The sequence below is a fragment of the Phyllopteryx taeniolatus genome, chromosome 4 (assembly GCF_024500385.1).
Source record: "Phyllopteryx taeniolatus isolate TA_2022b chromosome 4, UOR_Ptae_1.2, whole genome shotgun sequence".
Lineage (NCBI taxonomy): Eukaryota > Metazoa > Chordata > Actinopteri > Syngnathiformes > Syngnathidae > Phyllopteryx > Phyllopteryx taeniolatus.
Window position 1 is genome coordinate 19,245,776 of NC_084505.1, and position 72,089 is coordinate 19,317,864.

Here is a 72,089-nt window from a genome sequence, read left to right on the forward strand (position 1 = left end):
TACTGATTCATAGATGGATGGATGAGATTGTCCTATAGAAGAATGGAAAGATGAACAGACAGAAGATAGACATGTCATAAGAAAGCATGATGAATGGATAGATGGACAGATGAACCGATAGGAAAATTGCAGCTTTTAATAGTCGAGGGTAGGACAGAAAGATGGTAGACAGACAGACTGGTGGATGGATGGCTGGATAGGATAATAGAAAGGTTAGGGTAATAAGGTGGGTGAAATAAAGGGTGCTTTTTTTATCGGATGGACGGGATGGATGGATGGATGGATGGATAATCAGAGCGACTGACTGATAGGTTACTAGAAAGATCCGAGGAAAGACATAGATAGATAGATAGATAGATAGATAGATAGATAGATAGATAGACAGACAGACACAGACAGACAGACAGATAGATAGATAGATAGATAGATAGATAGATTGATTGATTGATTGATTGATTGATTGCCCTGACACTGAATTGGATGTACAGTATCTATGCTATCTTGATAGCATTTTGTTGTTGTTGTTTTGTTCCAACAAAATCCTGTATTTTCTACGCATCCAGGCTATGAGAGAGCCTATTCATCTCAGCAAGAGTATAATGACTTTAAAGGGAATTTCTGTCAAGCCCTGGCTGTGTCCTCCTGCATCCTCCTAAAAAATGGCCAGGGAGGCTATTTATTGGCTTAGAGGAATTTCTGGCAAGAATGCTGCATGTGACAACAATCTCCTGTGTTGTTCATACATCTGGGCGATGGGATAGGGTGTTAAGACCTTTTTCTGACGCTGAAACAGTCAATAATGCTGGACAAAAGTATCTCCGTACTGTCTACATCCTGCACATGACAACAATCTGCCTTAGTCTCCAAAGGTCTGGGCTACGGGGTCGATGGGCAAGATCTTTTCATTCCAAATATCATGACAATAATATAGTAACACTACTTCCATAATTGAAAGAAGTTGTGAGAAATTCTGGCAAGTACTAGCTGTGTCCTACATGTGAAAACAATCTCCTGTTTTCTCCTAACATATTGGCTCGGATGGTAAGATGTTTTCACAACAATTTTGATTGCACTTTAAAAAGAGCTGAAAGAATTTGTGGCAAGTCCTGGCTGTGTCCTACACATGACTACAATCGCCTTTAATTATCATACAGCTGGGCTATGGGGAAGCCTAACACTAACACTAATTCCATACTTTAAAGGAGTTGCAGGATTTTTTTGTCAAGTCCTGGCCCTATCCCAAATGTGACAAGAATCTCCCGTGACCTCCATACCTCTGTGATATGGGTTGGGGTGCCACCTTTTCATCTCAACTATCACGACGCTCACTGGCCAAAAGTAATTGATTACTTAAAGGTGCTGGAGGAATTTCTAGCTAGTGTGCTACATGTGACAACGCTCTCCCATATTCTTCATACAGCTGGGCTAATGGGTAGAGTGACAATACCTTTTTTCGTCTCCATTATTGTGACATGGAAACTCTAACACCAGAACAGGGTACTTTAAAAGTGCTGGCGGAATTTCCGGCATATACTGGCCATATCCAAACATGACAACAATCTCCAGTTTTCTCCAGGCATTCGGGCTATGGCTCAAGTTCCCAAAAATGTCCAGGGAGGCTACCAACAAGCTTTCAGGAACAATAAATGAGCAGCAGGAATATTTGGCTACAATCTCCTGTTTACTACATAGGCGCATTTCAGTTGACCCAATGACTCCCAGAACCATTTTGAAACAAAAGCAGTGTCCTCTATCACCTCACCTGCAACAGAAAGCAGCCTATTTCCAAGCCTCATTAGTCATCGCGAGACTTTTATAGGAGACACACAGAGCTCGTCGTTTGGAGCCATGCGGGTCACCGAGAAGAAGAAAAGTCTTTTTCTGCTTGACTTGATGGGGATATTGGCTATTGGAAATCTGTAAGGATGACAACGACGTACACCCAGCAGCACGGAAAACAGTTGACGGCAACTTTTTCCTCATTGGGGAAATTGGAGAAAATCAGTTTTCCGGACATCACACTCACTGAAGAGGATGTTCGTTTTTGTGTAGTATGTGTGTGTGTGTGTTCAATATTCAAGACGTCTGTCATATGCACAGTAAACAAACAGATGTGAAAGTCTCTATGCAGTAAAACTAAAAATGTCTTTTGACACAGCAGAGGGACCGGTTTTGACTTGATTCATGTCAATCCATGACTTGATTCATTATTTGGTTTGTTATTATCCAGAGAGGTGACATTAGGTAGCAACAGTCTTGTGAAACTAGCCTTCAGGCAGCTCTTGCCACATTTCTGCTTGGGGGTTCCGTCTGTCACATGAAGCCGGTGCTGCTGTGCCTTGGCGGCTCCTGTTAGCTGGGTTCTGTTGTAAAAGGAAATCGTAGTCTAACAAGTTGGCTTTGTGTGTGCATGTGCAGATAGGCCACTAGTGCTCAGGCACTCGCCCTTTTGCTGGGGATGAGAAAAGCGCCCTTTCTGCTAAAGCCCCATTTTTGTCTTCATTCATCAATATTTTACAAGCTAGAAATTACTCACTTAACATTATAGAACTGCTGAAAACATCGCTACTAGTCTGATGTTACCCAAACAAATAAACCCCCCCCCCCAAAAAAAGGGGAGGCAGCACACATGTGGTCTTAAAGCCTTGTTGAGCCAGCCGTTTACTGATGTTTGTCAGGTTTAATAAATAGAAGGGTTAGAGATAGAGAATGATCATCTTTGCTTGTGAATGACTGAGCAATTTAGGGACGCTCCTTTTGTACCCAATCATGGATCCCACCTGTTCCCAATTAGCCTGTTCACCTGTCTGATGAGCATTCCTCAACTTTCTCACTCTTTTTTTGCCACCTGTCCCAGCTTTTTTGGAACGTGTTCCAGCCATCAAATTCTAAGGTCATGATTATTTGCTAAAAACAATAACGTTTATCAGTTTGAACATGAAATATCTTGTCTTTGTTGTGTATTCAATGAAATATAGGTTGAGCATGATTTGCAAATCATTGTATTCTGTTTTGATTTATGTTTAACACAACGTCCCAACTTCATTGGAATTGGGGTTCAGGGTGTACCCCGCCTCTCGCCCGAAGATAGCCGGGAGAGGCTCCAGCACCCCGCGACTCTAGCGAAGATAAGCAGTTCGGAAAATGGATGGATGGATGAAGAATATATGCCTGTGACTAACATTCATTTCTCTGTCTATATGTGTTGTTCCACCATATGCGTTTAAATCTCCGTTTCTTAAAGGGTTCTAAAACCGTGACTGTCGATGCTAACTGTTAGGATGTCAATGGCGTTTTCCATTCATTTGGTTGTTGTTTGTTAGCATTAAGCTAGCTGACTTTTCTAAGGCAACGCTGTGGTTGTTTACATACACAACTTGTAATTCTCATTATTTTATCAGCACCTGCCCCCCAAAACGTGTGTAGAGAAAAGAACAAAGAGTGTTCCTTCTTCTCGGAACATGTTTGTTTATTTTCTAAAATTATATTCATTGTTTTTTGAATTTCTAAACGATTTAAAAGCAATTGGCATGATTTTAGATTTTATTATATTTTGTCTTCATTTATTTTTGGCTTTTTAAATAGATTTTCCATATACTGTATTTGAATATTTTCTTCTATGTTGTCAAATGTTTTGAAACCTTTTGTTCTGTTTTCTGTTTATTTTTTTTAAAATGACATGATAAGTGTCATGGGCGTGTGTTCCGGTTGTTGTCTTATACACACCTGCTCCTCGTTCACGCTAATTACCCCTTGCATTTAACCTCCTGTCCCATTCGTTCTCGTCGCCAGTTCGTTGTAGCTTGTCGTCGCGTTCCAGCTTTCCTTGTTTCCACGTCACAGACTCCCAGCAAGACGAGACCCTGTTCCGATGATCGACCTCGCCTTTTTGCCTCACGTTTTTGGATGCTGTTGCCTTTTTCGGATTGCCTGCCTGTGTACCGACCTCTGCCCGTATATTCAACCTCTCTTTTTTGAAACTGTCCATTTGTTTTGGAGTCGTGCATTTTTGGGTCCTAACCTCTCTTCTGTTCATGACAGATAAGATTGTGTCCCTGCGTGATCTAGATGACAAAGCGAAAGCGGCAAAGGAAGTAGGAAGAAAATGAGCTCATCAAGACGTCCGCCGCCCTCCAGATCTTGATGTGGTCTGGTGTCATGTGACAGCATCGCAATCACCAATCAGGCCGCAGCGCTGATGAGCCTGCAGGCAGAGCGCTCACCCCCCCCCCCCCCCCACCACCACCACACACACAGCAGAGCTCCCCCCCCCCCCCCCCAAATAATTAACTTGATGTAAGGAACAAAACGCTTTCAATAGCTCAACTTGGACCAAGACTGAATCAAGATAAAAGTGAGACAAATACTCAAGAAGCTTGACTTTTAGTAAAAAGAGAAACTGAAATATCACACAGCCGTAAGTATTCAGACCCTTTGCTCAGCGTTTAGTAGAAGCACCCTTGTGAGCTAATACAGCCAGGAGTCTTTTTGGGAATGATGCAACAAGTTCTTTACACCTGGATTTGGGGATCCTCTGCCATTCCTCCCTGTACTTCCTCTTCAGTTCTGTCAGGTTGGATGGTGAACGTTGGTGGACAGCTATTTTCAGGACTCTCCAGAGATGCTCAATTGGGTTTAAGTCAAGGCTTTGGCTGGGCCATTCAAGAACAGTCACGGATTGTTCTGAAGCCACTCCTTCATTATTTTAGCTCTGTGCTTAGGATCATTGTCTTGTTGGAAGGTGAACCTTCGGCCCAGCCTGAGGTCGTGAGCACTATGGAGAGGTTTTTGGTCCAGGATATCCCTGTACTTGGCCGCATTCCTCTTTTCTTTGATTGCAACCAGTCTCCCTGTCCCTGATGCTGCCGCCACCAAGCCTCACTGTTGGGACTGTATTGGACAGGCGATGAGCAGTGCCTGGTTTGGAGGGCTGCAGTGATGGTTGACTTTCTAGGACTTTCTCCCATCTGCCGACTGCATCTTTGGAGCTCAGCCACAGTGGTCTTTGGGTTCTTCTTTCACTCTCTCACCAAGGCTCAGCTCCCACGATTGCTCAGTTTGGCCGGACGGCCAGCTCTAGGAAGGGTTCTGGTCGTCCCAAACGTCTTCCATTTCAGGATTATGGAGGCCACTGTGCTCTTAGGAACCTTAAGTGCAGCAGAAATCTTTTTGTAACCTTGGCCACATCGGTGCCTTGGCAGAATTCTGTCTCTGAGCTCTTCAGGCAGTTCCTTTGACCTCACGATTCTCATTTGCTGTGACATGCACTGTGAGCTGTAAGGTCTTATATAGACAGGGGTGTGGCTTTCCTAATCAAGTCCAATCAGTATTATCCAACACAGCTGGACTCCGACGAAGATGTAGAACCATCTCAAGGATGATCAGAAGAAATGGACAGCGCCCGAGTTAAATATAGGAGTGTCACAGCAAAGGGTCTGAATACTTACTTATTCATGGCTGTGCGATATTTCAGTTTTTCTTTTCTAATAAATATGCAAAAATGTCAACAGTTTTTTTTTTTTTTCGGTCAATATGGGGTGCCGTGTGTACATTACTGAGGGAAAATGAGCTTACCTGATTTTAGCAAATGGCCGCAATATAATAAAGAGTGAAAAATACTTTCCGTACCCACTGTATACAGTTCCTCTAGCGTGCCTCAGCTTTTTGTTTGCTTTATTGAGAAGATGTGAATTGGTTGAATAAAGGCAACTGGGCTCTTCTTGCTTGTTGAAGATGTTTCACCTTTATTCCAAAAGGCTTGTTCAGTTCCAAATTTTCAGTGTAAAGTCCCTCTATTAATGCCTCGGTGCGTGTGTTCCCTTGAGCGTGGTCAAAAATAGGGTGTTGTTGTTGTTGCCCAGTCTGGTTAGTGGAACGACTGTTTTGCATACCAATCAGTCGTTGGCTCGTTTTGTGGCAAAACACCTGGTTAGGGCCACTCTTCCTGTTAAATGAGGCCATCTTTGGAGGGAGAAATGTCAGGACATCGCCAGAAGCAGACAATAGGTGATGCTTCAAACCTCCTCCTTTGTTTCGAGACAGCTTGTCTAGTTGAACATAGATGGCTTTTTGTCACTCTTCTTTCAAACCAGCGGGCCTCTCGAACCAGTATTGGACGTCGTTGTCCTTGAGGGAATGTTCGTACTTCTTGAGATGCAAATACCCTGGTGATTCTGGACACGCAGCCACCAATGCTGCCCCGTGAGCCTGCACAGTGGCCGCTTAGTCTCTCCAATGTAGAGGTCATCGCACACTTCACTGAACCGCACTGCGTACATTACTAGTCCAGAGGCCTTTATTCGACCTTTGCAGATTACCGAGACCTGGATGACCGAGAATCTACACAGACATACTTTGGAGTTGATGCATAGTGTCATATTACAACTCAGTTCAGCAAGCACACTTTTTTTTATTTCGGCTGTTTGTGTCAAACAACTCATACAATTCGGAAACTGACAACATTTTTCGGTAAATATATGAATCCAAAGTTGCGCCACATTTGGAGTTCACATACGATGTTATATTATACCTCAATTTGGCTAGCCTGTTTTTCTTTTACTTTGGCTTTTTGTGAGTTCCAAGTGGTGTTGCTATAGGCTGCAATACCAACATTTTAGGCTGACACAGATGACAGCGCATGACATAGCTGTTTTTTTTTTTTTTATCCGTCCGTTTACGCATATCCTCAGGTCGTGGGTGATCTGTAAGGTAAAAATGGATTTCTGCAGTGTTGCACGTGTTGTAACTGAATTGCCCGTGGGTGTGAATGTGAGTGCGAATGGTTGTTTATTTCTTTGTGCCCTGCGATTGGTTGGCGACCAGTTCAGGGTGTACCCCGCCTCTTGCCCCAAGATAGCTGGGATAGGCTCCAGCAGCCCGCGACCCCGGTGAGGATAAGCGGTAAAGAAAATGGATGGATGGATGCATATATATATACTATTAATTAAATGAAAACTTAAACAAATAAATAGCTTTCTCGTTTTCCCAAATTTCAATATAACTCATTGTTAATTGTTCACATATGTTTGTTTTAAAGTTCCAACAAAAACAAAAAGTGCAGGAAATTCCTCCAGTCAGCAGCAACTCAAGTTAAACTGACAACTTAGCCAGTTTTAAATGGATGCCGATAGCTGTCAAAATGCAAAATGTCGGCACCGATAATCGGCCCGCCCGATAATCGCACGTCCGATAATCACCCGTCCAATAATTGCTCGTCCGATAATTGGTCTATCTCTAAACTTAATGTAACAGAGTAAAAGTAGCCTTTATTCTTACCAAAAGTACTCAAGTAAAAGTCAAATGTATGTTGAATTAAAACTACTCTGACAAGTACAATCTATTCAAATGTTACTTGAGTAAATGTAATGTACTAAATGTAGCTAATTAGCACCCACCTCTGTTTGAAGGTTGTACATTATAAAAAAAAAATGTAAAGAATCAAAATCATTCCATATTTTTGAGCTTTTTTTCTCATCAAGACCTGAAAGAGACAGTGGACGAGGACAACGTGTTTAATGGAACACCGACGACACACATACATAAAACAGAAGGACAAAAAGGGAAGGACTAACAAGAGGCGGGTGTGAGTGACGGCGGGCGTGTTTCTGACCTTTCCGGTCACCCATACAGTAACCAGAAACAATCCACGTACTGATGTAGAAAAATGACCCGGGTAAAGCGGATGAGTCCGGACTTGAGCTACGGTTTCGCGCCACCTGATGTGATTCTGGCTCACCTGAAATGCTTTGTTGTCATGCCAATGACAAGAGGAGCCATTTTGCTCTTTGGAAGCATTTCATGGGCGCTATACGGACAAAAGTATTGGGAAGGGAAATATGCGTACTCGACATCTTCCATGCTTCTGTGGACAAGAGGATTTTTTTGTCCGTTTGGGAGATCTGAAAAGTGTTCTTCCGCACCAAAACTCATCCACCAATTACACCTTCCTACTTTAGCTTTGGGCCTTTTCAAAGCTCTGATATGAATGTGACAGTCATATGTTTTATTTGTTTTACAATAAAGGAAACCTTTTCATAATAAAATGCATAATAATACAAGAGTATAGTTGTATTTTTGAAACTTTATTTTTTAGACTTTCTTCCCTTGTTAAACCTTGAATTTAATATAATGTTATGATGTTCAATTTTAGAAACAAAATGTGTCAGACTTTACCCAGTACAAGTCATATTATTATTATATTAATGTCAAGGTTTAACAAGGGAGGAAAGAGATTTTACCAACTTTATTCTTGCAATATTATACACTTTATTCTGGATAGGACGCCTTTATTCCCCATGAATTAGGAATATATTTTGTGAAAACAGCAAGAATTTTGTTCTTGAAAATATAAAACTTTTATTCCTGAGGTAATACATATTCTCTTTATTCATGCAAGGATGAATAAACATGAAAAATATGATGAAAACATGAATTTTATTCTTGTTATTCTTGTCTGACTTTATTTATGAATTTGTTATTGTAACATACATACAGGTTTTTTCTTTAAAAAAAAAAAAAAAAACTCTTTTATTCCAATGGTTTTAGGTGCACGTTTGGATCAAGATGTTTTTTTGGTTTTCTTTTTTTTTTTTTGATGCCTCCCATGTAAGGATTCCCTGAATGCAGCAAGTTGGAGAAAACCTGCTTTGAGGGGTCTTGTCTGACGACTGATCAGTTGCTTGGCAGATTCCGACGTGTGTCCCAATACTTTTGAACGCGTAGCCACTGTAAAGTATCACGGACTTTCAGAAACCGCCAGAATCCAAATTTAGCGAAGTGGTAATCACTCATTTTAATTACTGCGCTAATCGGAACGGGATATTGCCTTTCTTGTGAATGACTGCATTGACACATGACAGATGTGTTCATTCGTGATGTAAAAGCTGCGTTCCTATACTTTTGTCTGCAAAGAGCAGCTATGTAAGGACAATGAGCCAGTGTATAGACTGTTAACACTCTGACATTATCCTTGGGAGAAAAAACCTTGTCTGACCCAGTGCAGCGTAAACAAAAGCACCTCATTGGCCTTTCACATGAACAGCAACAAAAAAGGAACGTGAAGTCTTCATCTGGTTTGTTCTTGTCTGGCAGATCAAATGAGCGCATGCTCTGTTTCGAGGCGGCTGATCTATGAGGGGTTGAACAGCAGCCTGGCGCTTCACAGGAAACAATGGCATTAAACCACATACTTACGGATGCTCAAGGGCCGCCCCGAGTGTCTTTGGGATCAGACAAAACCTGCTTGTAATGATTTGGAGCTTCCATATTGGATTTAACACGTAACATCACGTTGCTACTTTGTGAGCAACATGCTAGTTTCATTTTCGGCATCTTTTGGGTGCCCGAGTGCCGCCCAGAGAGCATCTTGGGGATGATTTCTGGCTTCCATGTAGGATTGACACAAAACATGAGTGTCGGATGATCTCCAACACTGCCTGTCACCCGAGTCTCTAGGCATGCTTAAATGCCGCAGGTCGAGATTCTTTGGGACAAAGACTGTTTATGATGACTTCAGACCTCCACAAGGGTTCAAACAAACATCAGTGCGATTTTACCAAAACAATCGACTTTTATTTTCTGCGACCAGAGAGCATCCTTTTGGGCTGCTCCAGCACCGTAAGGCGAGAGTCTTTGGGATGCTCGAGCGCCGCCTGTGGTGGAACCACGAAACTGCATCAGTGTGAAAAGTTTTGATATTTTATCATAATAATCAGCTTTCATTCTCTAAAACCAGAAAACGTCCTTTGGGATGCTGTTGTGACAAAGACTATTCCTGGCATCTGTGAGGGATTTAACACACAATGTCAATATGTTACCTTGGGAGATTTGAACAAAACAGTCATCTTTTACATACTGCTCATACCCCGAGTTTCATGTTCAGGGTCTATGGGCTGCCCGCGCCCCCCCCACCCCCCGCCAGGAGTGAAAAAGACTTTCTACCAAAAACCATCAGTTTCTTTCTCTGTGTCTGGGATGTTCAAGTGCCGCCCCTTGTGACAAAGACTGTTACAAATGATTCCTGACTTCCTTGGGAGATTTAATAGATAACATCAGTATGAAACAAACAATCAACTTTCATGCGCCGCTTATACTGCCAGTTCTATTCTTAGGTTATTTGGGCTGGCCAAGCGCAGTCCTGTCGCGAATGATTTGTCTTATCATCGTCGCATGCAGTGGATTGCCTCTTCGCCCGGGAGAGCGTCTATCTCGGACTCCATTGTCGGGGGTAATGACCCAAAGTTGTCATTGGCAGAGTGGCACCGTGTGTATGATTTAACCAAAACAACTGTACTTCACTCACTAGTTTCATACGCCGCATCTTTGGGACGCTCGATCACCGCCTGTCGTGAAAAAAAACGGTTTCTAATGATTACTACTTTCTGTGAGGGAATCAACAAACAACATCGATGCGAAACCAAAACGATGAAAATGTTGTTCTCTGCATCTTTGATGCTCAAGCACTGCCCGTAGAGCGTTCTGGGGATGTTTCTACTGATTCCTGGCATTGTGGGGGGGGGGTTCAATCAAATAGCAAAACGATCAACTTTCACATGCTGATCATAACACTAATTTCCATGAACATCTTTGGGCTGCTGGAGTGCTGCCCGTCATGACAAAGTCGGTTTCTAATGGGGATTCAACACACAACATCAATGTGAAACTTTATGAGTAGCTAATGCTTTGTCTTCTTATCACCACATGCAGCGAATAGTCTGTCTCCTGAGTGCCTCCTCACTGGCAGAGTGTCTATTTCAGACTCCATCCTCGGGGGTAATGACCCGAAGTTGTCGTGGGCTGAGTGTCTCCGTGAAGGCAGGAAGTCAAGCCGAACACGACCGAGGGAGGGATCGAGGGTGGAATCACGCGTGCGCCACTGGCAGGGGAAAAGGGCACCGTTATTTTTGCAGACGCTCGGGCTGGATCGGCACCAGTCCGAGATGCTGTGGTCTGAACCACCGCGGTTGTCCGAGACCCTCTGGCTGAGTGCCTTAGCTCGAGCCAAGCTCAGGAGGCGAGGAATGGTCGCCACCGAGGCGGAGACGCTGACGGCCGCAGCAATGCGGTTCCGCTCTGAGGCAGCGGCTGCGGACGGGGGTGCCTCCACCCCTGAAGTGGCAAAGGAGGGACCCCCGAAGAGGGACGCCACCTTCTGGTAGTACCGTGTCCTTATCACTTTGACAGAACGGTAGAGGTCCCCGATGAAACAGTAACAGATAGGGTTGAGGCTGGAGTTGGTCAGGCCCAGCCACTGGGCAAATGGTCGGGTCTGGAGAAGCCAGGGTGGCGGCCGGAGTTCGCGGTCAATCCACAGGTCGGCCACATAGAGCGGTAGCCACGAGGCAGCGAACAGCAGCACTAGGCACACGACCATCTTGGCAATCTTCTGCCGTGTCTTCAGGCGAGAGGCATGCAGGGCCCGGCTGCGTGGATCCAGGTCGGCAAAGTCGGACCGGGTGCCGCCCCGCAGACGGCGCCCAGTCAGGAAGCCAATGGTCAGGTTGAATGTGACCGGAAGGCAGTAGAGCATCGCAAACAGCAACACGTTGTATCTGCATAGGAGGAATCAATAAGACAAAGCAGTGTTTTCCAACCTTTATTTTTACATTGGAAACATCTTATGGTACGCCGAACAACACTCAAATAATGATGATCTCGTTTTAATTTACTCATGAATGCACTTACCGTGTGTGAAATCTGGGTCTGCTTAGTTGAACACAAAACTATTATTCTGTTGTATGAATAGAAACCAGTGGATTCACTGGTTTCATTTCCCTTCCTGCCATCTAGTGGAAGAGCATTTAATTGTTCCGCCTGTCCCTGAACGTTACTGCAGTACATATATGGAACAAAAATGTTCACAAAAAGTATTGTGACGCTGATGAGTCGCACAAGGAAATGAAGGGTCTTCTGGCTTGCAGAAAAAGCTTTATTGAGCAATTCGCAGGAAGAACACTAGCATTTTACGCAGCTGGTAAGTCGCCAGGTAACGCTGAGCTATTGTATATAGCAAAAATGACCGGAGGTCATTGTTTATCATATAATAGATAGTCAGGGTTTCATAAAATAAAAATGACCACATACCAACTAGCTCGAAATATTTCTAATGGAAACACTCATAACATTGCGAACAGGAACAGGAAGACAAGCAAAGAGCAACGCTTAGCTTGATTAACTATTTAGCTCACAGTGCATGTCAAAGCAAATGAGAATCATGAGGTCAAAGTAACTGCCTAAACTGCCTCAGAGGCAGAATTGTGGTAAGGCACCGATCTGGCCAAGGTTACATTTTTTTTTCTGCATTTAAGGTTCCTAAGAGCACAGTGGCCTCCAAAATCCTGAAATGGAGGATGTTGGGGACGACCAAAACCCTTCCTCGAGCTGGCCGTCCGGCCGAACTGAGCCATCGGGGGAGAAGAGCCTTGGTGAGAGAGGTAAAGAAGAACCCAAAGATCACTGTGGCTGAGCTCCAGAGATGCAGTCGGGAGATGGGAGAAAGTTCTAGAAAGTCAACCATCACTGCAGCCCTACACCAGTCGGGGCTTTATGGCAGAGTAGCTTGACGGAAGCCTCTCTCTCCTCAGTGCAAGACACATGAAAACAAAAAAAAAACAAAAAACACCTGAAGGACTCCAAGATGGTGAGAAATAAGATTATGTGGTCTGATGAGACCAAGATAGTAATTGTTGGCCTTAATTCTAAGTGGCATGTGTGGAGAAAACCAGGCACTGCTCAGCACCTGTCCAATACAGTCCCATCAGTGAAGCTGATGGTGAGCTTTATTAGCTCAAAAGGCTGCTTCTGCTAAACACTGAGCAAAGGGTCTGAATACTTATGGCTGCGTGATATTTAAGTTTTTCTTTTTTAATAACTGTGCAAAAAAAATCAACAATTAGTTTTTTTTTCTGTCAAAATGGGGTGCTGTGTGTACATTAATGGGGAAATAAATGAACTTAGATGATTTTAGCAAAAAAAGAGTCAACATTTTTAGGGCGTCTGAGTACTTTTCGTACCCACTGCAGTTGTGCACTGACTTACAAGTGTCCCAACCTAACGTGTTTTTTGAGTTATAATCTGTCACCTGGCTGATTTTTTTTGCATTTGTGTTGCGAACTAAAATTTGAGTTACGAGCGAGCTTCAGACAGTAAAGAGTGACGAGTGAAGTGAAAAAAAATGGTGTAATTAAGCTCCTGTAATGCCCTCGCATGTGAGCAAGGAGAGCCAGTCGCCGATGTGCTTTCAGCTGGAGGCCTCAACTCATTCCCAGATGCTCACACGCAAACTAACCAGCCAACCAGGTACAAGTTCCTGACCTCACTCCCTCGGCCACGCCCCTAAAAGGCACACCTCCAACACGAATACTACAGTAATTAAACTATAATCCTGGTTTATTTCTTCTTTGTTTTTGCTGGGTTTTTTTTTTTGTTTTTTTTTTTTGCGACAGCTGTTTAGATGTTTTTTTCTATTGTTTGCGGTTTAAAAGTTGATCAGCAATCAATGATCCCAGTTGAAAGCGCTTTAGTCCACCCTCTAATTACGGCATGTCCGCCAGCAAAGACTCGGAGGCATTTATTGACTCAACTTGAGCTAAGGACCAGACATTTTGTATACCTATACAGTATACCGTGTTGGGGGGTATTGAATTACATGTAACATGATAAGGTCATTTAATTAAAAATTGTATGTAATTGTAACCCTTTACATTATTTGGAGAAAATGTGTAATTAAATTACAGTTGCTTTTGCAAATGTCCATGATTACAATTTTAGTTCGATTTTAAAAAGCTTGGATTTTTTTTTCTTCTTCATATTATTTCGCTCTAAAGCCAATGCTTGTCATTGTCTCACTCTGGTCATGTGCCATTCTGCCGTGCTCTTAAACATGACATATTTTTCCAAATATGACCTCGAAGCACCACCTCGAGGTGCAATATATTACTTTGTCTGTGATTTGGAAAAAGTTAGACTCGTAGTCACACTTTTGAACAAAAGAGAACACTGACTTTTGAACAGATTACATTTTTCATATAAGTAATCTTCCTATCACTGCACCTATATTAGGGTGATGTTCAGTAACGAGAAATCCTGTTACACTCGTGGGGGCCCTCCATGAAGTTTCTGTATGGAAGCCCATAATGGTGGGCGCCGCACCCCTGGTACCATAGTTACCAAGTTAATTACAGCCACGTATTGGGTCTACTTGTTAATAAGGAGGTTTTTTATTAAGGGACAGGTGCTTATTTGCGGAAGTAAATGGTCAGAGCGGAGGCCACTATTTGGATTAAGAAGTGTGTACAAATACTTTTTTCTCCCGGTTGCGTAATACAGTATATTCAGTTGTAGCTAAAGCCAGTTCATTCTTATTCTGCGGCAAAGCGAGACCCCGATTAATTTTGAAAGAGGAGACTTTGGGAGTCAAAGGTGATTTCCTAACGAGATGAAAGTGAGAGAAGTCGTTCCAAAAGTTTTTTGGCCAACAAAAAAGAGCACCGTGAGCAAAATGCAAATGCCTGACAATCCCGAGAGACGGTCGACGTGAATCTGGAGTCAACATCCGTCGTCTACAGGGTCACGGGTGAACTGTTGTCTACACAGCTATTTCTGGGCGAGAAAAGTGAGCTACATCTTGGACTGGTCTGCTTGGAAAGATTCCAGCTCACCAGTGAGCATGAATAGGATAAGTACTAGAAAATGGATGGAATGTTTGGATGTTTCCACTTTACGTAACACTAAGCCCTAGCCCTTAACCCAGTAACTCAATAAAATACCTCCAGTCCATCAAACAGCACCGCTCCCTCCAACTCGCTCCGCCACATCATTCCAGAAAGGCCTCACTCACGAGTATCCAAGCCCGCTCCCTCAGTTCAAGGTGAATTTGCTTTGAAAAAACAACCCCCCCCCCCCCAAAAAAACACTTTGTCATATTTGTCATTTTTGTCATATCTGCCATTACAGATGAGACCGGACAGTATTATATTAATACAATTATCTGTGAAAAGATCATCCCTCTCTGGGCCCATCTTTGACCTCTAATATGATTTTCAAACTCTGTGCCCAGAGAAGAAGAACCAATCAGTGTCATTCATTTTGCCGTGCTCAAATCCCTGCAGCCTTGTGCGGACTTATTCCCTTGGGCTTCTGGGGTTTTGCTGAATCTATCACAGAATAAGCAACTCAAGTTAAAAGGAATTAGACAGATACCGAGACAATACAAGGGTGAACATAGAATTTGCCATTGTCAGGTGGAGGGGCCGCAGGCAGCTGAGAAGATTCTGAAGCGACGTGGAATTAGCAACATTTCTGCTCAACAGGTAAGTTTATTACCGCTTTTTGAGTTTTGATTATGCATTCCAAGAAATGCAACTTCAAACCAATAACATTTAGTGTATTACGAATAAGTCATGCTAACAACGGTAGTACAGTACAAGAGTACAGTCCCAGTCGTGGCTTGTTTACAGTGCGCATTGCCTACAGCGCACGTGAGTGAGCGAGGCTTGGGGCTGCGACTCGACGGAAGGGGGAATTAGTCAAGTAATGCCACGTTCAAATCTTGCTAGCAGTTTTAAAACTGCAAACTTTCACAACAGCTAATGGTCCCCAGCGCACCAACAGGGTCCACCTTCTCCCCTTCATTCTCATCCCAGATTCACACCCAACTTCACCATTGCACGTAAAGCCATTCCCTTCCCTCATCCTAATCCCCAACAGCAACCCCAACGCTAACCCTGAGCCCAAAAACTTTAAGGCCCAGTCAAATCATTTTTCTGATATTGTTTCAAAATACATTACATGTGTTTGAAGATATTTGCTGCAAATGTGCAAAGACTGAGAACGAAAGTAGTACTGAGTTGTTGAACAATAGTTTAAAACTCCTTTTCCCCATCTTAACCGGCCGGATTTTTTGCCCACTGCTAAAAACTAAAAAACCTGTGAAGAAAAGAGCACTGGGGCAATTACTTTCTGGCATGAGTCAGCCCTCCCCCACTATATAAGAACAAAGCGTCCTTATTCCAAGCAGTGGCCACTTGGTGGAATTGCCACTTCCTTTTTGATAAGAGCGACCCAGTTCTACCTCTAAAGCGTGCAGTTAGCCATCAAACTATGCCTTCAACACAAAAAAATACATCAGCCCTGAACTGTAATGTGTTTTGTGTTATTTGCGCTACGGTCTCTCTGCTGTCTGCCCCCACGCGTGTTGCATAGTGCGGCAGAGGCGAACCAGATGGAAACCAGCCCAACAGCGATTAGAGTAGCCGCCAGCGGTCCGGCGCAACGATGCTAGGGCCGTCAGCCTCACAGTCGCCGACCACAACGTTGCGGGGTGAGGAGGAGAAGGGGAAAAAAAAAAAAATCATCCAGGGGGACCACGGTGCATCTCACTGCTGCGGCCGCAGCAGCGCGGTGCACGGGCCGCTGAATTTCAGCTGAGGCAAAATTGTCTCAGGGGGTCAGAGGCTTCCTGGCTATCACAGAGTGCCTCTTTGCAGCCTGTGAGAACGCGTAGTGTGCATCACTTGGAATTTAGGAGCCAGGAGAGAAGGCAACTCATTTATTGACAGCTAAAAGTTCCACGGGGGGGGGGGATTTTCAGAGTATTTAGCGGCACACCCACAACATTGGGAAGCTAAAAGAATGTCCCATTTCTTGACCATTTTCAAGCCTGATTTCACATAATTAGCATTTTTTTTTTTGAATTCATTCAAATTTAAACCCAAACCCCCCAAATCCTGTTCCTGGTCCTAATCCTAATGCTACTCCCCCTTCAACGCAATCCTCTAACACCAACCCTAACCATCAAAAAGTCTACTTTGGTGTGTGTACCCCTGTTTTAGGCAACGCTTGGGGCCGTTCCTCTTAACACACCAGGATTGCAAATCGTAACACTAATCCTAATTCCAAAACCTTAATCCCAACCTTACCCAATGTTTTAAAGAAAGCCTACATTTACTTTGGCGAGCGTACCCATCTTTAAGGCTAGGCTTGGGCCACTCCTCCTGAAACACCAGGATGGAAAACTTTGACCCTAAGCCCCAAAGGTAATCCTTGTCCTATTTAACCCCTCCCCTAACCCTAACCAGAATCCCTAACCCAGTGGTCACCAACATGGCGCCCAAGGACCACATGAGTAGCTTGCAGGCCTGTTCTTAAACTAGCTCACCACTGAGATGCAACTAACATTTTTGTTGCTATCGTTTAGTTTTTTTAAATCACACTTGCATTAGTCGAAATTTGGACGTGATACTATTTGAAACGGTATGTTCAAAGGTTGGCATTGTAGCGCATGATCAAACTATAGTGTTTGTGGAGACAATAAGGAGATGATTTACCCTCAAACAATTTTTCAGAAGAGATAGCCCTTCGCATTAATCGACGCCCGAGAAGTAGTTCTCAGCTTCGAAAAGGTTCGTCCCACCTGCTCTAACCCATAAAGCTTACATCTACTTTGCCGTACATACCCTTGTTTTAGGCGAGGCTTGGGCCACTCCTCCTGACAGACCAGAATGGCGAAGGTCCCGAAGCTGATCTCTCGCCGGCGGTTCATGACGGCGATGGGAGCGCACATGGCGGAGGAAGCGGCCCACACCACAGCGACGGTGGCCAGGATGCGTCGGCGGGTGAACACGGATCGCGCCCTGAGCGGCGAACGGACGCTGTAGTAGCGATTGACGCTGATAACGGTGAGCGTCAGGACGCTGGCCGACACCGAGACGGCCTGGGTGAAGGGAACGGCGCGGCACAACAGATCTCCGTACACCCAGGCGGTGTAGATGTGACTGGCCAGCGTGATGGGCATGCACACGCACACCACGGCCAGGTCACACACAGCCAGGTTCACCAGCAGGCTGCGGGTGGCGCTGACACCCGCCAGACGCCGGCTTTGGCGGTTGGTCAGCACTCGCAAGGACATCAGGTTGCCCACGAAGCCCAGCAGGAAGGAGAGGGTGTACATGAGGGTCAACGCGATGGTGCTGGGCTCGTGCAGGGTCCAAAGCAGCATGCTCTCCAGGTCCGACAGATCGCCGGAGGACGGGACGCCCGGGCCCAGACCAAGGCCGAACGTGCCGTTGAGTCTGTCCTGCAGGGGAGAGAAGCTAGGCCTGGACGAGGTCCAGTCCAAGGGTCCGTTCTGAAGAGAATCCATGATTCCTCACGTTGAAAAAGTAATCAGAACGCCAACAATTTCAGTGAAAATAATCCAGATTTCAAGAAGCCAGAACTAACTACAAAAAAGTCCATATTTGTCAGCTTTTTGGGGCCAAAATGAGCCAAAATTAGGCTTCTTATCGACGACAACTTCTTTCGACTTTTTGGGGGTCTACTCATAATTGACATGTGTACCACATTTCATGTTGCTAAAGAAAAAAAAAATATATATATATATATATATATATATATATATATAAACTCTGAAGGGAACTTTTAAGCCAAAAATGCCTTCTTTACCCAAAATGTCAGACTTTCTTTGTCTTTTCGTGTATGCTTTCTGGAGACTTTTTGTAGGTCGGCTCTTGTCCACCCAATTTCATGTTCCGAAGTGAAAATGGCTCCAGGGGCTTCATTTTTGTATTTTATTTCTATGGAAAAGTGCCTCACAATGAAGACATAATACCGGCTAATTAATTCAAAGGATGATAGGGATGAAGCTGGCCCAGCACTTATAAATAAGTCATATCATGATATGAGTTTTTGACTAAATGTTTCACTTTTCTGCACATGTACATAATCCAGTTTGATAGTTTTTTTGTTTTTGTTTTTTTACTATGTTGTAGGTGTCAGTAGTAGGAAGAGTTGAAGAGTGGCAAAACAAATCAAGAAGATGATATTTCCGCCACCTGTGAACAGGGAAAGACTCATATGAAAAACGACAACCGTTCACCTACTTTGCACAGACAAGATGACCGAAAACCTTGATGTGGTTCGAGATCAAAGCCACGGCGTGGCAGACTGAAAGGCACAACCGTTTGGGAGCACCCAGTCGCATGACACAAGTTACAATGCACGACAAGGCTTCAAATCGCCACAAAGTGAATTTGGCTTCAAATTGGTTGACAAACGACGGTTGTTTTTTCATTCAGGAGCAATCAAGTGTATCGCACAACCGGGCCGACTCGGAACTGGCCAGCTGGGAGCGACCGATCGCATTACATGACTTATGATGCTCGAGACTTGAAACAGGTTCAGACGGAATCAGTCTGCCGTTAAGTTTTAAGTTGTAATATTAACAACTGTTGCTTTTTACTTGTTTTATTAACATGAATGCTTTTTTATGCTGCACAGTATTTTTTTAAATCAATGTTTTAGTATGTTTTGTGAAACTTCAAGTTGTGGTATGTATAAATTCAATTCATGTTATCTAAAATGAGGAACATTTCACAGGAATAGCACAAATTTCCCTGTTTAAAATTAACTTTCACCCAAAAAAAGAGGTTAAAAAAAATATCTTTAGCTCTGATTTTCTGGGGCCGTCTTTAGTCTTCGGAGCGAGGGTGAAAAAAAGACCCCAAAAATGTCCAGAGTCCTCAATAAGGCTGCCGCCAGCACATTGGTTCCTGCGTTCCCGCGGGCGCGTGTCAGCATGAGATGATCCAACATCTGTCTCGAATCAACTGTTCTACCTTCCAGGCCGGTGAACCTCACGTGAGAGACCCTCGCAACCCCCCACCCCAGCCCCCACTTGCCCGTCAATGATTGAAAAACACTCAAATGCTACGATGCATGAATAGAGCAATGAAATGCATTCGCTTTGAGGAACTACAAAAAAAAGTAGTTTACTGACCTCTGCTGCGCCGATTGCAAATGTATTAAAGAGACGTTTTTCACGACTCTGAAGTCAGCGTTCTGAGCATCCGCCGAGCATCCGCAGAGCTCGCCTTCTACCGAGCGACTGAGTGTCAAGTCGGCGAGGGAGGGAGGTAAGCGTGCGTACACTAACACACACGCACAACGGAGCAGACGTAGCTGGAGTGAGCGAGCATATGTGTTAAGGTTCTGTTCGTTTCGATAGTTAACGCAGATCGGTTCAAGAGGGAACAACATTGTCTTTTACGGCAAGGTATCAAACTACTCCAATTTGCTCTGCCCGCACGCAATGATGAAAACGCAAATGTTTCGCAATTTCATTTCAGCCATCTTTCAAATTTGGTAGAAACGGGACAAAAACTCTCGTTCCTTGCTTGTCTTTGACGAACCCGTGGAAATGGTTTGAATGATTCAGACCAAAATGGAAGCTTTCCTGTGTGTTTCAAGGCATGGCTTCTTGAGACTTTTTCATAGACATGCCTACCAAAAGTCATGTTCCAAAGTGAGCCTTTTTAAAAAAAAATCTGGAGACCGCTACTGGTCCAAAATGTCCGCTTCATACCAAAATGGAAGCCTTACTGTGTGTTTTCACCCATGGCCTCTGGAGACTTTTTTTGTGGTTCTGCTCATGATAGATAGCTTTACCAAAATCAAATTTGAGGTTGCTCAGTGAAAGCATCTTTGGGGTTCATTTTTAATTCTGGAGACAGCAAGATAGCTGTCAAAAAGGTCAAAATGGCAGACTTCCTGCGTCTTTTCGGGCATGGCTTCAAAGTGTTTTTTGTGGGTCTACTCTTGATAAACATGTTTACCAAATTTCAGGATGGTAAGTCAAACTGATGCTTGAACTTTTAAAAGATTCTGTAGGCCATTACTAAGCCAAAATGCTCGCTTAAAAACTTCTTATGTCTTTTCAAACATGGCCTCTTGAGACATTTTTGTGGGTCTACTCATGATAGATAGCTTTACCAAATGTCAAGTTTCAGAATGAAACTGTCCTTGGGGGCTGAATTTTTTTTAAATATTCTGTAGGCCACTACAGATCCAAAATGCCAGTTTCAAACCAAAATGACAAACTTCCTGTCTTTTTAGGCATATCTATCGATCTATCGATCGATCGATCTATCTGTTCAGCTGAATGGTGGCTCTGTATGCCTTTCGTGCTGGAACAGGTTTGTTGTGCAACAGGGGACTTTGAAATACTCCACCCATCCATTTTCTACAACCGCTTATCCTCACTTGGGTCACCGGTATGCTGGATACTATCCCAGCTCACTGCGGGCAGGAGACGGAGTACAACCTGAGCTGGTTGCCAGCCAATCGCAGGGCACATATAAACAAACAACCATTCACATTCACACCTATGGGCAATTTAGAGTCTTCAATTAACCCATCATGCATGTTTTGGGGATGTGGGACGAAACCGCAGCACCCGGGGAAAATCAACGCAGACACGGGGAGAACATGCAAACGCCACAGAGGCGAAGCCGGATTTGAACCCCGGTCTTCAGAATTGTGAGGCGGATGTGCTAACCTGTCGGGCACCATGCTCCCTGAAATACTCCCTCTGCTCATTTTTTTTTTTTTATTATTATTATTATTATTTTTTAATTCTTATGTTTATTGAAAATCTGGAGTCAAGCCAAGAGAAATGTGAATAACCACCACCCACCCTATTATTATTGTTACCGGGTCCTCGACCGGCAACCATTGTCCCTGGACTGTGATCACGTGTGGTGGGGTGTCGTGCATTGAAATTGGGGAGACTGGTGGGGGTGGGGCGAGACGGTCACGGGGCAATGATGACCCGCAATCGTCACCTCCACCCTGGCCGACGAGCTCCCCAAAAATCTGTGGGGGAGAGGCGTGGCCGGCGTGCCGCGACACTGCCCTCCCCCCCACTGACGGGTGTGTGATGCGTTAAAACTGGAGGACTGGCAGGGCAGAGGAGGGCAACTAGACCAGATGTGCCAGAACCCGGCCAGGCGTCCGTCTCATCATGCCTCGTACCAGCCCCCCAAGGGACCCTGAATGAAATGTGAATGTGCCCAGTGTATGAAATATGTACAGTGTGAGTAATAAAAATGTGCAGAGTGCGTGAAGTAAGAGGCTAGACAGAGAAAAGGGGGCAGCCCCCCCACCACCACCGACCACCACCCAGTGACCAGAACAGGGCACAGAAGGTGGGCCTGTCCAAGGGGGGGAAGCGCCGACACCCTGCCATAGGCCCCAAAGTCAGCCGGGGACCCCACAAAGCCCGAGCGAGAGAGTGGCAGTGACCACGGCTGAGCTCCATTGTGGGGTGGGGTGGGGGGAGAGGCATGACTTCTTCAGACTCTTTTGGAGGTCCACTCATGGTGGACATGCCTACCAAAATTCATGTTACTAAGTGAAATGGTCTTCCAATCTTTAAAGATGGCAAAGCACATGAAACTGTCAATTTTATTGGCCAAAGAAAACAAAAATGAACTTGGAATGTTGACAGGGATCAGCGTGACCCAGCATTTCGAAATGAATAATGCCCTCTCATGCAAGGTTTTCATCAAAGATTTGGATTTTCTTCTGCTCGCTGATGTCATCCCATCACAATCAAGACGCCTTTTGTCTCTTGGCCTTCTTCATTCAAGCTACTCCAGGCTCGGCTAACAACCTAAATCAGGCCGCACGCATCTACAGCCACGCCTCAGCGAGGACGCTAATTCCGACTCGGGATGTGACACCGGTGCCGATCGATAAAAATAATTGCAATTTAATAATCGCTCACGTGACTGATGGTGTTTTGGTACATAATTCGCCTGACTTCCGAGCAGACTTCCGTGGGTTCATTTTCAACTCGGGGGGGCAACGTGAATATGACTGTAAATGGTTGTCTGCCTTACGCCCGATGTCAGCTGAGCTGTATAAACGCTCATCCATTTTCTGTGCCGCTTCTCCTCACAAGGGTCGCGGGCGCGCTGAAGCCTATCCCAGCTATCTTCGGGCGAGCGGCAGGGTACACCCTGAACTGGTCGCCAGCCAATCGCAGAGCAAACAAACAACCATTCGCACTCACATTCACAGCTACGGGCAATTTAGAGTCGCCAATTCACCTAGCATGAATTCTCTTTGGGATGTGGGAGGAAAGCGGAGTGCCCGGGGGAGAACATGCAAACTCCACACAGGCGAGCCCGGGATTTGAACCCCGGTCCTCAGAGCTGTGAGGCAGAAGCGCTAACCAGTCACACACCGTGCCGTCCAAACGTTGAGTCACCGTGCTATTTTTATTTATTATTGTATATATTATTCAATTTGACAAGATCACCTGCTATGTGGCTTCCCACATCCCCCTTGTGCGTTCACATCACAACACATTTGTCTGTGTCTGTGCGTGTGCGCATTGGCCGCTGTGTCATGCATTTATTCACATAGTTTAGAGCTAGCGAGTGCACAAGATCCCCCACTGGGAGTCACTCATCTGCATCATTTATAGATAATTTTTCTATCTATCTTTAGAAATGATAAAGCCTCCAACTCATGATTTCTTTTCATTATTTTTTTTGTATCTTTTTCAGAGATTACAAACCCTCAAAATATATTTTAAATCCCTGCGAACACGCCTCAAAGAACAAGAGTTAACTTCCCTGCCAAATTTGAATGATTAAAAAAAAATCACTAAGTCCAGTACAACCCCAATTCCAATGAAGTTGGGACGTTGTGTTAAACATAAATCAAAACAATGAAGAATACAATGATTTGCAAATCATGTTCAACATATATTTAATTGAATACACTACAAAGACAAGATATTTCATGTTCAAACTGATCAACTTGATTGTTTTTAGCAGATAATCATGACTTTAGAAATGTATGGCTGCAACACATTTCAAGAAAGCTGGGACAGGTGGCGAAAAAAGAGTGAGAAAGTTGAGGAATGCTCATCAAACACCTGTGGGGAACATCCCACAGGTGAACAGGCCAATTGGGAACAGGTCGGTGCCGTGATTGGGTAGAAAAGGAGCTTCCCTGAATTGCTCAATCATTCACAAGCAAAGGTGGGGCGAGGTTCACCTTTAACACAACGCCCCAACTTCATTGAAATTGGGGTAATTAGTTCTTCAAAATTGTGAGAACGCAAGCCTTTCGCTCTGCTCTTGAACATTGTGGCCTTGTCCGCTGAAGGCTCAACTGTCAAATGTCAATCAAATGCCAGCACTACGACCTGGAAAAATGGATGCTATTTCATCTACCACAGGAGTCTACAACCTTACAAACCCAGGTAAGGGTTTTTTTTTTTTTTCTAAATATATTAACTACGGTTGAAGCTAAGTGCTGAAAATGTGCAAAGACAGAACAATTTTGTACTGAATTGTTGAGCTATAGCTTAAAACATTTTTTCACCATCTCGGCTGGCCAGATTTTTGGGGCAGAGCTCAAAACTAGCCCCGTGACGAAAGCGGGCCGTGGTGTATACTTTCGGGCATGAGTCCCCTACTCCACTATACAAGCACCAACCGCCCTTATTCCATGCTGTGGCCATGTGGCCATTTGGCGGAATTGCCACTTATTTATAAAACGTTGTAACTTGACCCAGTTCTACCATTACGGTGTGTAAGATGTAGCAGCGGAACTTGCGCCCTGAGTGAGGGTAAGGAGACGACTGGTGGCTTCTCTGCCCTGGACGGGGTGATCAAAGACCTTTTTTAATTCAGCGGAAAAGGAGTGGAATGACGCGAGTACCGGGTAAGAGTTGTGCCATAGTGCGGTTGCCCATTTAGCTGCTTTGCAGTGTAACAGGTTGGTGATGAAAGTGACTTTGGATTGTTCGGAGAGATAGCTTAACGGTTGTAAATTGAAGACCAGAGAGCAATTCAGCAGAAATTGGTTGCAAGCTCCTAAATCCCGAGTAGGGTTTGAGCGGAGGAACGTGAGGATCGTTGTACGGAAAGCGGGATGGCTCGGAGGGTGCGGGATCGAAAAAAGGACTTACGGGAGGGCGGTCGACTGCATACTTGAGGACAGGAGAGAAACTTGCGTGAAGGAGTGTAATGATTCTGGGATCTCTTAAAGAATTTTATCCTGTTTACCTATGGAGGGAGAGTGCTTGCATTTCATTTTTAGTAATAAGTTTTTCAACAAAGGAGCTAGATGTGCACTCAGAGGGCTTTAGTGTAGTGAGTTTTATTTGTAGTTTAATTGTTCTACCACAAGGTTTTCTGTGTACGCCTGGTCAGAGCTGTGTGTAAATTTACGCAAGTCCCCACGCAGAAGTCCACCTTGATCAATCACATTCTTCGCGTAGAAATGTTCATGCGCATGCTTTATAAATGAGGGCCCAGATTTTGGGGATTCAAAATAAGGGAGCGAAATCATTTCCAAACCATGTCAGACGTTGACGCGTTCACTGCCGTGGACGTTTACTGGATTCCAAGCGTTTACTGCCACCGACGTGTATATACGTCAAGTCCGTTTTTTCAGTGGGGAGTCTATAATTCAGGTTTGTAAACCACTGTATGACTAACAAATCCCTGTAGATGCCGGCATTGCATGGCTTTGGATTTGCGTGGAAGACAAAGATTAGGCAGTGAATCTCATTTTCACGTCAAATATGAGAGAGAAATTCCAGCATGTTGAAAGTTGGACAAGTTTAGGCACTTATCACTCGAATAGAGTTTGTATAATTATGGTATACACAGAGTGTGTCGCATACATAGTAGCAAATGTGTCGCCACTGTGAAAAAAAGATGACATTCATGGAGTGAATGGCGAATGCCGTGTAAAAAAAGCCACAGACGTTCAATTCGAGCCTTGCAGTGAGAAAGCGTTGCTCACAATGCAGTTGTATATATGTTAAAAAAAAAAAAAAAAGGAAAAAAGTATTGGTTTGTCATCAAAAGCCCTATCTCGGTTTTCTTTTTGTTGTTTTATAGTTTGAGAGTCAAAGTCACTATGTTGCTTGATACGGTTTTCACGAAAAGCTTGTGTTGTCCAAATTATTTTGCAGGTCTCAAATTTCAGTCATGTCTTTTAAACAGCTGGCACAGAATGATTTAATTGTTTTATGTTTAATTATTTTATATCCTATGTTTGCTTTCCATGTGTGTACAGCGCTTTGTTTAAGTTGTGGTTGTTTTTAAATTGCTTTATAAATAAACTTGAGTTGAGAACTGAAAATATTGGCATTCCTTTGTTAGTTTTGGGAGTGACTCGTCACATTTGTCATGCGCACTACTGCCACCTACAGGACTGCTCACGTTTATAGGCGTGGGTGCTAAACAAACACTGGGGGATATTTAATGAGCCAAAGCCAGCATGTTCTCTTGTTTCCTGCTGTTACCTCTTACATCCATGAATGCATGTCCTCCTTGGAGAGACTGCATGCTAACGACACACACTGATTTGGTGTCCCTTGTGCGTCATGCGACTCCCTTACTGTGCACACATGGGTGGCTTTCATTCAGGTGAGCGTGTGTTGTGTACCACCTATGTGTGGGTCACAGTGTGATAATTTGACATCTTAACGAAGGAATCAATTCTAGTGTATTCCTTGTAGGAAAGCAGTATACGCAAGCTCTTTCGACTCGCATAGTAAACAAACGGCTGCTTCATGATCAACAATGAACTTGACACTAAAAAGTCTTCACGCCAAAAAAAGGAAAACTGAGCCTTTTTAAAGTGAATTTGAGATTTGTTTCTGTATTCATGATTATGTATGTTTGAGGATAATTGCTGAAAACCTGCTACTATGTAGCACTCGGGTCTGCAGATATAGCATTAAACAATTGTTTTTTGTTTTTTTTTAACCATTTCAGTTTCAGTAACACGTTATTTCAATTAATCTTTGCCAATGTTTACATTTTCACATGATCACTTCTACAACACTCCTAGAGAATCACAACATCCCATCATTGGTGAGCTATTTTTAGAACAGGCCCAAGGGCTATTCCATGGTGCCTGTGGGCACCATGTTGGTGAACCCCGGTGTACGTCATTCCCGTATGTGCCAGCGTCATTCTCTGCTGCTTGCTACCTTTATTCAATCCACTTCATCCTGTCAGCGTTTTCTCCAGCTAAAAGGTCACAGCCGATTACATTGAAGCACTTTTTTTTTGAAACCATATGCACCCATATTACTGTACAGTACAAGATTATTGTTTTTTTTGTGTGGCCTAAAACACCTAATACAGTTCAGTTATTGTAAATAAATATTTTAAAAAGCTTAAATGTTTGAAAGTTTCACATTTTATTCAAACTTACCACACCGGTGTGCTTGGTCATGGTGACATTGTTGACGTATCATAGGCGAGTCGCTTTCATGAGCAGTGAGGAATTAGTGTGCTTCCTAGTTCCATCCATTGAAAAAGGTTTCAGCCCACTTCTAACTTGAGAAAACACCTTGTGGTTAAGTCCAGATGTTTCGTTGTTGCTCTGGCTGGGCATATTAGCCCACATTCGCCCTATTTGATCACAAATACCTGTAACACATGCATATCTTTGGATACGTGGTAATATGGCACACACTGTACACACATGCATCAGAATTTGTACATTTGCATTTTTTTCATTTTTATTTTATTGATGTTCATGCTCTGATTTAAATAAAATTAAAAAAAATTAAAATTAAAAAAAAATCTAAAGTTACTCACGATTTACTCAGTACTTGAGTAGTTTTTTCACTGTGTACTTTTTACTCTTAAGTAACTTTTGGAGGAATACTTTTTACTTTTATTTGTGTCACATTATTGTCAAGTAACAGTAGTCTTCCATCCATTTTTTTTTACCGCTTCTCCTCACTAGGGTCGCGGGCTGCTGGAGCCTGTCCCAGCTATCTTCAGACGGGAGGCGGGGTACACCCTGAACCAGTCGCCAGCCAATCGCAGGGCACATAGAAACAAACAACCATTCGCTCTCACATTCACACCTACGGGCAATTTAGAGTCTTCAATCAATCTACCACGCATGTTTTTGGGATGTGGGAGGAAACCGGAGTGCCCGGAGAAAACCCACCTAGGCACGGGGAGAACATGCAAACTCCACACAGGCGGGGCCGGGATTTGAACCCCGGTCCCCCGAACTGTGAGCCAGATGTGCTAACCAGTCGCCCACCGTGGCCGCATCAGTAGTCTTCCTTGAGTACAAAATTTGGCTACTCTACCCACCTCTGATTGTGACCCGGATATGCAATACGTCAGTCCAATTCTCTGCCTGAATTGCACTAAAGCGCCAGTAATCGACAGCGGCTAATTCTGGAACGAACAGACTTTGACAACGGCATTTGAAGTGAAAAATGGAAACTATTTTTGGACACATTGTTCGGTCTCGATGGTCCGTTTTACCTGATATCCGTTATATCGGGTTCCTTTTTATGGCGGTTGCACTGTATGTATTTTAGGGCTGGACGATAAAACCATAAAGAGAGGCTACATATTTCAAAATAACTTTTTCCTCCAAAGACATTTGAGATGTGCTCGATAAACTTCAAGAGATTGTGTTTGTCCATGTTTTGACAGGCATTAAGAATAGCCAATAATAGTGCGAGTTTCTCTGACTGTACCAATTATGCGTAAAAAGTGCTATGCCGATTAGGTTGACGCACACACATTAGCTGCGAGACGCAATCGGCGTTAATGTTTGTAGGCTACTGGTTGCGGTCGTGTAGCTCAGCAGTGGGAGAGCGCTCAAATAAAGAAAAGACAGTGAGTGTTCCCTCGGAAAAAGACGACGGGAGACAGTGCGAGGCTCAACGGATGACACAGTTGACAAGAAAGGTCTGAAAAGATCGGCAGTGTGGAGTTATTTGGGTTTAGTAAAGTCTGATGAGAAACAGAAAATAGCTGCAAATGTTTTTTTTTTAACCACCTGAATTAGTGCCACCCACTAGAGGACGCTTAAGACTTTACAATACCAGACCAAAGCAAGGGATAATGTATGACACACCTCCTCCCAAAAATCTTTGTACTACACCGATTTGGTGTCCCTTGTGGATCATGCGACTCCCTCACTGTGCACTCATGCGTGGCGATCATCAAGGTGAGCGTGTGTTGTGTACCACGTATGTGGGTCACAGTGTGACGTTTTGGTCATGATTAAGTATTCAAGCTACGCAACAAAAGTTGAAAGTTAAAGTCAAAGTACAACCACAATTTTAAAATTATCTAAAGCCTACGTATCAAAGTTACAAAATTGAAAATAGATTTATACAATGCAAAACATTTTAACAAACACCCAAAAAGTATTAAAAAAAACTGATTTTACAAAAAGTGACAACGGGTCTACAATCTACAAGAAAAGAGCGATATTGCAAAAATCAAAACCAAACGCAATTTAAAAAAAAACAACTTAATGTTTTTGTCTTTTGGTTATACTTAAGTTACACAATGAAATTTAAGCACGCCATTTTTTAATTTTAGTTGTTATTGGTTTGGTATTTGGTTTTGGGTTTTGTCATTTTGTCATTTTGTCTGAAATATGAAGTGATTTATAGAATCCATAGCACAATATGAATCATAAAGAACCATAACTATAGTGGTCATTATTACCCGTCTCCACATGGTTCTACTTTCTTTTAATCTACTTGGATTTGAGCAAACTCGGTACCTTGCCTTGTAAAGTGCTACTATCTCAGATAAGGCAGACTCATCAGAATTATAAGGAAACATCATTATTATTATTAAACCAAGCCTTCCAACGACAACAACAAAGAAGACTTACGAAACAAAACAAGCAAAGCTAGCGTCGCGGCTCTAATTAGCGTGTCACAAACACGCTAAAATGCTAAAATGCTAAAATGTGTTTTGCCGTCGTTCAACTGTGACCATTAATTCCGAATCAACTTATAGTCAACTGTCGCCTTAGACTTAAGACAACCTCATTTTCTCAGGCATTCCAGACAATGCTCCGGAAGACCCCGAGGTACAGATTAAAAAGTGTATGACGTCTGCGCTCAAGATACAGCAAGATGAGAGTCAACAAGATTACTTTTCACCGCGTCCACCGTTTGGGAGGCCCTCCTCCAGGAAACCGAGCACGTCCCATCATTGCGAAGTTTGAACACTTTCAGCAAAAAGTGTTTGTAAAATCCAAAGGTCGGGAGCTTAAAGGGACTTTGTTTGGAATGACCGAGGGAGCTTGATGAGAGGCGTAGAGTTCTGTTCCCGTTGACGAAGGAGGTCCGCGACAAAGGCAAACGAGCGTGGTTAGTTGCTATACGTCGACGGCCAACTGTTTCGTGATGCCAACGTCACGCCCTGGCTCTTCTAGAGAAGTTCTACTTTTGATCTGTTGCCGTTATGAATTGTCAAAAATGTATTGTATTTTGTTTCATTCTCTCCACTTTTGCTTAGATAAACAAAAACGGAATCACACGTGTAGCGATTATGTAGGAAATAAGAATTGTAATTAATTTACGATGAAGTAATAAACCGGGAGCGACGTTTGCGTTACTTCCGGTTTATCGTAAAATTTGATTTGATTGTTAAAATCAAACTAACGTCTCAAAGGGCACCACGTGACATGTTTCAAGTTGAACTTTACGCGAAATGACGACAAACCTTTTTAAATCGGTCTCGGAATCTGGAGGTTGCGACATTCTACGACATTTTGAGTCCTAGATTACAGAGGTTTACTTAAATTCAGAGCACACTCAAAAGTGGAATTTGATGGTATATTTAAGGAAAGACAACTACAAAAAGAAAATAACACTAAGATTAAACGAAAGAAAGAAACTGAGGCATACGAAAATGGAAAAGAGGACATCGTGTGTGGTCGGTTGGGCTAAACTAAGTGAGCGTTTAATGCGTTGAGTCAGAGAGCGAGAAGGCAAAGTTGGGATTTCGTATGACGCTAGTAATTTCCAAATTTGAGTAAACGGATTTTAAAATAATATTCATCTAAAGCACTCCCAGCTTTGCACTCTCACGCATGGGATCATTGTTTAAACTTGATCGGTTGCTTATTGTTCAATACAACGTTTCGTACGGTTTGATTTCAAATCATGAACAGCTCTCAAAATCACGCAGAGGACCTGTCGAAGTGAGAATGGGGACACAGACACCGAGGCATACGTTTGGAATATATCTACAGAGTTTGCAAGATATAAAATAGGACATTTTATCTTCTGTTCACAAACATCAGAGGCACGTCCACAAGTTCTGGCGTTTCCAGTTCCGCTCAACGCCAGTGGGTGGAGCCTCACGCGCATCAGTGGCTATTGACCACATGGTCTTCCCCAACCACTTGGTCCGGGAAGGGGTCTTTTGAAGACAGGAATCAAAATTTGACGGGAACAGCAACAGAGAATGCATAGTACCAAATCCATTTCAAATTATGACACACGCACCCATTATATGTCACACTTAACATTCGTGTCTTGGAAAGTCGATGGCATTCAATCACAGGCGAAGAGAATTAAGGTTATGGATTATACCACTAAACTTAAAACAGAGCTCCTCCTATTACAAGAAGGTTATCTCTGCCTTTTATAACTGTAGACAAAGAGGAGTCTCAATACTAGTCCATAAAAGACTACTTTTGACAATAAATAGTACAGTAGTACATCCAGAAGGCCGATATGTAATTCTACAGGCTACATTATTTAACAAGCTTTATACAATTGTCAATGTATACGCTCCAAATAAAGATGATCCAGCCTTTTTTCACATGCTCTTTTCACACTTGTTAAACTTGTCAGCCACTTCTACAATTATAATGGGAGGTGATTTTAACCTTACGCTAAATCCCCTAATAGAGCGCTCAAATCTCAAAAATAGTAATCAGCCGCAATGCTCCAATAGACGAGAGCGGCATATGGAGGATTTGGCTCTCGTTGACATATGGCGGCTGAAAAACCGTACAAAAAGAGAATACACATTTTTCTCGTCAATTCACCGCTCTTTCTCAAGAATAGATTTCTTTTTTCCAAACAATTCGGCAGCTCAAATAATTACTCTAAACATCCCCCAATGAAATGCACAAATTAAAGAACGCCTTGATGTTCCTTTAACCATCACAGAATTACACAACGCATTCAAAATTATGCAACCGAGACGGGCGCCTGGTCCGGACGGAATCCCTGTTGAATTCATTAAACATTTTTGGCCAATACTAGCGCCTCTATTTTTCAGAACAGGATAAAAGTAGAATTAGTAGCCATATGAACACAGCTTCAATTAAGTTATTAGTCGAGCCAGGTAAAGACCCCACTCTCCCGGCGAATTATCGGCCCTTATCACTGATTAATGTAGCTATCAAGATGATCTCGAAAGGCCTCGCAGCGAGACTTGAAAAGGTCCTTCTGTCGATAATCCACTATGACCAGACAGGCTTCATTAAAGGTAGAAGTTTCACAAATAATGTCAGATGTCTGTTGAATTTAATAAGCACGTCACAGCGTAAAAATCTAAACGCAATCCTCATGTCACTTGGCGCAGAGAAAGCTTTCGATAAAGTTAACTGGGCTTTCCTGTTTGCAGTACTTGGCAAATTCGGCTTTGGATAGCAACATTATACAATTCGCCCAAAGCGACAGTCACCACAAATAGGATCACTTCACAAAGTGTTACATTACAAAGAGGAACCAGACAAGGATGTCCACTCTCACCAATGCTATTTGCAATATTTCTCAAACCTCTTGCTGCCGCTATACGTCAGAATGCTATTATTAAAGGTATCTGCTCACTAGTGACAGAACCCAAAATCAACCTATATGCTGATGATATTCCTCTTTACTTGCAGGAACCCAAGTATTCTCTTCAATCTCATTAAAACCTTTTCTCAAATATCAGACTGGACAAAATCAACAATACTCCCAATGACAGCAAGCTCGTGGACTCCTGCAGATCAAATCCCAGAGTACCCTATTCCTATAGGAAACATTAAGTCGGTATCAATATTTCATCAAAACTCACAGAGCTAACCAATCTAAATTACACACCACTTCTGGAAAAAATCTCAGCTGACTTAAGACGCTGGAATAACTTGCCTATATCATTACCGGGAAGTATAGCTACAATAAAAATGAAAACCTTACCTCAAATAAATTATTTATTTTCAATGATTCCATTTAAGCCCACATTTAAATGGTTTCAAACCTTAGATTCTGCTGTAACACATTTCTATTCAAACAAATAAGAAAAATAGAATCAGTTTATCCACTCTTCAGAAAAATAAACATGAGGGAGGCCTAAATGCTCCCAACTTTAAACACTATTCTTTAGCTAACCAATTACAACACCTCATCAAAAGGTTGCACCACAGATTCTTGGCTAGAATTGGAACAAACAGACTGCAACAACATCAAACTACCAAAACTCCCATTTATTTCTACTAGTCTTAAGCGCCATAAATGTTTCAAGAATCCAATAATCGCATCCACCTTAACGGCTTGGTGGCAAAGTTTAGAATCTCAATTAGCTCCCAGTATGCTCTCCCTTCATTTTAGTACATGGGAACAACATAGAATGAACCACCTACAACAACTATTTTAACAATAGTCTTTTTAGGACACGTGATGAATTCAAAATAACAGCCGGAAACTTTCTTCAATACAAGAAATTAAAAGCAGCAATTCAAAAAAAGAATACCAACACTCCAGAGCACCCTCGAACTGCTGGAGTTTGTCAAGCAAACAATGAAGCTTCTCCCGCAAACTAAAAGAAATCCCTCAAAAGTTTATCAATTAATTTCATGTACGAAATCAATGCGCTTACCAATCACCAAATGGGAAGATGACCTCTCCATGTCTGCTGACCGTAGCTACTGGATACAGATTTGTAACAATGTGTTGAGAATGACAAAAAACGCCAATCTACAGCTTAAACAATATAAAGTGCTTCCTTGAACACACTTTACTCAGTACACTATGCATGAAATGGGCTTCTCTCCATCTAATATATGCGTGCAATGCACCAAAAATACCCCAGACACCTATTTTCATGCTATAGGGAATGTACACCAATTCAATGCAATTCAATTTGGTCTTCGGTTATACAAAAACTCTCGTATATTTTAAACCGCAGGATCCCACTTTTCCCCAAGATTGTGCACACTTGGCGACTTGGGCATAATTGACCTCCCTAATAAATATTCACAATCATTACTTATGAATGCTTCTATTAACCTGGAAAAACAAACAAGCTATTAACTTCAATCAGTGGCTAAATCACATCATAGACTATATTGCGTTAGAAAAAAATATCAGCAGAACAAAAAAATCAATGACACATATACGTAGATAGCCGGTCACCGTTCCTCAACATGCTAAATCTAGACTCTTGATTCCTTTGCCTGAGTAGGGTGCCATCTGACATTGGCTGGCGGGGTGGCATTGGGTCCCTGCGGCCGGTTGTCGGGGCGCCTCGGTGGGGCCGCCGGACCGCCCTGGGTCCCTCGGTGTGGGACGCGTCCCGTCCGCCGGGCTGCTCTCGGGAAGACCTCTTGGCCTGCTCGCGCCCCTTGATTGATTGGGTGGGGTCCTCGGCCGCCACAGCAATTACAGGACACTTCTGTCAGTCTTTGGGTATGAATTGTATCCGCAGGCACACACCCCTTACTGTAACTAATGACTAATAATGAATATGCAAATCGCTTGTGTATCCCCTCACTTATACTCTCATGCCCTACAGTTCCTCTTTTGGAGCTTGGGTGGCACCTTGCGCCTTGTCTCTCTCTCTTTCTCCCCAGCAATCAGCATCACCTGTGCAGCGCGCCTGTATTCAAGCAGCCCTGATTACTTCCTGCGTTTAAGCCTGCCAAGTCCAGCAAACCTTCGCCTGAGTATTGACACTGGCCGATGCTCATACTTCCAGGTTTCTGCGGTATGCAAGTAATTATCAGACGACCGACATCTCTCCCCGCCCGATTTTGTTCTCTCCCGTCTCCAGTGTTCATTCCGTGCCTTCCCCGCCTCGCTGTCTGCTCCGGCCACGCCGCCAAGTCACACCACCTGCCCACGTGCCCGCTTCCTGCTCGCTCCTTGTTCCCGACGGCCCACCGCCTTGCCGTGGATATCCTTACCCTGAGTCAACCTGTAATAAACCATTCCAAATCTACTCTCTTCGCCTCAGTCTGCCCTTGGGTCCAATCCAACTCCCATCCGACTTCGTACCGTGACACATATTGCTTTTTCAGGGGGTGAACAGCACTCACTCTGTTGAATTTAGCAATCAAAATAATAAGGGAGGACGGCCCCGCAATCAATATGCATTGACTTACAAATAACAGCTAATTACACTTATAAACAAATCTAATGGCGCTTGTTAAACTTGCCTATCTGTACGCATTATCCATGTAAATGCAGAAACAGATGCACAAAGCCAACATTATATAGCTTGTTCATACGTGTACATGAAAGGAGAAAAAGATGCGCATTGCGACAAACCTAAGCAAGCTTGTTAAAAGGTCATTTAGCACATGCGTAGAGGAACAAAAAAGGCACCATGCTGAACATGTCATTTATGTAAATGGGCAAACATGGGACAAGCAAACATCGTAGCTTGTTAAAAACGCCCATTTGTGTGTGAACGGACAAACACGGATGCATGATGGGACAAACACAAGGCAGCTTGTGTGTAAGTGGACAAATAAATGCACCGTGCTGAAGATGCCATTTATGTAAATGGACCAACCGATGCGAGATGCGGCAAACAATTTAGCTTGTTAAAAACGCCCATTTATACACATTGTGTGTAGATGGACCAACACATATGACAAACAAACATCAAGTCGCTTGTTAAAGCATGGTGATCCATACACGTGTATATGATTAGACCAGCAAAAATGCATTTCACAGCTTGATGGTAGAAGACGTTTTTAAGCCTTGTGGTTTTAGACTTTGTCCTGTGGCGTTTTCCAGAGGGACGAGGGTAGAAGTGGGAGTGTCTGGGATGAGAGGGGTCCTTTATGATTCCGCGAGCTTTGCGCATTTCATCTGCCAGTGTCAGCGTCCATGAGGGTGGCTAGTGAACCTCCAATCTCCCACTCCGCTGCTTTCACCACCCGCCGCAGATCCTTCCTGTCCTTTACCGTACAGCTACTCAAAGCAACTTGTGCGGCTCTCTCTCTCTCTCTCTTTAAAAGTTGATCGGCAGCTGTTGGGGGAGCTGGGCTTGGCGTAGATTTTGGAACGCTGAGTTCGTTTTTACTGACCACACCCAAGCCTGATTCCCTCCAGACCTGTTCGATCAAGAAATCACTTCAATAGAAGCTGTCTGACAAAATGAAGTGAGCCAAATGATTACAAAAGACATTTAAGAACAGATGATAAATAATTGGCATCTATCAGTCTGGAAAGGTTTACAAAGCCATTTCTCAAGCTTTAGGACTCCAGAGAACCACGGTAAGTGCCAATATCCACAAATGGAGAAAACATGGCGCAATCATGAATATAAAGGTTTGTTTTCCTTTTGCAAAACCGTATCTGAATGATTCCCGAGACTTTTGGGAGAACATTCTATTGACTGATGAGACGAAAGGTGTGTGTCTCGTTACATCTGGTCTAAATGTAACACAGCATTTAAGAAAAAGAACATCATATTAACAGTCAAACATGGTTGTGCTAGTGTGATGTTCTAGGGCTGCTATGGCTATTGAGGACCTGGACAACTTACTGTTATTGATGGAATCACGAATCCTGCTCTTTACCAGACAATCCTGAGGGAGAATGTTCGGCCATCCGTTTGTGACCTCAAGTTAAAGCACACTTAGGTTCTGCAGCAAGTCAACTTCTGAACAAAATGAAGGTTTTGGAGTGGCCAAGTCAAAGTCCAAACTTGAATCTGATTGAAATGCAGTGACATGACCTGAGAAAGGTCATTCATCCCCGAAAACCCTCCATAGTTGCTGAATTGAAACAATTTTGCAAGGAAGTGTAGGCCACAATATCTCCAGAGAGATGTGAAAGACTCATTACCAGTTACAGAAGACTTGACTTCAGTGCTTGCTGCTGAGGGTGGCCCACGAGTTATTAGGTTTTGGGGGCCATTATTTTTCACACAGGGGCCAAGGAACTTTGAATAGTTTTTTTCCTTAATCAATAAAATCCCCATTTAAGAACAGCGTTTTATGTTTACTTGGGTTATTTTTCTCTGATATTTGTCTGATAACATTTGAGCCCGTGGGACAAAAGACCCAGGGAAGAAATTTTGCATAACCTACTTTCAATGTTTTCATGCTGAAACGGGCACAGCAGTAGTTTATAAACAGCCACGAATATTGCGCTATACGAGGAGAGGCTCGCTAAATATGGTTTATTGATTAAATATTAATTATGTGTGATTTTTATGTATAGTAAACATTTGAATGCGAGTGGGTGCCGTAAACCCTTGTGATCGTCACAAAGTAGCAGTGGTGCAATACAAACGCACTAAATGAATGTATGGTAAGAAATATTCTCTATTAGGATGATTGCTTGGTCATTTTGAATGTGCTCAACTATGTTTTCGCATATTTGGAAATAGCATTGAGGAAACCGAGTAATAGCGTCATTCTGCTCAGACAGTCCATCCGTTTGCGCCGCCTTTCATTCGACACGATAAGGGGATCATATGAGTGGCAGCATTCCTCTCACACACGCACGTTCATCAGCAACCTCCCCAGTGACAACACAACCTGCCGCCGTACTGACGATAAGGACGCTTCAAGTGTGAATTTGAATACACACACAATCACACACTCACAGACTACTTTATTGGGTACACTTGCTGAACACATCTATTCTTCAACAAGAGTGACGTACTGCATGAAAGGGGAAACACGACTGCGGACAAACACAAAAATAGACATTAATGCAGCTAAACTGAATAGTACAAATTCAAACATAATGCCATATAACGAATGATGTAACACAAGATGCGATACACAAGGAGATAACGCACAATGTGACAAAACATGGAACATAAACGCACGGCACGTCACACGACGTTTTACAGATGCGCGTTAAATGTTTTGAATATGGTCGGCGTGGGTGTTACAGCTTGTGCGACACGCGTGTAACACAACATGCCTAACAAACCAAATAACGGGCACATTCATCCTTTAAGAAAAAAAGCAAAAATACGGACATTGCAACACAACGTGACGTACACAAATTTGAATATCGTGAAAAAGTTCAATATTTCATATCATTCATTTCAGAAAGTGAAACTCATATATTATACAGACTCATTACACATAGATTGAAATATTTGAAGCCTTTGTTTCTTGTATTTTTTTAGGATTATGGCTTACGGTGGTATCGTGTTAATACTCAGTAGATCACGGGGGTCAAACTCAAGGCCCGGGGGCCAGATCCGGCCCGCCACGTCATTATATGTGGCCCGCGACAGCAAATCATGTGCCTCAACTCCTGTGATTCTTGCTCAAATCCGTACCAAAATTTAAAATTGTCAGATGTAATAAATAATGTTAAGATACTGAAAGCATTTTTTGTTACCAATCCCCCTGTTTTTGTTTTTACAGTACCTGAACACACGAGTATCCTTGACTTCTGATTTCAGAATTGGTTATTCATCTATTTGTTGTGCATATGCAATAATATGAGCGATTAACCATTTATATGGTTTCACAGTCGTAGCGGCCCTCTGTGGGAAATCGTAACTACAACGTGGCCCACGACAAAAATGTTTGGTATACCTTAATGTTGCTGCGTTGTGTTATTTGCAATTGTTGTGACCCGTCTCAGCCACCGTACTAGTCGACTGCTCGGTTCAACCCCGAAGACAGACCATATGCTGTAATAGTCGGTGTAACAAAACATGTTAGATGCACAATGGAACATGTGTGTAACGCTCAACATAAAAAGGACAAACATGTAACAGACCCTACGATATACAGTTAGCTGGAACGCACAGGGAATACATCATCCCAAAAAAAGACCCGCCCGTGACACAACATCTAGTACACACCATATAATAGTCAGCGTAACACAACATGCAACACCCACGTAAAGGTCACTCTAATGTTAGTCAATGTGACACATTGCAGTTGCAGCGACACCACCGTGTACCTAATGTTGTGACCAGAGAGTCTTAAAAAGAACACTTTCCAAAAGATATGCATTTAAGACACTTTAGTACCGCCTTGTGGCGATAGAATGTTCCATGCAGCATCAGCAAAACTTTGTGGAAGTGCACAAAAAAGTGATGGGTTCAAGTCAGCTTGCTCACACTCTTCAATCGCTCTTCGCGCTACAATTTAGCTGATGTCAGCACTATAAGATTTTTTTTTTTTTTTTTTTTTTTTAAAAACATTACCTAAGTGAGCGCTTTGATTGACAGGGTCAGCGAGGCGCCATGTTGCTCTTTAAATTAACCATCTACTCTTCAATGTGTCTCATTGGTAGACTGTGACCGTTATGAAACTTGACTTCAAGGGAATATACTACATGGTAGGAGAATTATGTGCGGGGGAGATGTTAAAGCATCTGATCATAAAATGAATGAGTGCCTCCCCGGGGGCGTCTGTCTTATCGGTGTCAGTGGAAAGTGTTGCACTGCGAGGGCAGACATCTTTGTGACGCTCGGCGTGAGAACCAGAGATTCTTCTCACGCAAAACACAGCACTGCACTTATCGGCCAAATACAACAAAAGGATGCAAAAGCTGATGCACAAAAAGACAAAACGTAAGACAAACATCATTAGTCCAGATAAATAACATGCATCATGTGACACGCAAGTCTTGTAACACACAAAAAATACAGTATTATACACCTGGCATGGAATGTCAAAAACATTAAGCAACACGCAATATGTAACATACATGTTGGGCAAACGATGTAACACACAAAACGTAGTGTCACATAATGAAACACGAGTCATGTAATAGTATACCCGTGTAATGATACACACATTATGTAACATGCGTGTGGCATATAACACTTAAACATCACAGATCGTGTAACACGCAGGTAATGTACACCATCTAACGTTACACACGTCATGTAACACACCATCAAACGTGTGTGAGATGTGTCACATGTATGACACACACCATGCAAGACACATGGAAGGCACATAAAACACAAGTGAAGCAACAGACGTCATCTACCACGTGTAATGTTATTCCATTATGTAACACACCCTGTGTAATACACGTGTAACACACGCGGCATGTAACAAACTCACCATGTAAAATGTGTAACTCGCATGCTGCATTTGCCACTTAACACAAAAGAAGACACACATAAGACAACACATGATGCATAGGCCTGCATGTAAAACATGGGTAACACACCACATGTAACACACGATCAAAATCAGACAATGTGACACATATCATGGATCACATCATGAAACACATGAATAACACACAACAAGTTACACATGTAACGCTGCGAAACACGTGTGTGGCAAAGGTAACACAAGCCCAGTAACGTTGCACCATTCATGTAACACACAACATGTATATGCCATGTAATGTAAACACATCCTAACACACAAACTGTATCACTCACCATACAAAGTGGCAAAAACACACAACACATGTAATACATGACACGTAACAAACACGTGACACACATCATGAAACATCATGTAATGTTGCACAAGTCATGTAAAACAACATAATGACACAGTGTACAGCGTGTGACACACACACATTTAACACACAAACATGTAACCCACGCCACGAGTACAATGTGCAAGTAGAATGGACACTGTAACGCACAACACATAAAACACGTTACCCACATCATGAAACACTCACTATGTAATGTTGCGCAAATCATGTAATACAACATGTACACTGCAACACACAACACAAACACGTTACCCATACCATGTAACACAAAACACACACTGTAGCACACAGTATGTAACATGAGACTTCAATCACACCTTGTGAGACGTGACACGTGGAACACACATCATGTGACATTCGCCATGTAACGTTGCGCAAATCATGTCATGGCGCTCTGCTGCACAGTACGTGAAGCACATGTAACCGGCGCCATGTTGAACTCACCGTGTAGTCAGGGTAACCAGCGTAGATGTGAGCGACGAGGACAGCGGGAGGCTCGAGGCACTTAGACCGGCAGCGGCGGAGGAAATCCGTTGGCTTTTCGGATTCTGCTGCATGAAGGGAAATGTGACGAGAAGTCATAAATAGACACTTAAAACCAGTGGTTCTTGGTTTCATAGGTGCCTTCACTAAAAAATCAAATAGAAATAAAAACACATTTTCATATTCAAAACATAAGTACAGTCACTATTTTATTAGTGCACAAAATTAAATGAACCGAGCATCCGTTGTGCGGTGTTTAAAGAGCAAAACCAACAAAACGGGAATTACACACGGAAAAGTATTTACTGACAATCAAACTTTTGCTGTTGCCGTGCAGAAAAAAAAAAGTTCAGAAATGCAGTGCCACGATAATAAAATGTCCATTCCTTTCCTTGCTTTTTATGTCGACCATTCTCAAAAGAGATATGGTGTAACAGGCACGTGCACACATAGACCCCAAGTGGTGCTCAAGCACCTTCCCTTTCCTAATGATAATAATAATAATAATAATAATAATTACCCTCTGGGCACGGTGGACGACTGGTTAGAGCGTCAGCCACACAGTTCTGAGGACCCGGGTTCAATCCCCGGCCCCGCCTGTGTGGAGTTTGCATGTTCTCCCCGTGCCTGCGTGGCTTTTCTCCGTCCGGGCGCTCCGGTCTCCTCCCACATCCCAAAAACATGCATCAATTGGAGACTCTAATTTGCCCGTAGGTGTGACTGTGAGTGCGCCTGGTTGTTTGTTTGTATGTGCCCTGCGATTGGCTGGCAACCAGTTCGGGGTGTACCCCGCCTCCTGCCCGATGACAGCTGGGATAGGCTCCAGCACGCCCGCGACCCGCGTGAGGAGAAGCGCGACAGAAAATGGATGGATGGATTACCCTCTGTATCATCAATTCCACCCAAAGTGTTTCAATATCTAATGGGCATTTATTTGAGTCCTTGGGAGAATTATACAATATGTATGTATGTATGTATTTATTTATTTGATACCATTCTTCTGACCAATACCTTTTGAACAATGAGACCCCTCTGATGCTGTTGAAGCTCTCTGCAGACCACGGCTTGTGTTGTAAGATGTGCAATGTTAAGAAAGGCCTACTAGAACATCTTTATAACTTTATTTGGGGTTAATCAGGGGCACTTAAATGGTGGCAGTTGTTTAGTGACTCCCATTTAACATGAGTTTGAATGTGTAAATGTATACTACTGTTTTTTGTATAAACTGTATAAATCATTTTGGCCATGGGTTCCCTTTTTTTTTTTCCAGCTTGAGCACCTGGCCCCATAATTGTCTGTACACGTGCCTGCATTGTAACAAACGATATGAGTATCTCAACACACAGAATGTGTGACCTCTGCTGACACACACACACACACACACACACTCCGGTTGTGGAGTTTCTATCTTTATATGGACTCACATGCTTGGAAATAATCAGCTTTGTGCAAGAAGCAGGAAGGTCACCCATGAATATTTGTTAATCTTTTCCCTAATCATATGATGACCAATTTTTAATCATGCAACACAAAGAAATCACACACACACACACACACACGCCTACACACACAGATCGTAGAGTTTATTGTATTTTTATGGACTCGCATGGTCCAAATTAATCAACTTCGTGGACGTAGCGGACAGGTCATCCATATATAGAGATTCATTTTTTCATTAGTCATATGATGACCATTTTTTTATTTAAAAAACACACACACAAATACAATATTCCAGTTATCAAAGTGACTAGTCTCCTTTTATCCCAAAGTATTTTAATGAGACGCACATGACTGTACAATCCCGCTTAAGATGACAAGACTCCTCCCTGTAGCTGCGCACATACACGCACGCACGCACGCACACATTCTTTGTATCTGTGTGGGTTTTTGCCTGGATAAACTGAGAAACCTGGGCCATTTCCAAAGGTACACCAAAGACGAACTTGTCTCCGATCGCTGCCACATTTTAACCTTGTGTACTAGACGGGCGGACGACGCTTAATTGGGGGAAAACCAAATCAAAGTTTGGTCATTGTGTGTGGTCGTAGCGTCGCGGGCAACTTTGATGATTGGGGCCATAAAACACCAAATTTCAACAACTAAACTCTATCAGGGCAGACTTTTTTTTTTTTTTTATCTCAATTCCAATTGCCAATATGAAATTTGGGAGATGTCTATCATGAGCAGACCGACAGAGAAGTCTAAACTGTAAAAGTGTAACCCGTGCCCGAAAAGACACAGGAAGTCTGCCATTTTGGGGTGACATGGCCATTTTATGCTCATTTTGGCCGTTTTTGAATAAATGCCCTTATAAGACATTTTGTCTGATTGCTACCAAATTTGGACTGCAAATACTCGACACCTAAATTAAAAAGATTTGAGTTTTTCTCGTCACATATGGGCACAGCATGGCAACCAAGTTTGATGACTTGCCGTTACACAGAAAGTCAACTCCACAATTTCACAAAAGAATTCAGCCCCCGAAGCCAGTTTCAGTGAGCAACATATAATTTGGTAGATGCGTCTATCGTGAATAGACACACACAAAAACACAGGAAGTCTGCCATTTTGGGTCGATGCTGTCCCTTTGATGCTCATTTTGACCATTTCCAGGTTTCTTTCCAAGACCAAACACATCCTAGACATTATGTCCCAGTGCTGCTGAATTTCAACCACATACCGGGTACTAGACAAAAGGGCGACACGAAATTGTGAAAGATTAGACTTTTACGTGTGGGGGCGGAGCATGGTGGCAAAGACTGATGACTCGTTATAAAAACACACAACTCTAATACTGTCATTCCACAAGGTCACAAATAAATTGAGCCTCCAATACCTGTTTAACTTAGCTGCGCGAAACTTGGTAGACATGTCTATCATGAGTAGACCCACATAAAAGTCCCAAGAAACCATGCCTGAAAGGCTGTCATTTTGATTTGAAGTAGGGCTATCGAATATTTTTAGAATTGATGATTATTTGATCCGGTAATCAAATAACAACTTATTTTTCATTCAGGTTTATTGCTAAAGCGACTAGGGTCGCAGACGTCCTGGAGCCTCTCCCAGCTATCTTCAGGCGGGAGGCGCGGTACAACCTGAACTGTTTGCCAGCCAATCGCAGGGCACACATAAACAAACAACCATTCGCACTCACATTCACACCTATGGGCAATTTAGAGTCTTCAATCAACCAACCACGCATGATTTTTTTGTTGATGCGGGAGGAAACCGGAGTGGCCGGAGAAAAGCCACGCAGGCACGGGGAGAACATGCAAACTCCACACAGGCGGGGCCGGGGATTGAACCCCGGTCCTCAGAACTGTGTGGCAGACGCTCTGACCAGTCGGCCACAGTGCCGCGCTCTGCGCTCAAGCAACTTCTTCGATACCGATGGGCTACCAGTTTGAAAAACACTTCTGAGGCTGCTTCCGGTTCAACTACGTCAGTTACAGATTATTCATAGAACAGCCGCAAATAACGATTATTTTCATAATACATTAAACCTCTTTTTTTTCCCCCATGAATTGATGAAGATTCAGTTCCTGGTTTGTTGCGTAACATGTCAGAAAATGGGCAACTTTCCAAGGTAAAATGTAATTTTTATGAAAACACAAAAGATAATCAATATGCTCTCACGGTGGACTACAGAAATGTGCTAGTCTTCACTTGTGAGAGGCTGAAATTTCGAGAATTTGCATAATTTTCAGTCAAACAATGGCCGGCTCTAAACAATTCATCGATTCGCAAAAGAGTTGCCCATTAATTGGATGTAATTTAATTAATATGAATTATTCAACTTTTGCCTCATTTTGGCCTTCAAACACAAACTTATTCCAGAGATCATATTTGAACTACAAACTATATACAGTGGCGTGCCTAGCTTAAATGGCGCCTATTACGTGACCCGGCTCCATGTAAGGGGGGTGGGGGGTGGGGGGGGGGGGGGGTTACATAGCAATGAAAAACACCTTGCACAGTTCTATTTACAATTATGAACTCATTAGAGAACAGCAACAGACAAGAATAATTGGAATTATGGTAACTAAACAACACAAGTTTTGCATTGCACAAACGAATAAAAAAATTGCACTGAAATTCAATGTCGCTTTTCTGCTGGTTATCCTAAAGGCTGTGTGCTGCCCTCACACGGTGGCGTTAATCCCCGAGCTATATTTTAAAGGTCATGCATTCTCATTACTAGTATAAAATGCTTATAAGGTAGGTATTTTTGTGGTTTAGGGGGTGCGGTCCCAGCACCCTCCCCACCAACCCAGCAAAGCCACCCTGTTCTGCGCACACAACACAAATGCCATAACCTGCCACTGCACATACAGTGCAAATATACTGTGTTAGTTTTGGCCATTGCGTGTTGGGGGAGTGGTGAAGTTTGATGACTCGTTCATATTGTATGGCGAGTTACCGTGAGACACGATATTGTCATAATACGTACAGGGAGCGCAACAACTTGGCTATGTTCAGACTTCAAAACGAAGGTTCAAGCTCATCTTAAATGGAACTCAGCACACAACTGCCACCAATTCAAGTGCCTCTGATTAACCCCTAATAAAGTTCAGGTGTTCTGGTAGGCTTTTCCTGACATTTATTTTGCATTCCAGCAGAAGCCTGAAAGGTTTTTTTTTGTTTTTGTGCTAACACTGACTGCTATTTGGAACTGCTCATAATGACGAAGGCCCCAGCTCCAGCTGAAGAAAAACAGCCCCAAAGCATGATCACAATGCTTCACTGTCTTTGCACCAAACATACCTTTTGGAATTATGCCCAAAAAGTTCAACCCTGGTTTCATCTGATTCTTCCACATGCATTTTGGAATTTCAACTGTTTGTTTGTTTGTTTGTTTGTTTGTTGCGGCACGGTGGACGACTGGATCAATTCCCCGGCCACGCCTGTGTGTTTGCGCTCTGCAAACCATGGCTTGTGCTGTAAGATGCGACGGGAAAAAGCCTACTAGAACATCAGAACTTTATTTAGGGTTACTCAGACGCACTTTTAATGGTGGCAGGAGTGCACTGACTCCCATTTAACATGAGTTTGAACGTTATGAACACAGCCGCATCCCTCGTTAGAAGAACATGTACACACTTGTGCAACTGCATTATTATTACATCACCTCTCGAAAAAAGTGCAGTTGCACAGGTTATAGCTCACATTAATAGTTGAATTTTTTATTTTTTTTTAAATGGCTTATCGTCGTCTCATTTTTTATGTCAAAACCTGGCATTTGAAAAGGGGTATGTAGACTTTTTATATACACTGTACTGTTTATCCCTAATGGTGTCCCACAGACTTTTTTTCCAATAGTCCATGTGAGTTTTGTGTGATCTTAGACAAAGAATCCAAACACAAAATGTTGCTCAAAAAAAATCAAAGAAATACAAAACAGATCCATTGTGTCCACATGCTGTTTGAAGCAAACATTTTGGGAAATAAGACGCACATTGTGGCACTCGAAACCCCTAACGCCACAATCCCCACAAACCACACACACACACACACACACACACACATACACACTTAGTGGCCAAATGTGTAAGAAAGCGTCCTTTGTTTCGTTTTACTTCTCAGAAGACGCTCTAAGCTCTCATGTTAGTTGAATTCAGGACTTTTGACTGTTTGTACGAGCAGACAGGAAAAAGAAGGAAGGAATTCAGGGGGACGGGGGAGGAGGAGAAAATCCCAAAGTGAAGCTCGGAAAACAGTGACCTTGCGCCCGGAATCCTGCAAGACGCTGACGGACGCACTGGTGAGGGCATAAAAGGGGAGAAATACAAAAACACACAAAGGAAACACATGCAAACTGCCACAACCTTGACTAAAAAAAGATTCATTGTTTTAAATCACGGATTAACATAAAATGCAACAACTAAAAAATACTTGGTTTTAAGATTAAACCCAAATGTTTAACGGGAAGGTTGATGGCCTCAAACATACATTTTTAAATTGTCAAACAGGAGAAAAAAAAAGAAAAAAGCGACACATGGTGACGCTTGAGTCTTACTAATTTTTCAATATGACGACTTCAGGTAAAATATATATGTATATATATATATACAGTTTTTTACTGTATATTATTATTGGCTTATTTCTGTATGTCTTTTTAAGTTTGGGGATTGTTATTGTATACATTTCTTGTTTAATGTATATTTTCTGATTTGTATTATTTATTAGGCTTTTTTAGTTATATTTATTGTATAGCATTGGTTTTGTGCATTTTTTATTTGAATCTTTTTATTGAAATATTATTTTCATGTATTCATTTTTATGTATTTTATTTTATTTAGTTTTGTATATATTTGGGGTATTTTATGTTTTCATTTTATATTTTGTATTTGATTTGGGTTTTTGTGTATTATTTATTTTTATTGTACATTTTTGTAAGCATTTTATTGTATGTTACATTTTATTTACTTATTTTCATGTTTTTCTAAACATATTTCTATTGCATATTGTTTTTGCTTTTCAATCTGTCCTTTTTTTTATTTATTTAAATCGTCTATTCTATTCAACCCCGCCCTAAAAGGCGCTCGAGGCTCCCATTGGTTGGTTAATAATTCGGCACCGCCCATGAGTGTAGCTTCATCGCACGCTGAAAATACAAGCGCAATGATATTCAGTCAGAGTGACCCAAAGAAGGCAAACCGTTGCGTCCGTCGTGTCCGACCCAGATGAGAGAAGTGGTGAACTCCTTCACGCACTCACCATGTGGAGGTCCGCGGGGGACCGGCACCGGCACCGCCGCGTCGCCGTCCTCTGCCTGCTCGTCGCCGGCATGCTCGTCGTCACTCACGCGGAGGAGGAGGCGTTGGAAGCTCCGGGAAGTCGTGCGGTTTTCACTGACTACTTCAGGCAACTCAGCCGGGAAAGTAGAGCCCTAAACCGGCCGGCACGGAGCAGCGCTCCGCCTGAGCCTGTGGAGCTTCTGACCGCGGACGACGTGTTCATCGCGGTGAAGACCACCAGCAAATACCACCAGAACAGATTGGAGCTCCTTTTGGACACATGGATCTCCAACAATATGCAACATGTGAGTCTCTTATTCACACAATATATATATATATATATTTTTTATATTTTATATTACTTTTTCAATGAGATTTTGACATACAAGATTTCCTTAGGTCGGTAGGTAGGTAGGTAGGTTAGGTTGGTAACTTAAAAGTAAAACTGTATCTTTAAAGATTGTATCAAATGTTCTTTTTTGCATAATTATGTAGCTAAATGACTGCACAAAGTAAATGAATTAAAATTGTGACATGTTGGGGATATACCAGGCGTGCAGTTTCCCAATATGTGGTGTGCGGGTGGTTTGACAAACGTGGTCCGCAAATAACTTCATTTAATTTTTTTCAATGAATTATACTCATTATATTCCATCAATGAAAAATTCAGATGAGCTACTGCCCCTAAAGTTGTGGGAACCTTTCTCTCTTTTGTAACTAAAAAGTTCCGCACAGTAGACCCTGTCCCAAAGGTTTCAGGATCAAAGTACAATACCCTAGAAGGGTCTTCATTTGGGTCCAATAAATTAGCTCAAACCTAAATTTAGACAATCGTTCCCGCCATACAAAAAGTTCCTAGTATTTGGGAAAACCGCGGTTCCTGTCATATTTCGGGGAACTTCTAGTTCTTAGGTCCTCAAGTTATTATGATCTCCCAGTAGAGTTGTTGGTTTTTTTTCCCCAGGCCCAGTAATTCCCACAGAACTAAATTTACTAACTAAATTCCCATTGTCTATCTATCTATCTATCTATCTATCTATCTATCTATCTATCTATCTATCTATCTATCTATCTATCTATCTATCTATCTATCCATCCTTCCATCCTTCCATCCATCCATCCATCCATCCACAAAACATTCTTAGTTCCTAGCTAAAGTTCCTGTGATTGGCTCCATTTCCAGGAGTTTTTAGTTCTTGGATCTTCCAATCTGGTATGTTTAGGACTGTGCAGAACCCAGGCCCAAAGCTTCCTGGACCCCTGGAAAGTACTACCCTGCTACCTCCAAGGATTGTCTTCTTTCGACAATAGTTTCTGCAGTCCAAAGTTCCAATTGTTCCAATTGTTCTTAGTACTGGGGTATAGTTCAAGTCACATTAACAGGAGCGTTTAGTTCTTGATCCTTAATATTTCTTGTATGCTTATAGTTCCTGGATCTAAATGATTCCATCAGGTACTGTATGCTCAGCACTACAGAGCTCGTGCAAAGGTTACTTTTAATGTAAAGACATTTGAGTGTACAGTAATTTTCTGGCTGTTTAAGGTCAAAACTAACTCTGTTAAGTGATTGTTATTCATGAGCCCGGTCAGATCACGCCGCAGGATTTCCCGAGTTGTAAAGTCGGTCGCATGCGACGCCAGCACACTTTGAAGCAACAGGCATCGCTCTGCATTGTAAAACAGCGGGGTGGTCTTTGGCCTTTTGTGATGCGTGCAGAAGAGGTGACGACTGGCCATTCAATGCTAAGACATTCCAACCAATTGACAACTCAACCCTAATGTTTGGCTATGAGTATTGGTTAACAACAAAAAAACTACTGTCTCCTCACCTTTGATGTGCTGCAGAAAAAGTTAAATATTTAGTTACAAATAAGCGGAAAGTGTTTACTAGTCATGCCATTAATGTTACACATTAATAGTTTCACCCCAAAAAATGATTGGCAAAAATGTATTGACTGTCTATGACCGTAAAGTACATTGCACTTTCTTATTTCCGTAAAGTTTCTAAAGGACTTCTGCATGGAGTTGTGATTGCTTCCCATTAACTCACTCTTTCACTGCGCGTGTGTGTGTGCGTGAGTGTGTGTGTGTGTGTGCAATCAGCTGATTATATACAAGAGTGTTTGAGAACTTCTCACGATCAAGCTTTACCTTTTTCCCACGTACACCTACATGCTTGAAGAAGGCTGACTCGTCGAAATAATGCGGCAACACATTTACACACCCTGGGAACCTCAGCTGATTTCTCATGGGAAATGCCAACTGTGGCTAATCACACACACACACACACACTCGCGCGCACATACACCCACTCACCATGACGATGCCTTAATAAGTACATTTACCATAATCCTAACATACAATGCAAAACGCCATAAACGGGCTAATGAATAGTATTGGCGTCGTTGTGTTATAAAAATGTCTGCATAAAAAAAAAAAAGTATCTAGTTTGCTGTCAGTATCACATATTAGTTAAAAAAGACGACCGGTTAGAGCGTCTGCCTCACAGTTCTGAAGACCGGGGTTCAAGCCCCGGCCCCGGCTGTGTGGAGTTTGCATGTTCTCCCCGTGCCTGCGTGAGTTTTCTCCGAGCACTCCGGTTTCCTCCCGCATCCCAAGAACATGCATGGTAGGTTAATTGACAACTCTAAATTGCCCGTAGGTGTGAATGTAAGTGTGAATGGTTGTTTGTTTGTATGTGCCCTGCGATTGGCTGGCAACCAATTCAGGGTGTACCCCGCCTCCTGCCCGATGATAGCTGGGATAGGCTCCAGCACGCCCGAGACCCGAGTGAGGACACGCGGCTCAGAAAATGGATGGATGGATGTATGCCTGGGATTACACAGTGCAGGTGTTCCTTAAAGGCAGACTTTATCCATTAAGTGATTTATTAGTGTCTTGTGATAGTTTAAGTCTGTAATCCTATGTTTTTACATGTGTCATTTGACTGCTATTAGTCAAGAACATCACATTACTTCAGGAATGCACTTTAAAAAAAACACACACAAAAGACAAGCTTTTACCCGAGAGTGGAGGCTTGGTCTACTTTCTGTGGAAATTCAGAGGACTGCATCCATGCTGGCCTCGTAACCCCCATCAATCGCCAGATAAACACCACAACACACACAAAAACAAACATTCACAATAACACACACACACACACTCTTCAGAGAGCAGCTGCTGTGCTGTAGATAGACTTGGAGCCAAATCACACTGTTTTTTTTTTTATGATTATTTATCTGTGCAGACGTACGTGTTCACCGACGTCGAGGATGCGGCGCTGAGGAAACGGATTGGTGAGTAACACACGTGCACGCACTCGCACACACTCGCGCGCACACACACACACGCGCACACAAATAGTAGCGCTATGGGCATCAGAAAGCAGACTGCAGCTGACTTTGTGTATCCATGGCGAGCAGCAGACAGGAAGTGAATGTTGTATACGGCAGTCAGTAGTTGTGTGATGAAACAACACGGCCTGTGACACAAAAAGGCTTTTTTTTTTGGTATATAGTCTGGGTAAGCAAATGGAGCACACCTTTGCTTACATAACTGTTCAGGAATGATATTAATATTATCTTGTATTTTCTGTTCACATTATACCTAATTCATGGCCACAATTTAGCATTTTGTGCACACATTATATCTGCCGTGTATATTAGGGCCAGAGCTAAAAAGAAATTGCCCCCATGTCATGTCTGGGGATTCGTAGCATACCTCTGCCGAGGCGCTGATCGTCAACTCACACATTTCTCTTTAGAACCTAACTAAAATTATTGGCTGAAAACCACACCTATTCATGCCTTGATGCTGGAGAAAGCAAGGTGGTATACTAACATTGGAAGTTAACGTTTAGCTCTAACATTAGATATAACGTTGGTAACTAACTGTAGAAGCGAACATCGGAACCTAACATTTAAGTCGTCAGTTGCTACTCGCTGTTTCTCAATTATTCAAATAAAAATTAAATGGAGCTATCATTGGACGCTAACATCAGAGTTTTACTGAAGCTAACATTAGACGTAATGTTGGAAACTAACTTCAGAAACAAATATTGAAAGCTAACTTCGGAAGCTAATGTTGCAGATGTCAACTGCTGCTTACAGTTTCTCAATTGCTCAATAAAATCAAACGGAATTAAGATATCACTGGATGCTAACATTAGAGTTCTACTGAAGCTAAGATTAGACGTAACATTGGAAACTAACTTCAGAAACAAACATTGAAAGGTAACATTGAAAGCTAACTTCGGAAGCTAATGTTGCAGATATCAGCTGCAGCTTATTAACATTAGAGCAGTGATTTTCAACCTTTATTGGGCCAAGGCACATATTTTATATTTGAAAAATCTCACGGCACACAAACAAACTAAAAGGCTACCAAAAAAAAAAGGATTCACCTTTCAATTTTGTACTTTTTGCCATCTAATAGAAGAGCATTTATTTTTTCTGTCTGTCACTCTACATCGCTGGCATGGGTCGATGAACAAAGGTCCATTATTTTTCGTAAATAATTTTCTGACCAAAGCAAATATCCATGTTAACTGGGAAGGCTGGCAGTGAATGAGTTAAGTGAATTTTAATCATTTCCCGCCGCACGCCTGAAGAATTCTCACGGCACACTAATGTGCACTGCATTAGAGGTAACGCTGGAAGCTAACACCAGAATATAACTTTTGAAGCTAACATTGGTCTTCCTTTGTGGTAGCGTTAGAGGTAATGTGGATAGCTAACTTAAGAAGCTAATGTTACAGTTAACGATGGAAGCTAACTCCGAAATATAACATTGGAAGCTAACATTGGAGGTAACACTGTAAACTCATGTTGGAAGCTAATGCTTAAGCTAACGTCAGAGCTAATTTCAGAGGCAAACATTTGTCTTCCTTAACTCAAATGTTTATGGTAACGTTGAAGCTAAATTGGGAAACTAATATTAGTGTTCCATAGCCCGAACATTAGAGGTAACTCTGGACGCTAACATTTAAGGTCACTTTGAAAGCTAATGTTGAAGCTAACATTGGAAGCTAAAGTTGTAAGATAACTTCCAAATCTAACACACATACATACATTCTTTCTCAAAGCTCACATTAGAGGCAAGGATGTTTAACAATAACTCATGGAGGTAATTAAAATGTTGAGTATGTTAGTTGTGCCATGTTAGCAGAGGAGTAGCTAGCATTGGTCACCAGGCTGTGATCCAGCCAGCTTGACAGAGAACAGCAGTGTGATGGAAGATTCCAATGTATATTTCAAACTGCATTTAAGCGTACTTAGTCAAACGAACAAGCATTAAGGTATTGCTGTGTTGTTGTTGTTATTATTTTTGTGGTCATAAGGTGTTCACCTGATCAACACCAATTGCTCGGCAGCTCACAGCCGACAAGCGCTCTCCTGCAAAATGGCTGCCGAGTACGACGCCTTCTTAAACTCCGACAGGAAGTAAGTCACAGAAAGTGTCGTGAGGATGCTAACTGCTAACATGTGCCCTAGATTTGATGTTAACGGCTAATGTGTCATAAATATGATAACTCTTAGTGTTGCATGGAAATATTTAAATAGGCTAAGTGCTAACTTGTCGAATAAATTTTAACATTGTATAACTATGCTAACTTCTAACAATTCTAACAGTACTTTATATAATTGTTCATGTATCGTAACTATGCTAACTGCTACCATGTCATAAATAAGCTAGTTCCTAATATGTTGCAAGTATATAACTGCTACCATGTCATAAATAAGCTACTTCCTAATATGTTGCAAGTATATAACTGCTAACATGTTATAAATATGCTAACAATGTCCTAGGCAGGCTAACAATGTCATAGGCAGGCTAAGTACAACTGCTATCGTTTTGTAAAAATGCTAACAACTTCATAAATACATAAATGTTAAGGTATTGTAACTAGGCTGACTGCTAATATGACATATATACGCTTATTGTTAGTGACGAAAGTATGATAACTGCTAAAGTTAAAAAGTGCTAGCTGTTATAAAAATATTAAAAGTGCTAACAATGTCACAAGTAAGTCTTTTAATGGACTGTAGCTAGCAAACAAAATACGCTACTTCCTAATTTGCCATTAATAGTATAAGATATGCTAATGTGTCAAAAATATGCCAGTGCTGACAATGTCATAAAAGTGATTAACTTGTCATAAATAGGCTAACCGCTAATGTGTTGCCAATGTGTGCTAACGTTTGTGGTTGTAGGTGGTTCTGTCACGTAGACGACGACAACTACCTGAACATGGACGCTCTCTTGGGACTGTTGTCTCAGTACAGCCACGCGCAGGACATCTACATTGGACGGCCCAGTCTGGAACGCCCCTTAGAGGCCACCGAGACGCTCCCCAACGCTAAAATGGTAAAATTTCTGTAAACGTTAGCACTGACATGTTGGCACTCAGCATATTCACAGTACATTAATAACTAGCACATTTACAACACATCAGCAACTAGTTGTATTTACAACAAATCAGCAGGTCGCAAATTTACAACAAATTAGCCGTTAGCATGACGTTACGTTAACTACTACTACTGTATTTTCTTATGTTATCACTTTTTCCTGACATGTTTTGTTATTTCAGAAATAATCGCTTTTGTGACACTTTGGTATTTAGCATCTTCTTTTCCTTTGGGCTTATCCTTAGGGATTTCAACAGCGCGTCATCCTTTTCCATGCAAACCTATCTTCTGCAAACTACTCTTAACACAACTTCCCTCATGTCTTTCCTCGCTACATCTTTCAAAATTATCTTTGGTCTACCTCTAGCTCTCTTGCCTGGCAGATCCATCCTTCTACCAATGTACTCACTATCTCTCATCTGGACGCGTTCAAACCATTGAAGTCTGCACTCTCTAACTTTGTCTCCAAAACATCTAATTTTGACTCTGATGAGCTCATTTCTAATCCTATCCAACCGGGTCACTCCTAGAGCGAACCTCAACATCTTTATTTCCGCCACCTGCAGCTCTGCTTCCTGTTGTTTCTTCAGTGCCACTGTCTTCGTACATCATGGCTGGCCTCACCACTGTCTTATAAACTTTGCCCTTCATCTTAGCAGAGAGTTTTCTGTCACACAATACCCCTGACACTTTCCTCCACCCTTTCCGACCTGCTTGGACTAATTTCTTCACCTCGTTACAACACTCACCATTACTCTGGACTGTTAACCCAAAGTGGTTAAAGTCCTCCACCCTCGCTATGTGTTCTCTTTGTAGCTTCACTCTTCCCCCTCCTCCCCTCTCATTCATGCACATATTTTCTTCCTTCAGGTAATCTTCATTCCTCTTCTTTCCAGCGCATGCCTTCACCTTTCTAAACGTTCCTCCATCTGCTCCTTGCTTTCACTGCAGATCACAGTGTCATGTGTGAACATCACGGTCCATGGTTACAATAAATCAACAGTTACACAGTATATTTAGCACATTAGCACTTAGCATACTGACTGCACATTAAGAGGTAGCATATTTACGACACAGTAGCAGTTAACCAGTTAGCATGAGGTTACCTAAACTGTGTATTGTTTGACATTGTCAACACTTTTTCTCACACGTTATCCTATGTTATAAATAGGGGTAAATGTGAACCATTAGCAGTTAGTTCTACAAGAGCGGTTATTGAGGATGATTTTATAAGTTAGCCTGTTTGCGACGTTAACAGTGTATTTTTGACCTTGTTGGCACTTTTACTGACGAATTAGCTGTTAGCCTCTTTATAACACATTGGGAATTAGCGTATTGTTACAATGCATGAATTGTTATGAATTTAGAACTGTGTTAGCACTTAGCGTAGCTATGACACATTTGGCACTCAGCATATACCATATTTTTTACATTGTTAGCCCTTTAGACAACATGTTAGCAGTCATACATTGTACGACACATTGGGAATGAGCGCATTTGCAATATGTTAGCAGTTAGCGTAGCATTTTAGAAGAAGCTAATAATAGTGCGGCGGCACGGTGGCCGACTGGTTAGAGCGTCAGCCTCACAGTTCTGAGGTGCGGGGTTCAATCCCCGCCCCCGCCTGTGTGGAGTTTGCATGTTCTCCCCGTGCCTGCGTGGGTTTTCTCCGGGCACTCCGGTTTCCTCCCACATCCCAAAAACATGCATTAATTGGAGACTCTAAATTGCCCGTAGGCATGACTGTGAGTGCGAATGGTTGTTTGTTTCTATGTGCCCTGCGATTGGCTGGCAACCAGTTCAGGGTGTACCCCGCCTCCTGCCCGATGACAGCTGGGATAGGCTCCAGCACGCCCGCGATCCTAGTGAGGAGAAGCGGCTCAGAAAATGGATGGATGGATGGATAATAATAGTGCGTGTGTCTTTGTGTGTTCGTGTGTTCAGAGGAAGGTAGTTTTCTGGTTCGCCACAGGGGGCGCCGGCTTCTGTCTTAGCCGCGGCCTCGCCATCAAGATGAAACCGTGGGCCAGGTACGACATTTTGCCACAAGCATGTTTTGTTTGTTTGTTATGATTCTCATTGTATCTATGTTTTTGTACATTTTAGTGAGGGGGCGTTCTTGTCGACGGCCGAGCGTATCCGTCTGCCGGACGACTGCACTGTGGGCTACATCGCAGGGGCGCTGTTGGGAGTAGGCCTCACCCGCTCACCACTTTTCCACTCACACCTGGAGAGCCTGGCACTGTTGACGCGGGTGCAGGAACAGGTATGGTATATCCAGACAGACACACGCACGCACGCACACACACGTAAGTCCAAATCACCCACCCCTGGTAATGATGTCATTGATGTTTTGATCAGGTGACTCTCAGCTACAGCATAGACGAGAGAAACACCATCAATCTCAAAGGATCTTTTCCAATACAACAAGATCCAACCAGGTAACAGATTATATACGATATACCGTATCAGTGATTCTCAAAGCGCAGTACAAGTACAACTGGTGGTACGTGGGTACCCTCTAGTGGTATGCAAAAGAATCACTGCCCAAGTACAATTCAGTTGTATTTAACTTTTGAGTTCATTACATTTGAGTGAAATCTTTAAAAACTGTTTGTTTTTTAATAGTTAGGTAAAAATGTGTACTTTTTTCTGCAATAGCTTTTAATTAAATGATTGTTTAATTACAGTTGTTTTATATTTTCCGATATTCAAGCACAGTGTTAATGTTCAAACTGAATAATGTTACAGTGGCTTGCAATAATTTTAAATATACTTTTTAGGAGTAAAAGCAAATTTTCAAGCAAGACTTAGGCCTACTACGCTGCTCTTTTGATGTTGGTCATTATAGTGGTAAATGGAGAGCCAGGTGTAAAAACTTTTGACAACCACTGTGTATATTACAAACCCCAAATCCAATCCAATGAAGGTGGGAATGTTGTCTAAAACGTAAATAAAAACAGAATACAATCATTTGCAAATCCTTTTCAACCTATATTCAATTGAATACACTACAAAGACAATATATTTAATGTTCAAACTGATAAACATTATTTGATTGTTTTTTCAAATATTCTCTCAATTTGAATTTGATGCTGAGAACATTTTCCCAAAAAGCTGGGACAGGGGCAACAAAAGACTGGGAAAGTTGTTTGTCTGGTCGTTGTTTTTTAGAAAGTGTGTCAGCTAGTGAGTTAGCTGTTTAGCGTGTTGATTAGCTAGCAATTTATTTGGTTAACTAGTTGATTAGGGAGTTAATTAGTTAGTTAGCTAGTTAGGTAGTTGCTTGTTTGGTTGTTGTTTGTATATTAGAAATTTAGTTAACTTCTGAGTTAGTTCGCTGGCTGTTTTTTTAATACATCCATTGGTGAGCTGGTTGGATAGTGAGATACTTGTTTATCTGGTTAATATTTGTTTGTGAGAAAGTTAGCTAGTGAGTGAGTTAGTTGCAAATGTCCCTTACAATTGTCAGCTGGTGAGCCACCTGTTTCTTTGTGCTGCCCGAATCACTTAAATTTGGTACATGAGCTGCTCTATTTTTCTCTTGATGCAGTGCGATTTGTTCCTGCCTTTGTTCATTGCTGTTGTCTTATTGTGAAATGACGCCTTCCAGGCATTGTGACACTCACTTCCTCCTTTTTCTTTTCTGTTTGTGTGCGTGTGTGTGTGTGTGTGTGTGTGTGTGTGTGCGTGTGTTAATTTTAGGTTCAAGTGTGTGCATTGTGTGTTGTATCCACACACACCATGGTGCCAGCGCTGAATGCATCCAGCCAATAAAAAAGAAAAATTCTCCTGTTTTTGCCAATTAAGCATCTGGGAAAAGACAAGAAAGACATTTGTCCAGGCCTGAACTAACTAACTCTCTATGAGAAGTTCAATCGTTGGGCGTGGTAAAAGATTTTTATGAAGAAATCTGGCAATGTTTGAAATAACAAGCCATACCATCAATTTAGCACTCTTAATACTAAAATGTGTTAACCTGAAAAAGACATTTTGGGTTTGGGAGGGCGAGGGTTCATCCAAAGCACCAAGAAAAGTCATTTTTTCTTGTTGTCTGGACTTATTTGATTTTATTTTTTCAAAAGAAGTGATTTTTCAGGTTAAAGTTCAAACACTTTTCTTTTAATACAAACCACTAAGAAAAGTCATTTCTTTTTTGGATTAGTCCAAAAAGTTGGGTTTTATTAACATTTTATCTGCACTACCAAAAAATGTTTTGTTTTTTTTTAAAGAAAGAAATACACATTTAGTATTTTTTTAATCCAAAGCACCAACAAAAAAAAATTTTTATAGCTTTGGATAGAAGATAAACATTTTTGCATTTTTCTTTTTATTCAAGAAAATCATTTTTTGTTTTTTAAGAAAAAATCCAAACCCTGCCCCCAAAACGTTTTTGTTTTTTGTTGTTTTTATTTAAACCACCAAGAAAAATATTTTTTTTTCTTTCGTTAAAATGTTGCAATTTGTTGTTCTTTTTCTATTTATCTGAACCACCAAGAAAAGTATTTTTTGTACTTTTGCGAATAGAAAGTAAGCATTTAGTTGTTTTCTTTTCCTTAACAATACCAAAAAGGTCATTTTTGTATTTTTTCTGATGAAAAAATATAATTGTAGAATTTTCGTCTTATGTTCTTTTCATCCAAAGTACCATAAAAGTCATTTCTATTTTTCAGAAAATGTTAAAAGAAATGGGTTTTGTTCATTTTATCCAAACCGCCCAGAAAAATAATTTTGTTTTGTTTTTATAAGAGCAAAACAAATCTAGCAAGCATCTGACATAGCCTCAGAAACGAGCTTGGAGTTCCATTCCAGCTGTTCTGAGACAAAAAAAGCTTTCTTTCATTGCGTCCATTCAGATCATTTAGAACAGCTGTCTTCTTTTTTTTCCGCTTCAGCTGTCGTCGTCCGTCACGTTGTTCTGATGCTGCATTGTCTTTTGATGTCTGGCACGCCGCCCTGGACACGACTGCTCGCACATGTCGCCTATGCTCATCCTTTAAACACAAGCTTCTATTCAGCACATGATGAAGGCTTCACGTTACGACGTTGAAACTAATCAAATGATTTGTTAACTCAAGCAGTGTCATCCGATAATAAGCTTTTAAGGAAAATAGGGTAAGCATATTTCGGAATGTTACAGTGTTTTAGTATAATGCTAGACTGCTCGCTCAAAGTTTTTGCCTCATCGCTCCCATCTGCCAAACTTTACGTATTGATATTCCGATTATGTTCCTTATGTTGCTAGCTAGCTGGTTAACTCGAGGCAAAAAACAAAAAAACCTTGGTATGTCATATTTAAAATGCTATCACTTTAGAAGACATGCAGGAATTTTTAGGTGGTTTTGATTTTTTATTTTTTTTCATGGCTTTGTATTGAAGCATAAGCTAAGCTAAACAGCTACTCCTGACGATCGCTAGCAAACTGGTTAGCTAACAGCAAAAGAAAACTAATCTCAGAATGTCACATTTGAATCGACATCACTTTAGAAGATTTCGGTGGATTTGGGTATAGTTTTTTACTGTTTAAAGTAGCCCTTTAATGCTGTGAACCTTGGTACTTATTCCATAGTTCTAGACTTAAAAACATTGGCTGCAGAAAGAATTGCCCCCCAAAAAGTTGGTTTTTTCCCCCCCCCGACAATAACCAGTGAAAATAGTGAGGTTAGATAAATTTGTGTCGGCCTGTTTTGTTGAAATTGATCATTTTATTGCCACTTGTATAGAGCAGCCGCCTGAGGTAAGTGATTTTAATTAGAATCCGCCTATATTCAGAAGTTGTTTTGGTGTAGCTGTTTCTTAGGTTAATTGCATTGCTCAACTTTGAAAAACATTTTTGGAAGAAGACAACACAGACGTTTGCTTTTATGAAGTTTTTTGTATGATCGGTGGCGTCCTGTTACCACAGACTTTGATAGGCACTGCTGGCTGGCTGGCGGACACCTGCCAGTACGGCGCCGTGTTCGTACTATTTTATCAGGCTTGGATGCTTGAAAAAAGGTTTTTGGCGATGACGTTACACAGGCATTCCATTTTGTGACATGTTAAAGGCTTTTTGTACGGTCATGGGGCTCGGCTGACCATGACCTTGATGTGCACAGTTTGGGGACTTTTATGTTTGTATGATTTTAATCAATGACCGCATAATAAAGTTGAGATTTTTTTTTGCATATTAAATTAGCGATTAAACATATATTTTGGGGCGCTAGCCATTTTTAATGTGATAATGCAACTGTACATGTATATGATACCGATATAAGGTGTAATGCCAAGTTTAACAAAGCAGTGTTTGGAAACTCAAGCAAGCTGTGTTTGTTTGTTTGTTTGTTTGTTTGTTTTCCCTGAAAAGTTGTCATTTTGGAGGAGGGGGGATTCCGCCCGACGGCGACAATATATAAAATATGACTAAGTACTGCCACTTTATAATACATTCCTTTTTCCACACCTGCTATGCAGTGAATTTGGTCTCCACTTCTGCCACTGACATCAGACCAAAAATGGAGGCATGTCAATTTTGGCGACCAAAAAGGGGCATTCCAAATGGAATTATTTGCCAATTGCTTCAAAATGGATTGATATTATTGGAAATGACTGCCAGTTTCATTTTCTTGAGCAAAATATTATGGACCATTAAGACCCCATACATCCTTTAATTCATACCAGTGTTAAAGTTCAAGCTAAAGCTAAAAAGCTTCTCCTGATCGTGGCTAACTAGCTGGTTAGCTCACGAAGAAAAGAAAGAAAGCCTAAACATTTGAATCAACATTACTTTAGAACACATATAGGAGCTAGTTTTTCATTTTTACTGTTTTTCCCCCCTTTCTTTTGTGTTAAAGCTAAGCTGAGCCGCTACTGCTGATAGCTAGCTGGGTACCTCCCAGCGAAAGAAAGCTCAACTCGTATACGAAGACAAACGTGTCATACTTTGAATCTACATCCCTTTAGAAAGGACAAAGATGAGCTTTTTGTTATGTTTTGAGTTTTTTTCTATCCCTTTGTGTTAAAACTAAACTAAGTGGCTACTGCTGGTAGCTCGCTGGTGAGCTCACAGCAAAAGAAAGTTAACCTCGCATATGCCACAAACCTGTGTCATATTTGAATCAACATGACTGCAGAGGACATTCAGAGGCTTTTAGGTTGATTTTGTTTTGTTTTGCATTTGCTTTGTAGCTAAGCTAAAATAAACGGCTACTGCTGATAGCTAGCTTGTTAGCTTGTACAACAACAAACTTTTGTGTCATATGTTGAATCGACATTTAGAGGACATATGTTTTTTTTCCGTGTTCAGGCTAAGTTAAACAGAGAATGTAATATTCCAGACTCATCAAATGATCATGTTTTATTTGTGTCTTTTGTATTGAACACAAAATGATGCTTTTAAAGAATTCTTTTGAAGCTTCCGAATGACTCACATTGGGTCGCCCTGTATGAATAAAGTTTTGTTGAATTGTGTGCCTTTCATATGAATGTATGTGATACACTGTTAGCTCATTTATTTCCAGTGTCTGGAGTCGATTTTATTGAGAATGATGATGATGAAATAAACATCTTTGCTCAAATGTATGCTTTGGGCTACATCTGGTGGCTGAAAGTGGTATTGCAGCAATCGCTCATAAGTGTTCTAAATGGAACTAAATTTGACTTTGTATTGCTCAAGTCTCGATGATAAAAATACTAAAAATAATAATATACGACATTAAATGCCACTGTTAAAACAATACATTAAATACTAACATTAAAATACTCATTTGTGCAACTTTGCTCCAGTGTCTATTTCAGAATGCATCTTTTTGATGTTCTTTTGTGTGTGTAAGTTGGATAGTCTGTTTTAAGAATACATTACACAACAAATACGACTTCAAATCGATGACTAGAACTGCCATATAAATACTGCATTAAATACCAAATGCAGTAGTATGACTAATACTAAATTCCAGACTAAAACAGATGACCAATCACTAAGTATGAAAACACTCCATTTAATACTATAATTAAAACTACAGTAAACACTAACAATGATTTAAATTTGACTTAGCTTTGTTAGCGATCCGAGAATGCATTGCGTTGTCGTTCATTTTTAATTTTCAGATGTGCCAAGTTAAAGGATACTGTAATATTTTCAGTTGTTTACTGGCCAAAATCGATGCCTGCGTTTATATATCATGTTATTATTTCTTTATTATAACCTCTGCTGATAATCTGATACATTCTTGTAAGTGAATCATTTTAGCTCAATTTATACATAAGAGTGGTGTGACTCAGTAGGGGATCGCCATGACAGTTGCCAGCTTTCTCCTCGACAAGTACGTCAACATTGCCTACATTTGGCTAAAGCTAATGTTTTTCATTCGGTTGTGTTAAGACAGTGTTGTTGTTCTTTGGGATTTTTTTTTGATATACAACAGCTACCGTGGTTGAAAAAAAACAGCGTGTCTCGAGTGCACGATGCGTTTGGATGCAATACACAATTTCAACGCTAGATGGGAGTGATTCCTACCTTTCAGGTATCTACTTTTACTTTTTCTAGTGACTTTTTACTTTTACGTCTTACCTTTGAACACAAATATCTGAACTTTCTAATCCTCACATTTTAAAAAGGAGCTTGTTACTTTTGAAAGCCAAATTAGCGACATGTCGTAAAAGACCGGGGTGTGGTGACAACTGGGAAACAGCAAACCTGTTGCAGCGTTTTGTTTAAAGACCTCAATTCCTATAAAATGAGTATCTTCAAATGGCGTGCATTTATATCCCGCTGTCAGACTGTATATTCAGTATACGGTAGCTCCTATCATCACGTGACCATAATGAGCCAATCAAATTGTTTAGCTCTTGTTGCGCTCAGGGTGTTTTGGGGAATGCATTTATTTGTGTTCCTGCATTGTTCTCTTTTAATAGGATCAAAATAGCTTCATTTGTGGTACAGACAAATGTTAGTTTTTTCATGCAAAGCAAAACTTCGTATTTGCTGGGAATAACCTTTCAAATTCATTTGTAAAATTAATTTTTGGCGTTTTTTCCCCCCCAAATGTTCTGTATTAATAGCAAATATTTTGACGTTGGCAAAAGAGTAAAGCTCAATAATATCATTTGAGAAATGAACTAGTTATGCTTTACTTTCAATATACATACATTGACTCCAGCACACTTATTTATCTTATGGAGATTATAAGATTCTTGTTACCAGTATATTAAGGCGCCTGCAATATTTTGGGTGAACAATAAGTTTATTTTGAGAAAGCTAGTTTGCTAAAGTCTGACTCGCTGAGAGAAAATCATGTCATGTTTGAGCATTAACATAATATTTCAAACTTTCATTTCAGTGGGCAAATAAATGTGTTGGAAACAAATCTAGCTTTTTAATTTTTTACTCTTTATGTTGTATATAACTTGAATTCAATGGTACAAGTAAGTGTTCATCTTTTCATGTAAGCATACCTGTTTTAATTTTTGTTTTGTCCATTGTTGCCCCCAAAGAAAGAATGCCAATCATCCGGAGAGATACAAAAATCTTTCTATGTATTTTATTATGGGGATGGAAAATATCAATGTACTTTTTACTTTTTTTTTTTTTAACTTAAGCACATTTCTAAGCGTTTATAAGCGTGAACCTTTGTACTTTTACTTACGGAGTGGCTTCAGTACTTTCACCAGAGTTGTTTTTTGCAGTATCAGTACTTTTACTTAAGGGCCAAATACAGTACTTTTGCTACGTATGATTGTTTTTGAGTGTTATTTAAAGTTCGCCGATTGAAATATTACATCATATAATTATGACAAAATACTTTCTCTGGCCTAAACTTCACTTTGCTAGTTTGCCGATTGAAATACAACAATAAACACTTACAAATCATTACAATTTTAATAGCCTTTCTAGAGTTTTTTTATTTTATTTCAAGTTCAGAAATTAAAATACTACATCAAATACCACAAATATTCCAATGAAGTTACGACATGAAAATACTTAACGATGAACACCGGGCTAAACTTCAGCTTTGTTAGCCAGAATGCATTGCGACATGTCATCCATTTGCAATCATTCCGCTGTGCGTGAGGTCGCTGCACTTGGCCACTCGATTTACATTTACATTTAAATTGATTTGGATCTCCGTTAGCTTTGGCTAACGCCATCGCTATTCTTCCTGGAGTCCACATCCAGCATCGTCATCTTACCGCAATACGCCAGTGTAGCTAGATGCTCCTAGAAAAAAGTCAAACCCGAGATCAAATTCATATTAAAGTTGCTTTAATTTCACTTCTTTTTTTTCAACATTTATTTTCCAGCTTGAATTATATCATTACCACAGTTTGGACATGTACATCATGAATACTTTTTTTGTTTCTTAGTAGAATTATGGAGATAAAAATGAAAAGAGCAATACTGTAGAAAAACATCTAACTAGTATTATTTTTTTTAATCTTAGAACGTCCATTACGTTACAAGACAGTGAAATGCTTTTTTAATTAAATAAATACAAATAAACAGTGATGAGGAGCGTGGAAAGACATTTTAAAAACATTATGAAAGGCGTCAAATGCTCGTTGAACATAGCACGACGCGGCTAAGTCGCGTGGTTAGCCTAAAAATGTAAGATTGTTTCGATAATACGAGAATTGGTGGTTAAAATACATGAATTCAAATGTGTTAATGCAGTACAGGCTAGGATGTTTGGCGAACTTCCAAGTCGACTAATGCTAATAGGCGGACGTTTTTTGGCCATATGGCTAAAAACAAGATGGTTTGGGCATGTTGGTTGACGCCTAAACACAAATCAATTGTGATCTGTAAAAGCACATAAGTGGAACACAGAGCTAGCTAATGCTATATGTTAACGGCACTTCTCCGACAAGATGTATGATTTACAATGCAAAAGTGTGGAGTAACGGGAAGTTGAGACAAGAACTTTATGCGAAAAACGGTCTTTTGTTTAAACAGCAACAGTCTAAAAAAGCCAATATTTGAAAAAGTGTCAAATAAACTCTGAATGACGAAAGCACTAATCTCAGCATTTACGCGAACAACTCCGACCAAAGTTTATAATTGCAACAGATGTGTGTGTTGGCTTTCATCACACAAAAATGACATTGCCATCTACTGGTACGGCATGCATATTACATCATTTTCACTCATTTTGTGTGTGACGATCCTTTGTCTTTTCAAATGAAATGTCAAAAAACATCCAAAAAGTATTTGCTAGGTTGTTGTCATGTAAAAGTACGCTGTGTGTGTGTGTGTCGTTATTGGCTCAAAACATTCTTTCATTTAAACTGCAAAACACAATCACTGCTGGTTTGGCATGCATATTACAGCGGTTTTGGACATTTTGGGGCATCTGTGTCAACAGGGATTATTTGTTCTTTTAAGTGAATCGCTCCCCAAAAAAGTTGGTGTACACTCAGCGTGTGTGTGTGTGTGTGTGAGATCTTTAGTCGCTAAAAAAAAAAGACTTTTTTTGTTGGCAACAGCCTAAAAACGCACATTTGGAATACTGGAAGTTACCGTTCCCAACTAAACGCTATAAACCAGAAATGACGTCGCAGTGTTTATGCTTACGATGCTTCCCCGACAAAAGTCTACATTTACAATGCAAAATGACACCGCCACCTACTGGCCTGGCATGCATATTACACTATTTTCCTGTTAGGTTTTTTTTTCTCACATCTATGTGACGATTTATGCGTTTGTTATCGGCTAAAAACGGCCTTTCCTTCGTAAATATTTGAGAAGTGGAAGTTACTGTTCCTGTCTAAACGCTGACAAACGTACGCCGAAGCGCACGTGTGTGTGTGTGTGTGTGTGTGTGTAGCGGCTGCATGTTTCAAATGTGAACAGGTAAACAAAATGCAGCGCTAATCACGCACACACAAACACGAGTTCACTATTCATCTTTACATACTGTACAGTAATAGGAGGAACGTCGGCAGTGTCCCATTTAGCCATCAAAAAGTTGCCTCGAAGAAAAAAATTGTGCTTATGAGGACTCCAAAAAAAAACAAAAAAACAGTATCACAGTATCACTTGTGGTAAAATACTTGGGGGGGAGTTTAAAAAAAACAATGTTTTTCCTCGCCGGCTCACGTTAGCACCAAGCAAACATTTTTCTGCAGAGTCCTTCCTCCTCTTCTTCCCATTGCAGCTTTAATTGTTACCACTTCTGTACATGGAAAGAGAGCATTTCCCGGCATCATTTTCAGGCACCCTCGTTCATTTTGGCATGTGGTCAGCCCCTCGGTCAAAACACTCCTGAGTGCTTGAATTCCAGAAAAAAAGCGAGCTGTATGGACAAGTCCTAGGTGTAATGAAGATGTAGATGTAGCCTAAACAAGTGTGTGTCTGTGTGAGATATAGCAACATAAGTGCACAGCACAGCACATCACTGGTTATTAAATCAGTGTTGGAGTTATGATTACTATTTACAGCTTTTGTACAGTGCGTGTGCGCGTGTAATGATCGTTCATTAGTGGACCGAAGACTGCGGCCGGGCGGTGGCATGGGGCCGGCTGGCTGGGTCCAGCTGGTCGTTGGGGACGGAGCGGCGGTTCTGGTCGGGGCGGTTGGTGGCCAGGTACTTGGCTCTCATACTGGAGGTGTACTGACGACCATGAGGAAGGAGGGGGCGGTAGAGGTAAAAGGACAGAAAGGAAGACATCAAATGTTTTTGTTTTTTTTAAATGGAATAAATGCAGTTGAGTTGTCCTTGACTATTGGGGATAGCGAGGTAGAAGGAAGGTAAGGACGAAGTGGAAGTAGAGATTGCTTCTGTAGGTAGGTGGAAGTGCAGCTTGTCAGTAAATGCACAGGTAGGAAGGAAGGTGGGTCGGTCAGTAGGTAGTCAGGTAGGTCATTCGGTGTGCATGTCGGTAGGTGGGAAATTTGGTACGTAGGTCGGTCGGTCAGTCGTTAAGTGTGACACACGGGGGAATATGTAGGTAGGTAGGTAGATGACATATTATGACAGAAATATTTGGACCAGTCATTTGGACAGCCGGGGTTTGATTACAGTGATTAATTAACAGTTAATTAGGTGAAGATGTTATTGTCAATGACTTCTTAACTAAGTGGTTAGTGCTCTAGTTCTGACGTTAGCCTGATAACCAGTTAGCCGCCGACTACCAGCTACATCTATGTAGCAACAAGGACACACACACACACACACCACTCAAATGCACACATGAAACACTTTGGGGAATGGGGGAGGGCGGGGGGGGGGGGGGGGGGGGGAGGAGGCGGGGTCGTGATGGTGGGGGTCCGAGGGGATATACTGAATAAGCGTACTTCGACTCCCCCTAGTCAACCTGCAGACATCAGAAGTAGAGGACTCGTCGAGTCGCGTTTCCCCAGGCTGCCAAAATGACCCTGATCCGGACCGTGGTGGTCTACGTGTCTACATGGGGTGTGTGTGGAGTGGGAGGGGGGCTGCCTTCCAATATCCACACTTGAAACACAAGTGACAAACATCCAATTGTTACTGTGGCTTATTGGAAGGCGGCGGCGGCGGGCGTGCGAGAGGGGAGAGAGTGTTCTAGAAAGTGTGCACTTACAGAGGGTGGAGGGGACTCCCTGCCAATCAAGGGGGTGTTCTCACACCGGGGGGTCTGAAAGTTTGCGTTCTGGTTCCTGCGTTGTAGAATCAGAGGTTACTGCGGACGGCGGCGGTCAAATGCCTACCGGCTTAGCTTACTCAATTGCAACGTGTCTGGCTAGCAAGTGTGACCTCATCAAAAAAGAATCTCGAAAGCTCCTGATGATTCTCTCTCTCTCGCTTTTTCATGCCGATTTGGTGCTGCGAAGCAAGCAGGCAGCGACTTGGCGAGACATCACAGGGAACTGCTAAGCTAAGTGCGAAGTACAGTCAGGGTTCCGCCAAGCCGTAGAGGTTTGGAAGGGTACTGGTGTGTGTATTTTGGACCATACCACTGTGGCTCGTACTCCAATTTAGGGTACCAAAAATTCTTACTCAACGGATCAGTGATTTTTTTGTACCCTCCGACCGCAGATGGCAGCCTAATAGTGCCAGTCTACAACTGCGGCTGGTACCCCAATGTTGGGTTTCCAAAATGAGTACAACAGATCGGTTATTTTGGCGCCCTACCACGACTGATGCTATTCTCCGTTTGGGTGCCAAAAAGTGGTACTCGACAGATCAGTGATTTCGGTACCTGCCCAACTTCAGACTTCACTGGTGCCCCAATGTAGGGTGCCAACATGTGGTCTTCAACAGATCAGTCATTTTGGTACCCTCCATTTGAGGGCGGTACCCCAATATGGGCTTCCAAAAAGTGGTATTCTACCACCGCGTTATCGAGAGGTGATACTCTGTCCTACCACTGCATATGGCCCCTGAAATTTAGGGTACCCAAAAGTGAAACTCTACAGATCAGCTATTTTGGTACCTTGTCACTGCAGATGGGACACCGATGTGGGTGCCAAACAACGGCACTCTATAGATCCGTTATTTTCTATATTCTTCCATTATTGAAGTCATCCTGATGGTGGGCATCTGCAATGGCACCCAAACATAGGGTACCAAACAATAGTACCCTCCAGATGTGCTATTTTTGTGCCTTGCCACTGCGGCTGGCACCCATATGTCAGATGCCGCAAATGTGGTTCTCAGGAGATCAGTTGTTTTTTCCAATCTATTTTTGGGTACCCAGATGTCAGGTACCAAAAGGTGGTACTGCATAAATGAGTTTTTTGGTTAGTTGATGTTTGGTACCCCTACCACTGTGAATTTAGGGTCCCAAAAAATTGGTGGCGAGTGTTATCAAAGGACTGTACAGATCAGCATTTCTGACAGCTACCCACTGTCACCTGATGATGATGGGATAGAGCAATCAGTTTGGTGCGCCGCCACCGCAGCGGCCGGTACCCTGATGTTGGGTACCAAAACGTAATACCCTACCGTGGCGGATGGAAGTCCAGAGGTTGGGTGCCATAAAGTGGTACTCTACAGATCAACTATTTTGGTACCCTACCACAGTGGCTGGCATCTTGATGTTGGGTCCCAAAAACCGGTACCCTAAAACTGCAGATGGAAACCCAGATGTCGGCTGCCATAAAGTGGTACTCTACACATCAATGATTTCGGTTCCCTACCGCAGCAGCTGGTTACCTAATGTTGGGTACCACTACCACTGCAGATAGAAATCCAGGTGTCGGGTGCCGGAAATGAATACGCTCCAGATCAGCCTTTTCGAGAAACAAGCACTGGCACCTTCCACCGTGACGTAGGGTGCCAAAAAGAGTACTCGACCGTATCTGCTTATCAGGTACCATTAACGAAAACTGCCATATCGTACCGAAGTCTCGCATACTTGATTTTTTTGTGTGTTTTTTTTATAAACTTCTTACTACTTGTGTCATTCTCGCCTATCGTAACGTACTCCAGGCTGGTGCGCTAACTCACATGTACTCAGTGACGGGCGCATTGCTGACAGTGTGGGCGGTGGCGGGCAGGCTAGCTTCGCTACCGTAGCTGGAGCCGCAGCTGTAGAGACTGGGCATGTGAACGCGGTAGAGGTTATCATGAACGCCGCCGCCCCGCGAGGCGCCCGACTCGTCTTCTCCGTCCTCCTCATCCGTCCTTTTGGGGTTTGGGGCGGCGGGGAAGGGTAGGGAGACAACAGATTTTAAACAAACAGCAGAAGAGGAGAGGGGCGAGGTCTGCTTAGCGGGTCGCTAACATGCCTGCAAAAGTGGCAGAGCCGCGGGATACTAATGCTAATGCTGTCATTCCAAAAACATGCAGCCAATCGGTGGACATGCAGCCTTTTGTCCCGCCCTCCCTGTTGTCTCTGCAGTGCGCTCAGTGCTCCATGGAAGCAAATAAGAAAAACAATAATAATCAATCAATCAATCAATGATAATAATAAGTATGGGCTGGTTGGGGGTCAAACAAACCATTTTCAGACACAAAAATGTCAAACTGCCATCAAGTAAATGAGAAGTCTGAAGTAAGATTGATGCTGATTTGAAAAGTGGATCTGGAAGCACGAATCGCAGTTGAGCAGGTCTCAAAAATGTGCTTTTTGCTTTCTTGCAACGGAATGGTGTGTTAAGACAATCAAACTGTTTCATTGTTATGTTATGTTATGTTGAAATAAAGACACTATGTCCTCTATCCATCCATCCATCCATCCATTTTCTGAGCCGCTCCTCCTCACGAGGGTCGCGGGCGTGCCGGAGCCTATCCCGGCTGTCATCGGGCAGGAGGCGGGGTACACCCCGAACTGGTTGCCAGCCAATCGCAGGGCACATACATACAAACAAACAACCATTCGCACTCACAGCCACGCCTACGGGCAATTTAGAGTCTCCAATGAACGCATGTTTTTTGGGATGTGGGAGGAAAGCGGAGTGCCCGGAGAAAAGCCATGCAGGCACGGGGAGAACATGCAAACTCCACACAGGCGGGGCCGGGGATTGAACCCGGGTCCTGAGAACTGTGAGGCTGACGCTCTAACCAGTCGGCCACCGTGCCGCCACTATGTCCTCTAAAATTGTTAATAATACGTTTTTAAACAAACTGTTTAAAAGAAACATTTCCAACATTTGTCATTGATTCACTAGCCTGAGAATGAAATGAGCTGGATGAATGAGACTCAGTCACCTTTAATATTAGTAATTTTTTTATAAGGACAAAAAAATTACGGCATTAAGGCAAATTAAATGTTGAAAAAAAATTCTTTCGAGAAAACATTACAGGTATAAACTAAAGTTGTACTATTGCAAGGATTTTTTTAACACAATACAGTTTTATAATTATGTGTAAAATGATGTGAAATCTAGCTCAACAGATCAGAGCTTGTTTGGTAACACTTGAAAATTACATGAAAATCATTTTACGAGAACGAAGTTGAAATACTACGGAAATAAGTTTTATGTGATTAAAAACGATTATCTAAATAAAATAAACAGTATTACAAGAAAGAAAGCCTCAATCCGAACATACTGTAAGAAAAATTCCATTATCGATTCAAATATGTGATAAATATTTTCATACGTGAGGTCCTATTTCTGTGGGCCAATGCGCATAGAGGATGTTGTTGCCCTGAATGGCCACCAGGTGGAGATGTTCCACTTGTCCCATCTCGGTATTGTGCAGGGGAGTTGGCCAAAAAGCAACATTTCCTCCCCTTTTCCTCACTTTTGATGACTTGAGCTACTGAGAACTCGAGAAGTTCTAACTCCAGTTTTGTCATTTTTAAGTGCAGGAGTGAATATCGAGAAGGCCCATTTGTCAGAGGAACACGGGTCCAAATCGAAGTTTACTTCCAATTTTGTCAGACAGGAAGCAGTCCTTTACTGCATTCATCAGCATAACACTGTGCCAACTCCCATGTCCAAGATGGCCACACCCATGAAACCAGGCTTCACCTTTGGGTGCCAAGTGCATCTGCATGTTTGTCTAAGTGAGTCTTATTTATCGCCTTTCTTGAAATGTTGATAGATATGACGGACTTATACCAACCACTATTGCACAAAACATTTTCTAACAGCATGTTAGTATCGGTGAATGTTATTCATCATCTTTCATGAAATATTTATTGCTAGATTTTACAGGTTTTTTGGACTTAAGACCACTATTGCAATACAGATTTTTTTGTAACTGTATGTTAGTATAAGTGAATGTCATTTATCATCGATTTGACGGCTATTTGGACTTTGACCTTTTCTTTTATGGCAAGCTAGATGTTACTGCCCGGGATCCAATTTATGAAACTCAGGATGATGACAGTACCCCAGATGTGGATGAAAGTGAATTAATATGAACATCCAATATGATCCAAGTCCAAAATCATCATATTTGGCAAAATGCAAAAATCTGAGGAAAAGTATTGAGATGAAGTAAACATCGCCCAGATTATATTGCCCCCATAAACCTTTGAATGACAACCATGGAGTTAAAGTGGCTCAATTAGCATTGCTGCTAACATGGAATCTACCCCGTGTGTAAAATTTCCCCACAAGCATATCTTTTATGTGACTAGAAGGTCATTAAAATGGCCTCCATACACAGCATCTCGAAGCCCCGAGCTTTTCCAAATCAGGACGTTGCAGGGAAGAAGAGGAAGAAGGCGGAGGACGAGGAGGAGGGAAGGAACAGAAGAAGGAAGAAGTGGGGCACATTGGGGGGATGGGGAGGGGGGGAATAAAACACAATATGGTGCTGGCGGTAG

The 72,089-nt window shown here is 42.0% G+C and overlaps 3 protein-coding genes across 7 annotated transcripts in view; 1 reads left to right on the forward strand and 2 right to left on the reverse strand.

Annotated features, from left to right (window-relative positions):
- Nucleotides 1-8,247: 8,247 nt before the first annotated feature.
- On the reverse strand, nt 8,248-30,222 carry LOC133476640 (galanin receptor type 1-like). Of its 2 annotated transcripts, none has more exons than XM_061770292.1 (4): nt 29,752-30,222; nt 27,031-27,248; nt 17,454-18,124; nt 8,248-11,549 (listed from the first exon to the last, which is right to left on the reverse strand). In XM_061770292.1, the coding sequence occupies exons 2-4, from the start codon at nt 27,049-27,051 to the stop codon at nt 10,673-10,675; spliced, it is 1,569 nt and encodes a 522-aa protein (XP_061626276.1). In that variant the 5' UTR covers nt 27,052-27,248; nt 29,752-30,222; the 3' UTR covers nt 8,248-10,672. The 2 variants fall into 2 exon arrangements, with proteins under 2 accessions (XP_061626276.1, XP_061626274.1); XM_061770290.1 differs by having other exon boundaries at nt 8,249-11,549; nt 17,454-18,144.
- A 17,158-nt stretch (nt 30,223-47,380) lies between these two features.
- Nucleotides 47,381-61,361, forward strand: LOC133476636 (beta-1,3-N-acetylglucosaminyltransferase lunatic fringe-like). The gene is made up of 8 exons (XM_061770283.1): nt 47,381-47,810; nt 50,753-50,801; nt 52,844-52,946; nt 53,718-53,871; nt 55,857-55,942; nt 56,019-56,178; nt 56,274-56,353; nt 57,618-61,361. The coding sequence occupies exons 1-8, from the start codon at nt 47,487-47,489 to the stop codon at nt 57,670-57,672; spliced, it is 1,011 nt and encodes a 336-aa protein (XP_061626267.1). The 5' UTR covers nt 47,381-47,486; the 3' UTR covers nt 57,673-61,361.
- A 2,774-nt stretch (nt 61,362-64,135) lies between these two features.
- LOC133476637 (protein tweety homolog 3-like) overlaps nt 64,136-72,089 on the reverse strand; it is a 34,887-nt gene continuing 26,933 nt past the window's right edge. Inside the window, exons 13-15 of one of the 4 annotated variants that reach the window (XM_061770284.1) lie at nt 69,317-69,493; nt 67,449-67,524; nt 64,136-66,499 (exon numbers count right to left, since the gene is read on the reverse strand). In XM_061770284.1, coding sequence (XP_061626268.1) covers nt 66,365-66,499; nt 67,449-67,524; nt 69,317-69,493 — 388 coding nt within the window. In that variant the 3' untranslated portion in view covers nt 64,136-66,364. The other 3 variants (XM_061770285.1, XM_061770287.1, XM_061770286.1) reach the window with 3 other exon arrangements.

Bases quoted from the DNA above. Each gene is read 5' to 3' on its own strand.
- LOC133476640 (XM_061770290.1), bottom strand. From the start codon at position 27,073: ATGATACGTCAACAATGTCACCATGACCAAGCACACCGGTGTG. The intron at 18,145-27,030 runs GTAAGTTTGAAT...TTTCAACGTGAG, and splicing joins TGACCAAGCACACCGGTGTG to GAATCATGGATTCTCTTCAG. The intron at 11,550-17,453 runs GTATGTACGGCA...CCTCCTATGCAG, and splicing joins AAGCCTCGCCTAAAACAAGG to ATACAACGTGTTGCTGTTTG.
- LOC133476636 (XM_061770283.1), top strand. From the start codon at position 47,487: ATGTGGAGGTCCGCGGGGGACCGGCACCGGCACCGCCGCGTCGCCGTC. The intron at 55,943-56,018 runs GTACGACATTTT...TGTACATTTTAG, and splicing joins AAGATGAAACCGTGGGCCAG to TGAGGGGGCGTTCTTGTCGA. The intron at 56,179-56,273 runs GTATGGTATATC...TGTTTTGATCAG, and splicing joins TGACGCGGGTGCAGGAACAG to GTGACTCTCAGCTACAGCAT.